Genomic DNA, 72,089 nt, shown 5'->3' with positions numbered 1-72,089 from the left:
GTATTTTCATGCATAAATGTAGAATTAGAATCAAAAAAATAGTTTTGAATTCAAGGTCAAAATTATTTAAGTTTTTTTTTTTTTAGTTTTTTCCATTGTGAAACCACTGTGCCCCGCCACCGTGTTCTGTTTTACAAAAAACTATTTGAGTATTTATGCACAACTAAAAACAAATTTATGAAAAGTTCACTAATAAGGGCTTAAAAAATACCGAATTTCTAATTGCATGCATTAAACAAATCGTATAATTTGCGAGTCACTGTGGTGTATGCGTAACATTTTTTTTTTCGTATAATGCACTTAATATTACATTTTGCATTACTGATGACTGAATGTTATATATTATCTACTATTATGTGCAGTACATAATAACCATTTGTTTTGATCAATTCAATTTTAGCTACAGCAATACCTAACTTCATATTTTTACTGAAGCATTTTGAAATGTTAAAAACACAATATTGAGATCACAAAAGAGTATGCACATACTTGGAAGACATTCTTTTGTAAAATTTCTTGTAAATATTACTCAAAGTCATAACTACGGTAGATTTTGTTTAGGTTATGAAGCAAGTTTGTGTAAGCCGATCTTAAATTCAAAGTAAAACACAAGCAAGACTAGCTTTCCAGATGTTTCAATGATCGCATGTGAACAAAGAAACCATTTATTTATGAAAAAAAAACAAAAATCTAGTTTCAACTGTAATGAGACATTACATAAGCCTACACCACATACTCCATACATCACGTGAGTCATACTGATAAGCCTGTGTGATGTGGACGATCGGATTACAACAACAGTATACAGATAACAAAAGACTAACAACATAACAAAACATTGTGGTGGATTTTTTCTGTGTCTTACAATTCCCATCCAGTTACTACAAAAATAAACATAAGACACCGGATAAAATCCAGTACAATCGAGTCGTGCTTGAGTTGGAAAAGTACCAATCAGGTGTACAGAGTGCTTCTCCGCTTTTTGAAAGAACTAGGTTCCAGAAGTGGATTACCAGGTTCTAAAATTAGTGACGTCTGCTATCTCAGACTGTAGTTTATAGTGACGTCTGCTATCTCAGATTGTAATCTATAGTTACGTCTGCTATCTCAGATTGTAATTTATAGTGACGTCTGCTATCTCAGACTGTAGTTTATAGTGACGTCTGCTATCTCAGATTGTAATTTATAGTGACGTCTGCTTTCTCAGACTGTAGTTTATAGTGACGTCTGCTATCTCAGATTGTAATTTATAGTGACGTCTGCTATCTCAGACTGTAATTTATAGTGGACACTGCTACCTCAGCCAAAACTAGGATTAAGTTTATGAACTTGAATTATATAATGTATATGGATTAAAATTGTATTAAGGAAATTGTATAATGTTAAGATTCTAAAATGAAGTATTGTAAAACATAAAACCTTTGTAAAAACATTGTAAAACACTGAATATAAAAGGAAACAAATAAAGTGAACCTCAAAAGCTAAAGTTTGTTGCTTCTTTAGTTAAACCCTGGATCCGACGAGTATACCCCAGCCTATGACAAAAAGCTCCTCACACAACTAAATTGACGTTTAAACTAATTTAAAATTTGTAAAAAAAATTTGTTAAACTACGAAGAGAAAAATTCCAGAAATATATTTTCCGGAAAATTTAACTCATCCAAAAATGCCTACATTTACATGATTTTTCAGAAACTCAACAAATCTAGTAATCAACAGTAAACAAATAACACTGATCGGCAAAAACAGGAAAAAGTCGGGAGCAAGAATTTTGTTAGGTGATATTCGTTGACTTTAGTGTAACTGAATTCAAAACTGTTTACACATTTATTCTATCACGTCTAGTTTTTGAGCTACACTCATCACAAAAAATGAGTTTTTGACCTGTTAATATTCAAGTATTTCAAAAATGTGACGTGGCCAGTGAAATTTTAACATCGGATTCGGACTCAACACACAAAAATCCTTTAGAAAAGTAGGGTTTGGTTCATGCTCTATCTATTTTCGTTGCCGACCAGTGTAATTGATCACTCTGTGTTTGCAGATTATAAAACCACTTATTAAAAAAAAGTGTTCATCCAATAAAGAATTCTTAAAAGTGAAAAAAAAAACTTTCAAACATTCTATTTTTTTTTGTTTTTGCTATTTTAGAATTAGACTACCTACAAGTTGTCATGTGAAAACAACTAAATAATATCTAGTTAAAAAAAATAATGATACATTATACTGATCATTTAAAATTTAGAAAAAAAAAAAATAAAAATATATTTCAACATGGATTCACCCAGGTTGTCTGCTTAAGCTGCTGATGGTTCTGTCGTGTGACTTAGTTGTTATCGTTTTAGCTTAATTAACGACTAATTAACACGCAGCACTAAAAAATAATAATGTCAAAGGTGTATATTTCTATTTTGTTTGCAAAAAGAAAAGTAGTCAAGTTAGTGCTTAATTTCTAACTACCTATCTATTTAAAAGCTAATGAGGCAAAGTAACTAGTTTAATCTTTTAAATCTGTTTAAATAGATATTTTCATAATTATATAGCTAAGTGAAAGACTATATAATTTAGAAACATTAACCTTTAGTAAATTAGATCAAAAAAGATCAAAATTATTATCCACCACACAAGGTTGTCTACTCTATCCACAAAACATGCTTTATGGAATGTTGAAAAGGTGTCTAGTTGCTCAAGTTTTAATGAAAAAACAAGGAATTATATTGAAAGGATTCTGTTTAAGAAAGGATCCTTAAGATTTTCTACTAATTTGTCCAAAAAACATACTCAATCTAGAAATCATTAAAAAAGTCCAATTATTTCCATTTTTTTTCAATAACTTTACAACCTTCTCTAAAAATCTTTCAAATTTTCATATAAATCAACATAAAAACCATGAAACTTATTAATTAGACAACATTTTCGCGCTCTTTGTCATTTTAAAACCACCACTTTCAAGTCGTCATCGTCGTCACTGTGCCATCTACTATTTATATCACTTGTTATAAAAATCCTCGTTTGACAATCTCAGGAAATCCATCTTAAGCACATTGTTGGTATTGTTAATGCAACGATAAGCCAAATCGACTAACATGACATGTAGCGTGACCAATTTTGTATCGATGATGATGATCGTTTTGAGTGTTTTTTTATTTTGTTGTCATTATTTCTAAAGTCACTGTCCGAATAAAAAAAAAAACAGATACAAAAATAAAAACAAACATGAACATAATGTATAAATAAGCGCAAACCCCCAAAAAAAATAAAATAAATGAACAAAAAAAAATAGAAAAAGTCATTAAGCTATTGATGTGAGAGCGAGGTGCGCGTTTAAAGTTAACCGTCAAGCAATTTAGCCAGTCAACCATCAACTCAATAGACACGATATCCGAAAGCGACATAACATTTGTTCAAAGATTCATAGATACAAATATACAAGTGGATAAAGATACACACACACAAACACTCTGCTTACAGTTGATTGGCAATTTATTTGTTTATTTATGGCTCATAAATTACGCAAAATTATGATTACTTTAAATATTTTTTTTTTATAATTTCCAATATTGATAGGTTATAGTCTGAGGATTACTGTTGTAATTTAAGAGTCGGTTTTTGATCATGTTTCGTATTTTTTTTTTTTCATCAAAACTTTGACTAGACTAGTAAAAACTTAAAACGTTTTCACAGATTCAAGTACCTACAATTTCAATTTTAATTTATTTTGGTAGTGATTTTGAAATCATGTTTTATTATTTGCAACTCTACTATCTTTGAATATAATTATAGAGAGGGTAACCAGATTTTCTAAAACAAATTTAACAGCCTTGCAAATAAATTTATTGCCAATAATTTTAAGTTTTTTTTTGTGGTTTAATTTAAATAGAATCTTATGAATGTCATGTTAAATGCAATAAAAATACATTGTTTTAGTTATAAATTATAATAGCTTAAGATACAATCATGGTGTTATTTTAATTTAACTAACCACTTAAACAAATTAATGATACTACTTTTTATTTTATGTCTATAATCGAATTTTATTATAAAATAGTGGATTGGAAAAATAATAATTGTATACTGAATCTGAAACTACCAAAAAAACTATAATTAATAAAATTTAATTATTAAAAACTATGTTTCCCTTACTAATTTATTTAATACAAAAGATCGATTTCAGTATAAAACAAAAATATTCAAAATGTTGACGAGTTTTTACTTGCGAAAGTTTTTATTTTATTTTTTGTTCTATTTTATTTTTGAATATATTTTTAAAAATTTAAAAAATCGTAAGTAAATAATATGCAAAACATTGAGTTCGAACAATAACACTGTCTTACATTCAAAATATACGCGAGTTTAGACTAATCTTTTGTGTAGAGCTTTGTGCATTTATTAGAAAATATTATCTTTTGGTATTGCCGAAAATTCCAAAATTTGGACTTAGGAAAAAACGGGATTTGGACTAAAAATCAAGCTTCTTAAAATTTGCAGCAACTACCGCTTTTTTAACCCTTTTTTAAATGTTTTTCCCGTCATTTCTCAATTGATATAAAAAAAAATACTTCGTTTGGTTTGGAAATAAAATTTTTTTAAAATTAGTACGGAAGTGTTAGATTTTATTATATAAGGGTCTGGGAAAAATACATAAATACATTTTGACTTCAGGACACAGAAAGAGTTTAGAGACACGAGTTGAAAACCACATTTTGCACAATCGCACGTAAAGTCATTTGGCCGCCATGTTGTTTTTTATAAAAAATTTATTTCTTCACATACCTAACTCGTGTATTTTTGAACCTACAGAAAAAACATTGCAAACTTAAAGATAATTTGATTTTCTACAATATTATTGAAAAACTTTTTTCGATTATCCCTTTGTAGACCAGTGCCGAAGCCTTCAAAAACATTAAAAAGTAAGAAAAAATCATAGTAGGATGAAACCCATTGGAAAAGGAGGTGAATATGATAAAAATTAAAGGAAAAATAAATTACGGGCGAGCCGAGTTCGGGAAGTGGGTTGAGTTTTTAATGATAAAAAATGGCATATCTCGATTTCCGGCAAAACTACAAGTTCTATGGAACAAATTAGTATAGCAAGGTTGTAGGTAATTAAAAGATCTACAACTTATGTATCAACAATTTTTTCACATCACCTCAAAATTTATATGAAAAATTAAAAAAACCGAGTTTTTGGTTTTTTATTTTTATCTTTTTCAAAAAGATGTTTTTTTCTACAAAATTTGGTGAAAACCTACCTTATTATGTCTCAAATACACAGTAACTTATTTGATTTAAAATATTAATGTTTTAACCTTATTTTGACTTAATATCAAAAAACACCCTAATTTTCAATCGAAAATTCAAGTGTCAAAATATCAGTTTTTTCAAAAAATAGGTGGGTAATTTGTTCGTTAAAATCTCTTCTTTCTGATATACAAATTTTTTCCATAGAACTTGTAGTTTTGCCGGAAATCGAGATATGCCATTTTTTACCATTAAAAACTCAACCCACCCACTTCCCGAACTCGGCTCGCCCGTAATTTATTTTTCTTTTAATTTTTATCATATTCACCTCCTTTTCCAATGGGTTTCATCCTACTATGATTTTTTTTGGTTTCAAAAATTATCGACCCTGGTCTATTGGTTTAAAAGTTAGGGTAGTTTTTTCGAAACACGTCAAAAGGTGATTTTCTTATATTCGTCATATTTATCTTTAATTTAAGTTTTTTTTTTTTTGTATTAAAAGTTGTAGATTTTTTTATTATCTTTATTTCTTACATAAACAGTTTTTCGATATGAAAGACCGTTTTTTGATCATTAGGCAAAAAACTTAAAAAATATAGACGAGTGATTTGCAGGTCACTGTGGCGTATGCGTTACATTTTTTTCTATAGAAAAGATTAAGGCCCAACTTATTGACTCTCCATTAAAATTAAAAACCAAATTCGTTTAATTTAGTCTTTTTTAAGGATTTTTTTGAAGTTTGGCATCATTAACTAATTTAGCCTTAAATTTAAAAGGCGTTTTATTTAAAACACCAAATTCGACCTTTTAAGAGGGATTTTAAGAGCAAATGGAGGTTTTAAACAGGATTTCTATTTATTCACTCTTCATTAGCGTCAAATGTCATTTCATTTATTATTTTATTAAACAAAGTTTCAGTGTCAGTAAACAATTAAACATGAATAAAACATGCAAGAATATGAAAAAATGGGATGTTGAAAATGTGTTCAATCAATTTCATAATACCAAGAATGAAAAACACTTTATTTGAGATTTTTAATAGACATAAAATTCAAAGAAATTAATGCTTTTCTTATCCACTTTGCAGAGTGAAGAAGAGCACATATATAGTATATCTACTAGAGAATATCTACACGACTAGTTAAACTAAATCAGCGTTGAGATGCTGGGTAATCCTAATCACATCTCAAAAATTGCAATATTTTCAGCCTTTGGTTTCCCCTGGTAATATCGTAACACCGTCTGTGGGTTTTTGACTGGCGTTTTAAATGCAAAATACTTACGGGCCATCATTTTTGTGTTTTTATATTGTTTATCCTTCAAATCTTCAAATTTAAATATATTTTATTTGACAAAATTTTAGCTTTTGACAGTTTAATTTTTCAAAAAAATAAAAAATCCCTTTGATATTTTTAATGGAGTTTTAAATTTAAAGTTTCCATTAAAAGTAAAGACTTTAAGGTCCAATTTATTCACACTCCATTAAATTTAAAGTCGCCATTAAAAAAGGGAAATTTTAAAATTTGTATGCGATTTGACAGTTTTATAATTTTTAATGGAGCCTTTAAAAATAATGGAGAGTGAATAAATTGGGCCTAAAAGAAGTAAATTTTAAGTTTCTATTTGAAATGGAAATCTTTCCATATATTTTTTAAAACAAAAGTACAAGTACTGGAAAGTACAACTCATGGGATAGTAAAATAATATAAATACACTATCTAACTAAGCTTTAGATAGAACAATTGATTTTTGGAATCATTTTTTAAAAAAGTGGCATCGAAATCAACAAGAATTCTAGATCCGTAAAAAAAGCAGAAGAAACAAACGTGCTTGATAAAATGGAATGTATTAACTTGATTAACCAACAACTTTTGATTAATACAACCGTTGGCTAAGATCATTAAGTCTTATGTGTAGTCATTCAACGCTACCAAAAGCTTTGAATAAAATATTATAAAGTAATCTTATGCAGGTTGCCGACTCATTGATTTACCACCTAAGATTGATCTTAATAGTAGAGGTTTGCCTTTTTTCAAATGATGAGTTTTCTAATGCACTTGAAAAAAAAGTTTGATGGCGCCAAAAAAATTACAGTCTCAGTAACATAACCCTTAATTTGATGATGCCCTCAATCATAATAACCAACCTGTATCTAACCACTTACCATCAATACAACAGGTCCATAATTTCGCTCACATAAAGTTATAATTTGAGTGCCCTACGTGACATTGCTTCCGCTGATTCAGCTGATTCTGTATATGCAAAAGGAATATTTGAATCTGCGTTAAAATAAAAAAATTGAATCCTCTCCCAAGCCCAATTATACCATCTAATAACCTTCACATGCGGCTAATAAACTTGTACTCATCACAAAAACGATATTCTTGTTATACCACTGGCACACACATCCGTCGATCGGAGATCATTCGGCCACCATACAAGATCCAAACCATAAGGATTATATCGTAGCTGTATGAAAAACTCTATGGCAATCTTTGCAGCCAAAAAGAGCTCACCAATAATGATTATCTCAGCAAGTCAATGTTTTTTTTGGAGCACACAGTTCGATGTTGCACTGCACATATGTGGCTGCTCCACGTCTACGCGGTCTTCCGGTAATTTCCTGTTCCCATTTCAATATATGAGATGGCTCACGATTCCACCAGCCACAGCGACGACTGCGAAATGCGTACAGCACAAAAACGAAAAAAAAAACGCAAAAAACGCTGAGTAAAAATCAATCAAAGTCGGGTTGGCTACTGATTAGCTGCACACACATCGCATCGCCTCAATGCGATTCAATCTCAACGGATTGATGCAATCACGTGATGTCATGGCGCATAATCATATTCATGCGGCCAAGCGTAAGAACAGTAGTAAGGTCACCTGGAAGGTGGTTTAATCAATCCGCTTCGAGAGCGACCAAGTCGTACCAAGGGGTAGAGAGTTTCCATAGTGCACCGTCAGTATTGTGCGCGCTGTCTTTGCCAGCTTGTTAAGCCTCTCAGTGAAGAGTGAAGACCTCAAATTATGGTCAAACAAGTGGCTACTGGTATACTGGCTGATGGCTATTTTGCTACTGCTTTTGCCGCTGTGGTTTACCGTCAGCTCGTCATCATCATCATCGTTTCGTTGTTGGTCATCGTCGTCTCTTCTGCGATGCACCTCTGGGGTATATAAATTGAATTTGCGCGAGGCACGTACGCACAAATCGCTCTATAATCAGAGGTGGCTTCAATTTCATTCAACTGACGTCCATTCGTCTGGCTATCGATTCGATTCAGAGAAGCTGCTCAAGCTCAAATCTGAATTCTGCGCGTTTGGTGCTTCTGTGTGATGTACAATATTGCCGCGCACGGTGACTCTGTGTCCGTATAATGGAAGCGCAGGGAATTCCGCAAAGGAATTCATCATTTTTGTGGCCACAGAGTAATCACTTGTTGTTGTTGTAGTTGATCATGATGTATTACAGGCCTCCATAATGATTATGATGATGAAGCAATGCCCCACGATCCAGCTACTGGGATTGAATTCCATTCCATCATGGGAAATGGCATAATTTATTTATGAAAACTCTTTTATTGGGAGGGTCTTTGGTTTCTTGTTAAACAAAAATGCAAAAAAAAGAAGACTGTGTGCGTTCTATTTTACTGTTTTTTACCATGCAAATACGGTTGCTGATTGATGATGGCGTAGCGATGATAACGGTTATGATTTTGATTTGTTTACCGACTTTATGGGATTGGAAATAGTTTCCGGTTTTGAGATAGAAATTTACATTGATTACCTGATTAGCAGAAAACAAGCAACAGAACAAACAAGACGAACATTTCAACATAGTAGCTTGAAACCGCAATAAGGATCTAAGTCAAATTTCAAGAAGCTTCCAACGTTTTATATATTGCCAAATTACTTTCTGAACAATTTTTTGAACTTCTAAACTTACAGTAGTGAGCGGGCCTTACATTAAAGAAGTAGAAGAAGAAAACCATGAAACTAGCATGGTTGGTTGTGCTCAAAAGTAGTTTTTAGATATTGGTCACTTTGGAATTAATTCGGTAAAGTTCTTCTATATTGCAGATATTTTGTTGTATTTTAATATTCACCTAGTTAAACCTTTTGTCATTTTTATAAACAATCACAATATTATTCCGATTCCTCTTTGAAAAATTTGAAAATAGTTCGTTATATCATTATATGAAATCGGATCACCTTATATTTTACCCGGAAGGAGGAATTTTAAGGTACCCAAAAAATCCTATCCTGTATACTAGAATCAAATAAAATGAACGATTATGTCGCACATACTTGCTCTTATAGTTCAAAGGGCATAAATATTAGCTACGGTTTGAAATTTACCGACCTAGTTAGATATCAGCAAAAATGAAAAAAAAAAAATCATGCACAACAAAATTGAAACATTATCCAAACTGTTTTAAATCTTTTTGCAGAATTTTGTTAAACACATTTTTAACCCAACCCTTTGAAACTCTCTACAATTAAAAAAAAATCACTTCTCAACGAGGGTCAAGCAATTAATTTTTAAAAATTCTAATAATTAATATTTTTAATTTAACCTTAAACTTAATTTGAGAAATCGAGTTCCTCTTTTGGTACAAGAGGTCGTCAAGAAAATCAATTTTTTTATTGATCGAACAATAATTTTATAGTAAGTAAAGAATTCTCTTTTCATTATTTCTTGTAAAAGGGGTTTTCAGTTTATATTCTTTGATCGTTACTCATTTAGAACTTATGTAGATAGTTAATAACTTGGATATCGTTGGTCATATTTTTAGAAATTGTTTTATAAATTTGGTATTTGATAACTTTGTACCTAAAGAATTTTTCGAATTCAATTTTTCAACTTTGGAAAGTTTCTTCATTAAATTTTCAAAACCGAAATTTCATGTTAGTTTTCAAAACTGCTTTTGAAAGTTATTTCTAAGTAAGTAAGTAACTAGTCAGAAGAAATAGAAAGATAGGAAAGAATTTTTGTTGGAAGAGTGAATTGAGAATAAGATGATTTTTATCTCATAAAATCCCATGGGTAGCATCCAAGCTTTTCAAAATTTAATGAAGAATTTCTCAAAAGCTGACGCAGGCGTCATTTCTGAAAACTTATTTCGTTTTCGATTGAGCGTGAAAGTATAGGTACTCTTCTTGATTTCAAATCAAAATTCATTCAAAATCACTAACGTCGTTTTCGATTGGCAGTTCGGAAGCGTCCGGGATCATTCAGAAGACTTATGAAAGTGTTTTATTCGCACGAATTTGACAGCTAGAAAGCTTCTGAGAAGAAGAAATTCTCTTCTCGATTTCAAATCAGAATTCACTCACATGTCAAAAAAAAAAACACTCAATCAGTGTTTTTTGTTTTGCATTCAACAATTTATAATTTTCTGAAATTTAAATTAATTACAAATAAAAAATTGATACAATAATAAACTACCATTTTCTTCAAATATTAGTTAAAAATTTTCCAACTTCACGTCATGACTTTCGTTTGAAAGAAAAAAAAAAAAAATAATAAAATATGACATTTGAAACACAGAAAAAAAAAAAATAGAATTGAGCGGATGCGATTTGACCTCTTCCATTCGATTTCATTTGATTTTAGAATGAGTCAATTCTTGAGTGAAACCAATCGAAAACGACATAATATTTAAATAATTAAACATCAAACCAAATTTCTTAGTAGAAAAGCAAACATTTTGTATTTGATTATTCACCAATACAGGTATAAAATTTCAGAATTAAGTGGAAGCGATTCAGGCTGTTTTATTGGACTTAAGAATGAGTGAATCCTTGAGTGAAACCAATCGAAAACGACATTAATAAAGAAATAATTTTCGAAAATTTATTCCAGTTTTAAGTTTGTTTATTTTGTTTTGTGTTTTAGATAGAAAAACGAAGCAATTTCAGTACCATTGTGAACTAAATTAAAACATTTATGAAAATGTACGTGAACGGTCACGTAAACTTTAAGTAGCTGAGCGGAAATCCCGGCGACTGAGAGGGCTGAGCGTCAATCCTAAGCTCAAGTCTGTTCTATTTTCATTGAAATACTTTGATGATTTAAAAAAAAATTTAAGTGTGAGTTTTTGGACAAGGACTATCTTTTAACAAAAAAAGGTTTTTTCGAAAGCCATTTTTTCGGGAAGCCCGACTCAAGATAACCCGACTCATCACAACTCGACTCAGGTCGAGTTGTTACCTGAGTCCAGTTGCGATGAGTCGGGCTATCTTGAGCCGCGCTATGGGTTGAATTGGGCTGTCGTGAGTCGGGGTGTACAAAGTCGTGTTGTCCTGAGTCGGGCTCTCCTTCTACTATATTTTTTCTTAGTCACTTTTCTTAGCTCTGAATTTCTCTCAAACGACTAATTTAATTTTATCAATTTTTTTTTGTACACAAAAGCTTTTATACATAAATCAAAAATAAAGTTTTGAAGAAATAAATTTTTGGATTCAAAAAAAAAATGTTCAAATATTTTTTTAAAGAATCAAGTTTTCGAAAATGGTTTATTGATTTTTTTGAAATTTTGGTTTAAGGTTGTTGTTGTTAATTATCAATTTTAATATAAATTGATTCGAAAATACTGTCTATGAATGCAGCATAACTTTATTACATACCTACTTAAGTAAAACACATTTTTATGTATGTAAGAAAAAAATAAAAGTCTGTTACTCACGTTACAATACTTGGGCGCGAGTTTTAAGAGTCCGACAGTTTGATGTTTTTCTAAGGAATTTAAGAATCTCAATTTGTTTTTAATGAAGATTTCATACATACAAAATTACAAGCTTTTAATATGAGTGACAAAATTAAACATTTGTTTAATATTTCGAGGAAAAATTTGAAAATATTTAGGTAACTTACTTTACATTAAATTGGTAACTCATGTTACCTGTAAGAATTGTTGCAAGAATAAAGACTAAATGCATTTTCATGAAAGTAATTTTAAAAATCGAATATTGTCTGACGAAGCTTGCACTTGCTTTATTTCTAAAATAATCACAAGGAGATATTGCCATTGTCACTATTATACTCATATTGATTTCTGTGGGCTCTTTTTTTCCGTCACATTCATGTGAAATTCTTCTGTAGTTGGCAGACTTATGCTTTAAAAATGCTTTTAGATCATTTATATTTTCTGAATTTAGTTTCTAGTCATAAAGGTATACAGGGTGTCCCAAAAGTATTGGATCAAACGAAATATGCTGATAGGCCAACTTAAGGGCTCTCAGAATTTGGTAACTTGTTCATCCCAAATCTTTACGGTTTTCGATTTAATGCAGTTTTTGTGAAATTTCGAAAAATCCCGACTTTGCATCAGTATTTTGCTTCCTCCGCTCATAATTGATTTTTGTTTTTTACAATTCTTCCACTAAGACATTGCCTAATAATAGGAAATAATTAATTAATCAAAATATTTTTTATTTCATACACCATTTTGCTGCAAATTAATTAACAGTTCCATGTTTTATAAAAACTCAATTTCTTACTTTTATTTCAGAGCAGCATGCCGAAAAAAATTTGTATGGTGTGATACTGGTTTATTATTTTTAAAACTTGCGGTGTTATTGCAGTTTTCAAAAATGTATAAAAATTTCAAAAGTTGAAATTAGAACGAAAGATATTACAATTTAAATGCAACAAAATAGGGCTTTTCAGAGAAAAATAACAAAGAAAAATAAACACATTTTCTCGACTGTTGTTTGTTTATTTCTTTTTGAATAAAAGTCTCGGCTTTTGTTTGTTATTTTTCTCTGGAAAACCCTGTTTTGTTACATTTAAATTGTAATATCTTTCGTTCTAACTCCAACTTTGGAAATTTGTATACATTTTTGAAAACTGCAATAACACGGCAAGTTTTTAAAATAATAAACCAGTATCACACCATGCAAATTTTTTTCGGGATGCTGCTCTGAAATAAAAGTAAGAAATTGAGTTTTTATAAAACATGGAACTGTTAATTAATTTGCAGCAAAATGGCGTATGAAATAAAAAATATTTTGATTAATTAATTATTTCCTATTATTAGGCAACGTTTTAGTGGAAGAATTGTAAAAAACAAAAATCAATTATGAGCGGAGGAAGCAAAATACTGATGCAAACATGGCATTTTTCGAAATTTCACCAAAACTGCATTAAATCGAAAACCGTAAGGATTTGGGATGAACAAGTTACCAAATTCTGAGAGCCCTTAAGTTGGCCTATCAGCATATTTCGTTTGATCCATTACTTTTGGGACACCCTGTATAGTACATCTACTAGAGAATATCTACACGACTAGTAAAACTAAATCAGCGTTGAGATGCTGCGTAATCCTAATCACATCTCAAAAATTGCAATATTTTCAGCCTTTGGTTTCCACTGGTAATATCGTAACACCGTCTGTGGGTTTTTGCCTGGCGTTTTACCTGCAAAATACTTACGGGCCATCATTTTTGTGTTTTTATAGGTATTGTTTATCCTTCAAATCTTCAAATTTAAATATATTTTATTTGACAAAATCTTAGCTTCGACAGTTTGATTTTTCAAAAAAATAAAAAATCCCTGGGATATTTTTAATGGAGTTTTAAATTTAAAGTTTCCATTAAAAGTAAAGACTTCAACTAAAGCAGAGTGAATTAAATGAATTTTTAATGATGGAAACATTTAGGTCCAATTTATTCACACTCCATTAAATTTAAAGTCGCCATTAAAAAAGGGAAATTTTAAAATTTGTATGCGATTTGACAGTTTTATAATTTTTAATGGAGCCTTTAAAAATAATGGAGAGTGAATAAATTGGGCCTTAGACGTCATTAGATTAACAAAGCTTTTAACTAAAACGACAAATTTCAAAATTTAATGGAGGCTCAATAAATTGGTCCTAAAAGAAGTAAATTTTAAGTTTCTATTTGAAATGGAAATCTTTCCATATATTTTTTTAAACAAAAGTACAAGTACTGGAAAGTACAACTCATGGGATAGTAAAATAATATAAATACACTATCTAACTAAGCTTTAGGTAGAACAATTGATTTTTGGAAGCACCAAGAGAAGTAATTAATTCAAAAGTGTGTTTGTTAAAACATTTTGTCTAGGTGACTATAAAGGGATCGGGTCAAAATTCTGGCTTCAAAATTCTGTTTTTCAAAATTCTGCTTTTTAAAATTCTGCTTTTCAAAATTCTGCCAGCATATTTTTTGAACAAAAAAATTCTGCTAATTCTGTTTGTTTTTTCATAGCATATGCGCTTACATCTCATTAATCCATTAAAGTAATTCAACTTTCCTTACTGTTTATTGTCTAACTGTCCCAAATATTTGTTATAATGCATAGACTGACTTTCTTACAATTCACATCTATAAGCCGTTAAAAACTATTAGAAACTAAAAAGAAAGATAGAAACATATACTTTTATTTGATAAATTAATAAATTTCTAATTATTTTTCGAAATTTTTTAATATTTAATATTTTAATATTTTTTAATTTATTGATTTATCAAACAAACAATGTGATTTATCTAACAAACAATGAACATAAAAAAAACTGACAAAGTGAGTAAGTAATCAAAAAAGCAGCGAAGAGATAATTTTACTAAATTCAGCAAAAAAAAAAAAAAATTAAAAAAGCGCGCGATTTTAAACATTTTCCAAACCATTTTTTAATTTTTTGCAGAATTTTGTAAAACAGAATTATGAAAATCAGAATTTTGAAAAAAGAATTTTGAAAAACAGAATTTTGAAAAGCAGAATTTTGAAAAGCAGAATTTTGAAAGCAGAATTTTGACCCCGGCAGAATTTTGACCCCAACCCGACTATAAATCCAGGCAGGAGAAGCTTGAAACTGAATTCTAGTAAAAGGTTTTTACAATATCTGTGTTTAATATTAATATTTTATGATAAACAATAAATGATTTCGCAAATTTTGAGTTCCCATATGCTAAATACAACCGTTGGCTAAGATCTTAAAGTGTTATTTGTAGTCATTCAACGCTACCTATAAAGCTTTGAATAAAATATTATAAAGTAATCTTATGCAGGTTGCCGACTCATTGATTTACCACCTAAGATTGATCTTAATAGTAGAGGTTTGCCTTTTTTCAAATGATGAGTTTTCTAATGCACTTGAAAAAAAAGTTTGATGGCGCCAAAAAAATTACAGTCTCAGTAACATAACCCTTAATTTGATGATGCCCTCAATCATAATAACCAACCTGTATCTAACCACTTACCATCAATACAACAGGTCCATAATTTCGCTCACATAAAGTTATAATTTGAGTGCCCTACGTGACATTGCTTCCGCTGATTCAGCTGATTCTGTATATGCAAAAGGAATATTTGAATCTGCGTTAAAATAAAAAAATTGAATCCTCTCCCAAGCCCAATTATACCATCTAATAACCTTCACATGCGGCTAATAAACTTGTACTCATCACAAAAACGATATTCTTGTTATACCACTGGCACACACATCCGTCGATCGGAGATCATTCGGCCACCATACAAGATCCAAACCATAAGGATTATATCGTACCGGTATGAAAAACTCTATGGCAATCTTTGCAGTCAAAAAGAGCTCACCAATAACGATTATCTCAGCAAGTCAATGTTTTTTTTTTTGGAGCACACAGTTCGATGTTGCACTGCGCATATGTGGCTGCTCCACGTCTACGCGGTCTTCCGGTAATTTCCTGTTCCCATTTCAATATATGAGATGGCTCACGATTCCACCAGCCACAGCGACGACTGCGAAATGCGTACAGCACAAAAACGAAAAAAACGCAAAAAACGCTGAGTAAAAATCAATCAAAGTCGGGTTGGCTACTGATTAGCTGCACACACATCGCATATCGCCTCAATGCGATTCAATCTCAACGGATTGATGCAATCACGTGATGTCATGGCGCATAATCATATTCATGCGGCCAAGCGTAAGAACAGTAGTAAGGTCACCTGGAAGGTGGTTTAATCAATCCGCTTCGAGAGCGTCCAAGTCGTACCAAGGGGTAGAGAGTTTCCATAGTGCACCGTCAGTATTGTGCGCGCTGTCTTTGCCAGCTTGTTAAGCCTCTCAGTGAAGAGTGAAGACCTCAAATTATGGTCAAACAAGTGGCTACTGGTATACTGGCTGATGGCTATTTTGCTACTGCTTTTGCCGCTGTGGTTTACCGTCAGCTCGTCATCATCATCATCGTTTCGTTGTTGGTCATCGTCTCATCTGCGATGCACCTCTGGGGTATATAAATTGAATTTGCGCGAGGCACGTACGCACAAATCGCTCTATAATCAGAGGTGGCTTCAATTTCATTCAACTGACGTCCATTCGTCTGGCTATCGATTCGATTCAGAGAAGCTGCTCAAGCTCAAATCTGAATTCTGCGCGTTTGGTGCTTCTGTGTGATGTACAATATTGCCGCGCACGGTGACTCTGTGTCCGTATAATGGTAGCTCAGGGAATTCCGCAAAGGAATTCATCATTTTTGTGGCCACAGAGTAATCACTTGTTGTTGTTGCTGTATAGTTGATCATGATGTATTAGGCCTCCATATAATGATTATGATGATGAAGCAATGCCCCACGATCCAGCTACTGGGATTGAATTCCATTCCATCATGGGAAATGGCATAATTTATTTATGAAAACTCTTTTATTGGGAGGGTCTTTGGTTTCTTGTTAAACAAAAATGCAAAAAAAAAAACAAAGACTGTGTGCGTTCTATTTTACTGCTTTTTTTTACCATGCAAATACGGTTGCTGATTGATGATAACGGTTATGATTTTGATTTGTTTGCGAAATAGTTTCCGGTTTTTGGATAGAAATTTACATTGATTACCTGATTAGCAGAAAGCAAACAACAGCAACAAAACAAACAATGCGAATATTGCAACAAAAGATCATTAGCAACAAAGCTGCAGAAGGCATCTAAGGAATTTGTGAATTTCAAAATTCTTCTATCAAGTCAAAATACTATCTGAGTGTACCAATTTGAGTGTACCAATTGAGTAATTTACAAATTTAAATATTAAGGATTTTTAGAAATTTGAAATTTAAGTTGGGTGAATTTAGAAAAAGGTTAAAAATCTATTTCCTTAACAAAATGTACCTTATACAAAAATTTAATACTGGAATCGATATATATATTATATATTATAAAAGTCACACATACAAACAAAAAATCTAAACAATCTGAAACTCGAAATATGGACGTTTAAAAGTCGAAACCGTTAAATTCGATGTTTGAGAAAAAATTCACCAAAAATCAGCACAAAAGTTATTTGAAATGATGTTTATGTATCTGCTAAATTTTTGATTTAACTTAGTTTTTTGGCTTGTTTGTTTTTTTTTTTTTAGAAAAAATTACAAATTTTTACCGACTTCCAAAAATGACGAGGTATTCAATTCGAATGTATTTTTTTTTGTTTGTGCTTGTTTTGTTACCTCATAACTTTGGACTGAGTGAACCAATTTTGATAATTCTTTTTGGAAAGCTGATGGCTACCATGTGGTCCCATTTCAATTTCGTTCAGTTCTGGCCATAGGAACTATTAGAAAAACCATAAAACCCATTTTTAGCCGTGGAAATCGGTTTTGTTTTTTTGATAAAAATGATTATTAAATTTCAATACACTGTATAGCAAAAAAACAAACTTTAAAAATATTTTTCTCGTGACATTTAATATACGTTTTGAAGGGCATATTGAATAAACTAAAACTGCAAATTTTTTTTCAATATAGGTACATATGTACCCCCAAAGTACACATTTAGGGACAAAAAACGGCCTTTTATAGCTTCAGACATTGCAAATACTCAGACATTTGCAAAATAATCTAGTCCTATGGCGGGATCTTCTACAATTTCACTTAGATGATTTGTCAGCTGTTATTCTTAAATCGTTTTTGCTACTCATTTGCAACTTAAAAAAATAATTATTTGGCTACTACTCATATCTACTTACTTACTTACTTATTACTTTGATGGTCGTTGAGAGGAAATTTTTGGTTTAATTGTAGAGAAAATTTACTTGTAAAAAATAACACACAATTTTCTTAGAAGAATAGGTACTTGTAAGTATTTTGATAATTTTGCAAAGTTTAATTTTTTAACATTTATTAAGTTTTACAAAAATAAAACACACGTAAATTTTTGAAAGTTAATTGAGAAAATGTTCATAACCCAAACTTCAAGGTTTTATAAATGCTTTTGAAATGTTACTTAAAATATATTAAATTAACCAGATTTCTGGATGGTTTTTTGCCAAGAAGACTGCCGTTTTGAAATAAGCATACAAATATTTTTGTTTTTATAAGAAATCTTATTATTTAAAAGAATATAAATTTAATGAGAGCATCATTTTGATTAAATGCCTTTTTCTCAGTGTATAAGTGAGTCAACAGCAACCAACAAGAATTTTGTGTAAATGTTTGAGCCATTTGAGTGGTTTGTAAGTGGTCATATACGGTTTGTCATTTTACATTTACAATATTGCCAAAAAGCAAACTTGTTTTCGAGATTTTTTTCATTGAGAAACTGCAAACTGTGAATGATAAAATTATACCGGAATATTTGGCTTACTATTTGTTAGAACTGATAGAAACAAAATTATTTTAAAAGGAATAATTTCTAGTTTGGTTGTCTAAAAACAGTTAAATGATGGTTTAAATATGACATTTGTAACAAATTAGGGTAAAGGCACTAGTATCCGGACAGTTAAGGTACTTTTGAACTTTGACGTTGAATAGTTTTATTGCTGTTCAAGCTATAGCAAATATTTTGGTAGTTTCTTAAAGTTTGGCATTTTTGTAATAATGTTACATTCATATAATTTTTAAATAAAACATTTTAATATTTAAAAATAAAAATAATAAAAAAAGTTCGATTTGCACTAGTGTCCGGACGAAAAATTTGGTTTCCGGACAAATTTATTTCAGTGTCCGGACACGATAATTTTGTATGAATTTATGGTTCTTTTTTTCTTTTTTATGAAATAAAACATCTTTTGTTTTTGAAAAAAATATGAACATATAACTTTAATATACCAAAAAAATGTATTAAAAAAAGTTAATTGTTGAAAAAAAACTGTTTGGTTTTGGTTTAAGAATAAATTGTTTTTAATAAAAGTTATCACTAAGCAATCAACAAAAAGGACACACTTACAGCTTATATTTGTTAAAAGAATTAATAATTCATTTCAGTTTAAAAAAAATCCTATAAGAACTTTTTTTATTATGTACCTACAAAACAAACGAAAATTAGTTCTTATAATAAGGGTAACAATCCACTTTTCTTAGTAAACTTTTCGTTAAAACAATTATAAATAAGGACTTAGGTACGTTTATGTTAAAACGAGGTTCTTGGGATGAAATTGAAACTTCGTTCGGAACCGAAGGAATTGTCAAAATTGGTAGGCTTGGAGATAGATTGAAGCACGGAACGAATATTTCCAGAATTCATAATTACTGAAGGTGACAATAAAATTTAATGGTCCTCATTCCTCAATAACATCACATTGTTACCACCATATCCATATTTTTATTATTGCTTCATTTAAAAGTGGTGAAAAATTCAGTTCGGAAGTGCTAGGACTAAATCTAATCCATGAATTATTGTTATCTCTCAAACAGATTAGGGGGGTTTAAGGACACTAACATTGACAGCATGATGTGAGTTGTGTTCGGTGGCAATGCGTACAAAAAAACTAGATTTTTGGAACAAAATTCACTCAACTTTAGTGTTGAATGTGACTTATGTCCATCACACGATGTTCCACTTTGTCATCAAGCAAGCGTTTGTGTGCGCAGTTTGCAACATAATCAAAATAGTTTTCTCTACTCAGCCTAAGGAGACTACACAGAGAAAATAACGAAGGGATAACTTACATTCTGGTATATTTAACTTTATTTCTGGTATATTTAACTTTATTTCTGGTACATTTAACTAATTTCTAATATAATTAACTTTATTATGATTAAATATACCAGAAGTAAAGTTTTCCCTGCCGTTATGTTTTCTCCGTGATATAATTTGGCTAGTCTTTGGGTAGAGACAAAAACTGGTTTCATCGCCATTTAATATCATACTCGAGTCATAAATGGAAATATGTTCCTGTACTTTTCAAATAATTTTAGAGCTATTCAAACTATTTTATAATGCTCTCTTGGCTAAAAACTGCTGTTCCTTACCTACTAATGTTTTCAGCTTCTCTCAAAGCTAGAATTGGATTTATATAAATCCTTGTATCCTCTATGGTCTGTGATATGTTTTTTGAATTCATTCCTTATAAGATAGCAAGATTAAAAGTACAAAAACACTTAAAATTACATTAAATACAAGGGTGTCCGGAAACTGAATCAAGTTTTTCAGTATCTGGACACACATATTTTAACTTAGGTAACACTGTCCGAATACTGAAACATTGAGAGAGAAATGCAATTCTATTGCATTAAAACCCAAAATATGTTCCAAACTACAATTTAAAAGCCTAAAAAAGCGATTTTTCCTTTTCCCTCATATTTTCAGTATCCGGACACTGTGTCCGGGAACTAAAAAAGTCTTAAATTTTAGTTTTAGTATCCGGACACTAAAAAATATAATAAAAAAAATGTTTTGACTATTTTATTAATAAATTATCAAAATGTATCATATTCACTCAAAACTAGCAATTTCCTTTTATAATAAAATTAATAAACAGGTCTGAATTTTCTTAGTTTTTGCAAATGCTTCTACTAATTTTTTCTTACAAAAAATCATTTTCACAATCTCACCCTTTTATATTTTTTATTTTTAAAATTTGTATCGTTGATACCCAATAAAAAAGTAAACAATCTAAAAGTTTTTGTCGCTATCTATTCAAAAAACATGCAAAATCAGATTGTTCTGAGTGCAAGAAAAAATACATATGTATCTACACAACTGACAAATGGAACCAAATGATTAATATTGGGAAACAAAAAAAAAAAACCTGCCAGTAGCGTTTTTGGTAGTCGACGAGGTTTAGGTGTAAGTTTTTAGTTACAAAGTGTCTTACGGGAATCTCCGCACTAAGACAACGCTTACGTTTCCGTTTTTCAAACAAGAACGTTGTCGCCAGCGTTGTTTGTGTTCTTAGTTTAGAAAAATAACAAATATTCCATTACACAGCAACACTGCGAAGAAGTAATCGAACTTTTACTTCCGTCATTTTAAACGGAAGCAATAAAGGGGGAAACACATTTTGACTTTTGAGTCATCATTTTCGGATTTCCAACCTTAGCTATTAAGCTTTAATATGTACCTTTAAGATATGTGATAAGAAAACCTGGATCATTTTATTTTAAACTTACCATTCACATCGTCAAAATTCTTATTTGTCAATTGAAATAAAGCATCTAGCGGTGTTCCATTCGATTTAGCCTTATCCCGGTAACTAGATTTATTTTGACCATTTACACTCTGCCCATCTTTCGAGTCCCTTCTCAAATCCGGTTCCGAAGATAACCGATTATTACTTGTACCCGTTTCGGGAGAATAACAATCATCACTTGCTGCCGAACTAGATCTCTCCGAACCGCTTTCCGATGTCGGAATTGTCATGTCCACACTCATTTGGCGCAATAATTGCGCCTGCAATTGTCTATGATAATCCAATGCTGCCAAATGTTGTTCATATTCCAACAAAGCGGCAGGTGGAAAAAATGCCGGCCGCACAGGAATCGGTCCACGTACCGCATCCCAAGGCCGAACAATCAAATTCAAACTTCGAACTTCATCAGATTCATTATTGCGGTTGTCATTTTTGCCCAAAATATCGGCGATCGAAAAACTCTTTAATCTTTCTGTTCTAGCTTTGGCAGCAGTATCTGTAGCCGTGTCAAGACGTAGACGTTTCAAGGGTTGGAAGTAATCATCTCCGCGATGGGGCGGTGGGCTCGGTGACCCAACTGATATTTCCGAACCCGCCGGACTATCCGAACGTTGGCTTGAACACATGATTTCGAGATCTAATTATTTTTTATTGTCAACACTTCTATCCTTGTTTTGCTAATCACTTTATGTCATTAGTTATAACCACAAGTGACTTATCAAATCTATCAAACCATAACCACTCAATAATTAATACAACTGTCAAAAACAAAAAATCACTCAAACTACTAATTTCCCGATTTTTTTCTAAATCTCCATCATTATGGTATGCAAACAGTTAATCGAGTTTTTCACGACGGCAAAATGCAAAATTACTCAACACACAATTTTGTTTTGCCGGTAAATTTCCATCGAACCGCAGAGAATTTCATTCGGCAACTACTGTCAGATTCTCACTCAGACACTTGGGAGCGAAACAAAACGAGTTTCCAATTGGAATCCGAGAGGGACGTCACTTTAGTTGATTTGGTTTTATTTTTGTGTGGTCGGGTAAATGAGGCGTGGCGATGTTGTAGCAATGGCAGCCAATAGTTTGCTGAGTGAGATGGAAGAACTCGTTTTGAGTTGTTTTCTTTGTTTTCTCAATTGGAACTGAGTGAGTGTGAAAGAGAGTGATATATGATATTCAAAGCCTTTTGCTGGTTCGTTGGAGCTTGGGGACTGCTTTTATATTTTTGTTTTATTAATTATCCATCTTCCTTTGTTGGTACTTACTTACACTCTTCTCCTATCTTTCTTTGATGCGTGCGCACTCAGCTGTCATTAGTGAGCGGCTGTCACTTTGAGTACGCGCATTCGAGTGGGGTTTTTTTTCCCAATCACTCTTTCGAAGTGGTTGAAGTGAATTTATATTCCTCACATACACACAAACATAAAATAAAACTTTACTGCATTGTGAGTAATTTGTTGACAGTTTGACAAGGAGTCGGTCGGTATTACTGTGTTTGGAGCAAAGTTGGGCCATCAACCCTAATTGTTTGAGTTCGGTCGTGTATGAGATGGAACACATGAAAAAATGGAAGAATGAAAGGTTTTACGTTTTTTTTTTGCTTTGAATTGAACATGAATATTTTTTCTTTTTGTGAGTTTGTTTTGTTTTTGTGGATAATAATTACGAACACGTTCATGGACTGGAAAACTGAAATATCGTTCAATTGAAGAACAAACATGGTGGAAATGATAATAAGGGGCGCGGTTGATGTGCTTATGATAGATATCTAATAAGTAAATTGTTAATGAGTGTGATTAAGAGAGTTTTCTAACCTATATATAGTTATAATCTTGTTTAAAGATAGGAAAAGGATAGCCAAAGCGGGGCTATTATATTGTTTGGTAGTTAAATGGATCAAAGAAAGTCCCTAAGAATACCTACAAAGATATCTACTTAGGAATTAACGTAGGAACTTGGCAGATAGAAAGATTTGATGATTGATAGGTCTACAATCTACCTATGTACAGTACAGGTCTTCCGAACATTCGGTTTGGACTACCAGGGCCTAGTGTCCAACACACTTTTAAATATTGTATTTAGGAATCATTTCATTGATAAATATAGTATTAACTATGATGGTTCCATTCCTCTTAAGCGACTTGGAATTTGTAATGGTTAAGAAAACGGTGTCTGATGGTCAAGACTAGCTCAGCAAAATTTTGTTTGATTTAATTGTAAAACATTCTATTAACTTATAATTACTGGCTGTAACGCTGTACTCGAAAAGTAATGTGGAATAGAAAAGTAATGACGATTTGTGGTTACAAGAACCACAGATCTTCGGTCTTCCCGTCCGCATCCTGGCACGATTGAAAACAGGCTCCATCATAAAAATGCAAAGATTTGATTCGGAATACCTTTGAATTTTTAAAGTTGAAAGTTAAAGTACATCCATTTTTGTAGTTTTCAGGTAAGTAAATGCATTTGTTGTTGAGAATTGAAAATGTTCTCAATTTCAATTTAATTCTTAGAGTTGGAAGAAAATGCATTTTTTATTATTTAAGGAATACCCCTGAAGCGGTGTAATATCGTTGTACTCATCTTCATTGACGCGCTGGTTTTAGTTTAAACATATAAATGAGACATTGTTTCAGGATGTCAAATATGCCTTTAACTCAATTTCGGGTTTTTGTGCGTAATGCCCTTTTTCCTTAGTACGGCAGTGTGGTTCTTGTAACCACTAATAGTAGGTAAAATTTCAGTTTCGCTAACCAGTGCCGGTTTTAGCATTACCTCTGTACAAGATTTCACACAGCTCTGTCTCCAAAAAAAAATAAAAATTTCTAGCTTATTAAAGTATCAGTTAAACAGCAAAAGATTTAACAGTTTTTCTTAATCTTTTCCATATTTTCCACTCATATTTTTTACTGTCACTTATGACACCATATTACCAGCTATGCAAATTTAACATTTTCACCTCTCTCTTCAAACAAACGTAACATATCGACACCTTCCTCTATGAACAGCGACATTTCTAAAATTGTTCAGAAAACACAAAAAACAACATTGTTCTAGTGAGGATGGTAGGGTTCCACAACTATTTTAAACATATAGTTTTATTTGCAAACATGATAGGGCAACAAAACCTGAATCAAAACGTCTTGGGAAGGTAAAGGTTATCATATTGAATGAAAATAAGTTACTCATTTGTCCTTCCAAAGAAGCAGGGCTTGAAATACTGGAGTAGATGAAAAACGAACACTGGAGCAAAGATAAGATGTCAAAGAAGCCGTTGTGAAAGTCAAAAATAAATAAATTCGGGCCACTCTCGGTAGTACTCCTCAGCTCTTGTTCTTGCCTGTTGTTAAAAAAATATTTATTTTTAATGCATTTGCTTTAAAGTAAAAATTAAAAATATATTATTTATTGCAGCTGAAAAAAAATTTGCATTACAAAACATTTTATTTCATCTAAAAATATTGAAAATAAAATTTTATTGCAAATAAAAATATTTTGCATTTAAAAAATTAGAATTAGGTAGGGTCAATGTGGGTAAATGTAAGCAATTTCATGTGTTTTTTTTTTTTTCTTTTGGCTTTAAATTTTAATATGTTTTTACGGAACAACTTGACAGGTAGGTATCTTCTAATGCAAATATGAAATGATGGCAATTCTTTTTTATAAATACAAACAAAAATATTGACCAAATTGTTTAAATATGGCATGTTTACAAATACCCTACCAAGTTTGTGTTTTTTTTACAAATTCGGGGTAAATGCAAACAGTGGTTTAAAATTTAGAATTTCCTTTTTATCATATGGATAACGACTTAAAAAACTTTCAAGAAGGTATTTGACACTAACTTTTTTTAAATTCCAATAAAAGTTTTTGTTTTCTTCCTTTCATTCTTTATATAGACACCCAATATGCATCCTATGCATCCTGAGCAGTTCTGAGTCCGAGTTTGCAACATCATCCACTGAAAATGATGTGTTGACTAAAAATGCTTTATTTTTATTAAAACCAATAATTTTACCAAAAATATATGTTGACAATTGACATTTAACCCCAGAATACGTTGTATACATTTTCCCATTATGAAAAATATTCTGGGGTAAATGTAAACACATGCAAATCGACATAAATGTCCTGTATTTTAAAATTTGTTTGTTTCATATAGAATCTACATCAAAATTCAAAACTAAAAAGTATTTGCAAATTAAACTGCCTTAATATAATCTGCAAAAATATTTAATATTTCTGAAAGACTGACGACTTGTTTGGCACTTTAAAAAATTATCTTTCACGGAAAATACGCTCGACGAATGAATTCTCTCTTGACAGCAATGAGTTTGACGTATATAAGTTAAAAGATACATGCGTCCGCGATTTGTAATTATGTATGCGTCAAAGAGATTTGACTGAAGCTTGTTATGAGCCATGTTCTCATTTACTCCTGTTTACATTTACCCACCTTGACCCTATTGCAAATAAAAGAATACAAGATTGCAAATAAAAGATTGTATTGAAAAAAAAAAGAAAATCAATTAAAAATGTGTGCACTAAATATTTTTTTTAAATATTCGTCGAATTTCTTTAAATGCTTGCTATTTGACTATAATGTTGAACCTAATGTATGGCCAAATGGTCAGAATTGGAAAAAATTCGACGAATATAAAACAAAATAATTGTTTTTTTTTTTTTTAATGCAGAAAATTTCTTAATAGTTTCAAATACATTTTTGTACTGATATTTTTACAACCCTGACTACCCCCTCTTAAAGTCGGCTCTAATTAAAAATCATAATATCAGAAATAAAACGGGACATTTTTTAAATGGAGACTTTTGCCGAGCAGCATATTTTCAGCAAATAGCTTCGCCTTCGTTCTCAGCGGGCTGGTCAGCGTTATTGATGTTGATTAAATTTATAATTGCATTCTTTTACGAAAGACACATTGAGAGATTATAGAAATTTCGTTAACCTCTCTGCGTTCAAAAGCCCTCTTTCTCTCTGTCTAACACAAATTTTAAATTACCTAATAAAATTTTTTTAACAAGTTCAACTAAAATTTTCCTATCAAAAATTGGGGTTGGGGTCAAAATTTTTTTGCTAATTTTCATAATTCTGTTTTACAAAATTCTGCAAAAAATTTTGGAAAATGTTAAGTAGCGGGCCCTTTTTTAATATCGCAAAATTTTCTGCTTATTTGAGACTACTTACTTACGAGTACTATGTCAATTTTTTGTAGTGTCATTTTTTTTTTTTGATAAAACAAAAAATTTAAAAATATTGAGAAATGGTCTTAAATGATAAATATCTTCGAAAAATAATACCTAATTGAAAATTTTTTAATTAATCAAGTAGAACCAAAAAATTGAATAAGAAAAGGAATATTTTTCATCACCCAACACATCGTTTCTTATTTGTTTTCAACGGTATATAAATGTGGGTTATCAGAAAGTCAGTCTTCTAGGAAGTTAGGAAAGTATACCAAACTCAAATCATCAATGAGGTGTATTTTCTATTTTACTTGCGATATAGGTACTATATATCAAGTTATGTATTCGTACAAAAAAAAAAGTTGAGATAACATTTTTCCATAACATTACGATGGTAGAGAATGCCAAAAAAGTGGGTCCCGGAAGTCCGTCTGTCAGTCTGTCTGTCTGTCTGTATAAGGAGCTACAGCCTAAACGGATGGACCGATTAATGTCAAACTTGGTGTGTAGCGTTATTTGGCGACTCTCCAGAGGGGTTTTTGGAATTAATTTTTTTGGACCAAAAATAACGGTACTTGTCATATACCGATTTTAGTAAAGTTGAAATTGCTCAAAAACGGCTCCAACGATTTTGTTTAAAAAATTCAAATGTAAGTTTTAAAACAAGGTCTATCTTCTAATGAAAATTTTTTTTTTGAAAATCATTATTAACGGTACCTGCCATAGAACCGTTTTTTTTTAAATCCGATTATCTCCGAAAGTGCTTATTCTATTTCAACGAAACTTTTTGTGATGAAGAAATTATATAATTTAAATATAAGCCAAAAGCAAAATTTTGAAAAAAATACTTTTTGGATTTTTAAAAAAATTTTGAAAATTTTTTTTTGAAAAATCCAATTTTCGAAAACGGGACATTAAATTTTTTTGAAATTTTGTGTTTAGATGTTGATCAGTGATTTCTACAAAATGGCATACCAATTTTATTTTAAAACTTTTTTTCCAAGAAATTATTTATAAAAAATTAGTTTTTTAAAAAACGGCTCTAACGATTTTGAAATTTTTTTTCTAAAAATGCATGTAAGTATATTAAAAAAAACGAATTTCCTTTTTTTTTTCCCATATATTTAGATTTTCCAAATTTCTATATAAAAAGTCTTTAAAATTTAAGCAACTTGAACTCTAAGAGCAAGTACGTGCGACCCCAGTCGTGCAATTTATTTGTTTAGTAAACGCATAAGCTATGAAAAAAAAACAGAATTAGCAGAATTTTTTTTCTTCAAAAAAAAAAAAAAAAAAATAATGGCAGAATTTTGAAAGACAAAATATAAAAAAAGCTGAATCGAAAAAAAAAAATATAATTGGGTAAAGTCGGGGGATATGGCACCCATTTTCGTTTTTCGTTATTACATGAGAAATAAAGAAGATATCTATTTCAAACAAAAGCAGATTTATTTTAAAACTATTTCTTAAATACAAAATAGGTACATAAGTGTAATTCAAAAATAATTTCTTGTTATTTTTTGCAAAAATAAAAAACATTATAAAAAACATGAGTGAAAAAATGGAGGGTGATATGGCACCTAATCGAGGGTGATATGGCACCCTATTTCTTCTTGATATTTTTTTGTGACACTAGTTGCATAATCTGTTGAAAGACGTACAAGAATCATGAGACCAAAATTGACATTATGATTACTGCCTTATTCGCAATTTTCAGCCAATCTGAAAGCTATTTGGCAAACTTTTAGGTTCTGGTCATTTAAGTAGCCTTCTTAATGTAGTGAAGTGTGAAGGGAATCACAAAATGCTTAGGTCCAGCTTTTTATGACATTCAGCAGCTCCAACGGCTGCTGTGATATGGGTTTGAGTGCATTTGGCATGGTTTGCTGAAGTTTTTTGTAAATACAATTGTCAGTTGAAAAATTAGTAGGTTCAAAAGTAGATGCGGGGGAAATGGCACCGGTGCCATATATCCCGAGGTTTTTGGGTGCCATATCCCCCATTTGACTTCAATTCTGTTTTCTTTAAATGACACGAATAATCACGTTTGCTTAGTTATTGCAATGAGCAAACACAAAAATACAACCGTTACCGTTTTGTTTGTGTTAAAATGAACCCTCGGCGTCAAATACTTTTGGAACCACACGTACAACAATCTTACACAAAAAAACTTTTCGCTCAAATTGAACCCACTTTTTTGTTTACCCATTTTTTAAATTTAAGTGGCAATGGTGACTGCGGATCCGAATGCATCCACTGAAAGCTTACGTCAGACTGAGATCTATTTTGCTCTTTTTGCTTTGAAAAGAAGTCATTAAGTGGGGGATATTGAAAGGGTGCCATATCACCCGTGGTGCCATATCACCCGACTTTACCCTAGGTATAAAAGTCAAACGAAAAACTTCGAAATTCTCTTTAAAAACCTTCGAAATAAAATGCACGACTGGGGTCGCACGTACTTGCTCTTGCAGTTCAAAACACTTTCATGTTAGTTTACTTGTAGATTTTAAGAGCTGCCTCTATATAAGTAATTTTTGTTGATGTTGGGGAAGAGCCGACATTCAGGGCAAAATTTTGTTAAATGAAAAACAAATTTTTTTTATTTGACTTTATTTGAAAAAAATAAAAATGCAGTTTTATTGCAATCGCTTTAAATATAACGCCTGCAAAGTTCAATCAAAATCGTTAGAGCCGTTTTCGAGTTATTTGGTTTGAATTGAAAAATTTGTATGGGAGGTACACTTTTTAAGCGAGATATAAAAAAAACAAAAAAAAACTAACTTTCAGATTTCTATAAAAATCATTTGTACCAAATTTGAAGAAAATCCGTCCACTCGTTTAGGGTGGGGATTTGTGTACAGATGGACGCACAGACGTAAAGACGCAAGGACGGAATTGCGAGACACACTTTTTTGGAATTCTCCATCATCGTAATGTTGGTTTTGATTAAAACCTCAAAATTTTTTTTCGACACGAAACCAATACTTGCCCTATAGAGCAAGTAAAAATAGTAGCAGTTTATTAGTCCTAGATGCAAAACAGCCTAAATGTTTCTTCTTGATGGTATAGTTACCCTAACAATTCAATTACTTAATTGTAAAACCAAAAATTAAAATTATTTAAATATCTACAATCCACTCAAAAATGTTTAGTTTTATTTTACGGAAATAAAAATTTGCCATACAAAAATAAATCGATAATTACATGAGGCTTGTTTTTAGAAAAAGCAAACCTAAAAAAAAGAAAAAAAAACTACCTATTTAAATATGGTAATTAAGATATTTTTGTGGTAATAACATACGGTTATATTTCCTTGATGACACTTCTCTCATTTGTCATTAAATACCTAGTATGCCTATTTGCCTATAGATATGCCTGGCCCGTTTAGATCATTAGTCATATTTCTATCTGTAATGAGATGTCCCATGTCCCCCAGCAGGAAATGGTGTTTATCTATCATTTTTCTCTTTATAAATGAGAAATGACATCATAATATAATATGAAATGACGAGGTAAATTTTATTTGACAGTGAAAGCTTTTCCGCAAATATACATATAGGGTTGGCTCCTTGGCTAACTACCTAGTTAATTAGAGTAATATTCTTTATGAATAATGGTCAATTTGGTAGATATATCTATTTGTGTCAAATAGAGACGGACATTTTTTTAGGAAAAAAAAAATTTACTTACAAAATTAATTAAATAAAAAGTGAATTTGAACTTCAAAAGAAGAGAGGTAATAATGGAAATGAATAATATGATAAGAATCTTGCTCCTATTTGGAGATTTTAAAATATACTTTTAGTCCTACTGGCTGTCAGTTTTTCGTTGGAAGACTCTGGGCTTTTTTTTTTTTTAATATAGGCATGTCATTCCTTTACAATCACATATTTTTTTCTACTTCTGGCAGTCTTCAATTCAGAACTAAACATTCAATCTTTGACATAAAATATATTTGGTTTTGTTAAAGTGTCAAAGTGTTATCAATTGACACTCATGACACTTGGATTTGAATCGTTATAAAATGATCAAACATTTCCTTAGATCAAAAGCTGATTGGTATAATCTTCTTGTCTCTGGCTGCGGTTTTATTTAATCCGATGCGGTGTGGACAACGAAGACTGTTTGAATGAAAAATGTTAACTGGCCTAACTGTATGTATATCATTTTTATTAATTCAATCGAATTTCAAAAAACGCCTTTGAAATAAAATATTTTGATTCTGAAGCAATATCGCTGCAGGCAATCAGGTGTGTTTCACTGCAATTATGTAGTAGGTACTATACACGCTATGTTGTTTTGGTTTCCTTTGATGCGGTCTCTTTGGAAATTTAAGTTGTCATGCACTAGTAGGGCATCTTAGTAAATAGTTTGAAAAAATATCCCATTGCTAACGAAAAAAATTTAGTTATTTATTGCTCTGATTGATTTGTGGTTTTAATTCTTTAAGCTTGTTAGAGTGTCAGTATCAAATTATTAACTTTCAGAGTTTTATAGCGAAAACATGTATGAAAACATCGTGCAACATGTTGAACTTTTACACCACAAGGTTCCACATTAAGGACAGTATTCTACGTGCCCAACTTAATGATGTTTGTTTAGTCGTAGAGTCACTCTGTAATGAAATATCATTGCCGTTATGGAGCGAAAAATGTTCAGTACAAATTTCGAGGAATTTTCTCTAAAACATTTGAAGCTCCTTCAATGACACTATAGCTCCATCTGGAGGTGTCTGTGTGATATTTCACATTAAGTAGCTGAGCGGCTGCCTTATATTTCTGTTTGTATTAGGTGCAATAGTTTATTTTTAATGAGTTTTTCTGGATACCTTACCTAATTAGTGTAGAACACATACAATTTCGGAACGCGAGGTTCAACTTTTTGGGCAGCTATTTGAATGAATCATAGGCGCAGAGCAGCTTTTCGAACGATCAGACGTCAGAATGCTTTAGAGAGAGAGACCAAAGTTATGTGACTTAATCAATACTAGTTCTAAGGTCTAAAGCATTTCAATGTAGTTCTTGTATAGCTTTCGATTTGTACAAAGAAGTTCCTGAAAGAAAAAAAATCATGTGTGCAATTCACACGTGGTAGAAGTGAAACCTTAAAAATTAGTTTTCTTGCATAAAATAAAACTCGAAAAAATTTACTTTTTTTTTATTCCATCACCTTTAAATTCATATCTTTTATATAACAACCAAGTAAATTAAAGAATAATAAATTTTTAAATCATCTGAAAGCTTATTACTTCACCTTTTATTTGACATTTGAATCATGTTTCTACCATGCCTACAAAAAAAAGTAAGAATTTTTTAAAGTCAACCATCTCGAAATTTAAAACGTACTGTTATGTGTGATATACCAAATAAAAGGTTATGTTATCAGCATGCGTATTAAAGTTAAATGAATTTTGAATATGAAATTAATTGAAATTTTGTACAATTATAATTTATTTAATTACCTATCTACAGTACAAATTTCATTCATCTATCTATCAAAACAAAAAAGTTATAACAAGTTGAATGTTCGTGTCGCGTTTTCGTTTCATCTTGTTTCAAATCACTACGATACTAAAGAAGTTTTCACTTCAAAAAAAAAAATGAAAACAAAAAACTGAAGCTTGTGCTAGGTCAGTTAGTGAAGTTAATGTAAGGTTTTTAATTCAATACGCTGTCGAATTGCTCATCCACATCCAGAGATCATGCGCCAGTTACTTGATAGTTGCTTAAAGCTGATCGGATGTCTTGATGAAACTCATCTGGGTTGATGTGGTTATCGCTGCAAAACAAGCCTAAATTTCGAATCTACTGCTGGTGAGTTTTTAATATAATGAACACATCACACATCACTAATGTTAGGAAAAAAGGCCCGGATTTGAAAAGAGATACCGATAAACATTAGTTTTAAAGTTCTGAATTTTAAAACGAGATGAAAGAATGGAGGTGGGTAACGCGTTCCACATTCGTGTTGTGCAGCAGAAGAAAGCATCTCTGTATTTCACGGTTGGTCCGAAATGGGAACCGAGGGTAAACTAATGAGCATTGAGCATTCCTTGATGTGCGAGTATTACTGATTTTTGGAAAGGAGGAATTAAAATAAATTTTACGCTATTTCATATTCCCCATTGGACAATGCTATCAAGTATTAGGATCCAAATTTATTTAATTTATTGTCGGTGAAACCAGAAAAGTGTGTAACTCCATTTTAGCAAATTTTATAGGAGAGCAAAAAAACAAAATCGTTTTGAAGGCATTTGTATGAGTTTTCATTTTCTAATTTGCTAATTAAATAAAAACTATGAACTCTAAGAGGATTCTCAGTTTAAGGAACGGTAGATATCAGGTTTGTCTAACAGATGGCATTCAAATCTAATTTTTCGAAAATTTGGAGTTACACACTTTTTTGGTTTCACCGACGTTATGATATTTAACCAATACCCAGATCCGAAGAACTTGGGCGCTGGGCCTACTTATATCAGGAAACGAATATGAAAAACTGAGGGTATACTATTTTTATCAAAAGATTAAGTGTTTCAGAACGGAGATCATTTATATCAATAATGGGGACTTTTTACGAGTCGATTTTGCCGTGCGGCGAAGCTTTTCGACCCGTGTGAAAAAGTTTTGAAAACGTAGGTCCTGAATTATTAAGACGATGGTAAGTATTTTATAGATGTCCAATACGAACTGTAACTACCCTTTTGATAATTTAACAGTTAACAATACCCATCATCAATTTTGTTTACCTCAGTATCAGAACATATCTACCTACCTACAAAACATAATACACTCATACATTTCAATTTGAAATTTAAATCCTTTTACAAACATGGCGTCACATTAATAAATTATCAATTCCCGTCAGGATTTATATTTCGGTACTTAGACCACATTATGCTAATTCCTTGTCTGTTATATTGCCATCGCTCTTCCAACGAAACGATTTATTGCGGTCGAGTGTTGAGTTGAGGGCCCTGATGTTTTCTCACAACTCAATCGCATTCATACATTTGCACACCCATATTTTCTGATTCACATATATAAACTAATTTGTTTGTCGTTTTCTCTCTATGTTTTGTTGTATCTCTATATTTCCAGTCCCAAATCCGTCAATCACAATTAGTTACCCCATCAAACTGTGGCAACCAGTTTCGTATGTCTGCTCTCTCAAAGTACACACAGAATATAAAGAATTCAAACTCGTGATTCATTAAATCCCTATAAAAAGGGGCCTCTCCGTTTTGCCAATTTTCATACGAAAAAGAAAAAAACCCACTCCATTTCAGAGGGTCTCTTGTGTCGAGTCGAGTTTTTATAATGTGACAACTAATAATGTCATTTTGTGTGTGGAAATTTGTCACGCCCTATGATGCCGCCTCAGACAATGCACCCTGAATGTCATCAAATATGTTTAATGAAGTCCTCTAGCGTCATCATTTTTTTGATGGCCATATTCCAATGACAGACCCTTAATCGGGGTCTCCTTGAACATTATAAAAATGTGGTTCATGTTCTTCTTAATTAAGTGGCAATTGTTCGTGCAGCAAAGTATGACTTCTATATTTGCATCTGTCCTGTGACTAATCGACAACAAAATAGACCACTGATCGATAGGCTATTAAGAGACTAGAGACTCTCTATGATGACACTCACAAAAAAAGGGAAATGTGAATGACGATTATGACAGCGACAGTGACAGTGACAGGAAAGACTACAAACCACACAAAAGGATCTGGTCCCTCTTGTCCATGTCCGGGTGCAAAAGAAATAATAAAAAAAAAAAAATATAAGAAAGATATATAAAAAAAAGACTCATAAAAATAGGAAATTCAAAATGACTTCTGTGGAGCAGCGCCCCCTTCCGCTGATGAGTGGAATCATAAAATGCTTAATCTTTATAGGAGCCTCTTCCTTTTGCATGACTTTGCCAAATAGCTAATTCCATCAGCACACTTAATGATGATGACTTCCCCGACCGACCGCGGACGCGGAATCTGCGCAAACATCAGCTTTAAGTTTTTTTTTTGTTGCCTGTGTTTTGTTCATGAGCCGCTCCGGGATCAACATCAACGCTATAAAGCTTAGGTTGCTGCGGCGAAGGTCGTGGAATGCGGACAGCGCCATCTCGTTTGGCGGTGGCGGCGGTGGCTATTAGCCCAGCATCACACACAAAACAGCGCGACTTATCCACAACCATCATAGTTGAGGCAATGAGAGGAGATCTCAAAACTCTATGATCAAAGTGGCACACCGCTGTGCTGGCTCACTGACTAGCTGACAGTGTATAAAGCCTTTGTAGCAAGTCGGCGGTGTTGCGGCAGTTCCGCAATATTATGCCATGCCACAGGAATGCCAAGGTGTGAATGGTGATTTGTATGAACATCTAATTGGATAGGTGATATCCAATTCGAACAGATTTGATCTGTGTGCTCCATGGAGGCTGAATTAATTTGCCTCTTCAACGATAGAGAGTAGAGTGATGCCTACACACGCACAACGCACGCGAATCCAAATGCATTTCATGTGTTTTTTTTTAGATGCATCAAACTATCATGTGAGTAGATTGCGATGCTATAGAAATGACTTTCCAGATGTGAATACCGAGATGCATAGGCACCAACCTATCCAACCTGGATCCAGATCCAATAAATTATTCAAATGATTAATATACGTGTACCGCTGCTGCCGTCGTCACGCCTGGAGGCTAGGAAAAGTTAACCAGGGTTTAGTTTTTTTTCGTCTAACTATGAGCAAAAATGTGTGTAGATATAAATTCAACACACATGATGCTATAGATCGGATGCCATCGCTATGCAATGCAACATGCTAAAGAGTTTGCGGAGACCGCACATAGTCATTAAATCAAATGTGTATGTTAACGGCTTGGGTTATTGCGATTAAATAGAAGACGCGGGCTTTTGAAAATTGTCAAAGAAGATCAATTTATTGGATCCGTTAGTGTTAACGGATCTAATGTATCAAATTCCGTCATTAAGAATATTTTTACGTCCCTTACTTTTTAGTGGAGTAACTAAAGCTCCAAAATTGGCAATATTAGGGAACCCGGCCGAACAGCTTAGATTTTGATGATCTTTTTTTTCAAATTTCCGTAATTAAAAATACTTTAAAGTCTATAGATTAAAAATTGCCGGTGTTGCCGTTTTGATTTTTTAAATTTAATTGAAGATTTTTGTGAACAAAAACAATTTTTTTTCAAAAATTTTTCTTAAATTTTATAAATTAATTGATGCTAAAAGATTGTCTAGGAAATTCAAGGAAAAAAAAAATATAAAGGAGTGAGGGACAATCTTCCATAGTTTAAGCGATAGATGCAATTTTCTTATTAATTGACTTCAAACACAAAAAAAAAATATTTGAACACAACGGCAACACATACAATATTCAAATATACATTTTTCAAAAGCTAGAAGCTTAGTCATATATGTAAAATTAAAATTAAGTTAATTGAATGAACGGCTTTTGAAAGAATGTTAATTGAACTCAGATTTTTGAAAAAAAAAATTATTGAAAAATTTTAACATGCCGTTTTTTAAACTTGGTCGTAATATAAAATGCATTTATTTTCAAATTTTTTTGGCCGCATTTATTATGATTTCAAATTATTAAAGGAAATGTCAATATGTATTACGTTTTATGAACAAAATTAAAAAGTATTTCATTTTCGAAGAACTTTTTTTAATAAAAGTTTTGAAAAAAAAATGTAACTTATTTTTTTTTTAAAGTTCAACATCTAAACATAAAATTATTTTTTATTCATTTAATAACCCTTACTGTTGAAAGTTAAATAGCAAAAATTTAAAGTTCCTATTTACCACAGTCTTTGAGAAAATTAATTATTTCAATGCAAAAATTCAGTTTTAATAAAAAAAAACCATTGAAATTGAAGTAATTTTTCATTTTTTTTTTTCAAAAGTGTGATATATTTTACCTTTTTTGCTTCGAAATTCAACTGATAATATTTATGGCCAAAAATTTTTTTTAAATAAATTCATATTTTATTAGAAAAAGTTTGGAAAAAAGTCATTTCAAATTTTTCTAATAACATTTTTCTTTTAATTCTGAGTTTGAGGACCATTTTTTCAAAAAGTCTTGATTAAATTTAGTGGATTTAAATTTATGAGATAAGAATGAGTTTCTGGCTTTTTTTAAATGTATTTTAAAATATTGTAGGTGTTGCCGTTGTTTTCAAAATATTTTTTTTGTGTTTGAGGTCAGAATGTTAGAAAATTGCATTTATCGCTTAAACGATGGAAGATTTTCAGTTACTGCCTTTTATATATTTTCCTTAAATTACCTAGAGAATCTTTTGGTATCATTTGTTTTATGAAATTTAAGTAAAAAATAATTTGCTTTAGTTACTCTACTATTTGTGTTCACTTGAGAGGGCGGAATCAAAACACAATAATCTTAGAAATTGTAGAAATGCCAAATTGTGTTTGAAATCAAAAATTTGTGGTTCGCATGGTTTTTGAGTAAAATAAGTCTGAAATTAACGGATCAAAAATTTTTTTTTCAAACTTGCCTGGTTCGATTTTTTTTCGCTAGCCAACCCAAAAATTTTAACGGAATTATTTTTTTCACCTCAAAAGCTTAAAAAAAAAATTTTTATTCAGTGTAAATGCAGTGTTATGCACTGTGGTTCGTTTTTCCAACGTTAGTCCAGGATAGCCCAACTTTTTTTTTCTTTTTTCCACTATTTTTTTTTTCAAAAGGTACCAGAAAAAACTTTTTTTTTTTTCATATTAGAAACCGAAGAAATTGTGATTTTTTTTTCCTGTGGAAAAATCGTTAGTTTGTGGTTTGTTTGTCCAGGATAGTCCAACTTTTATTTTCGCTATACTAAGCTTAGTTTGAAAATTATGAAAGTATTAGTTTTTTTCACCTCACAAAAAAAAAAAAAATAGTACGCATACACCACAGTGACTTTTTTTTTAATTTATAATTTAGAAAAAGTAAATCCCCTGGTGTGGGCATTTTGCCTCAAATGTAATTTATTTGACTTCGAATAATTCTAACTTGATTAAATGAATCCTGTTAAAAAGCTTAGGTTGATTTTTTTTTTCATTTAACCTTAAAAACCACAAAATACAAAAAATATTTTTTCAAGTGTAAATCATTGATTTTTTTGGTTTGTCATATAAGCACCAATTTTCCTTTTTACACTTTTTCTCAATTAGTCATGGTAATTCCAACAAATTACATTACTTTTTTTTTAACAAACAAACCACGGACGGTTTTAAACTAACGATTTTTCCATAGGAAAAAAAAATCACAAGTTTTTCGGTTTCTGATATGAAAAAAAATTTTGTTGTATCTTTTGAAAAAATAGTGGAATAATGAAAAAAAAAAAATTGGGCTAACGTTGGGCAAACGAGCCACAGGAGGTACAAAACTAACAATTTTTACATTGAATAAAAAAATATTTTTTCTATTTTTTGAGGTAAAAAAAAATCCCATTATAATTTTAGAACTAAGGGTGGGCTATCTTGGGCTAAGCCAGTTTGAAAAAAAAAAAAAAAACATTTGGGTGTGCCAACTTTTTTAAAACACATAGCCTTAAACTCCATAGGTATAAGTTTTGCTTTGTAGCGGCCACAGTTTTTAAAATTTTTCAAAATTCCTCTTAAATAAGACTGATATGTATAGTGAAATAAAAGGACGAAAATATATTCCGCACATTTATTTGAATATAACAAGGCTTTTCAAGTTCTAAAAATTGAGGACATCGCCCATCAAAAATGTCTTCTTCGTATGCTTTACTATCTATACTCACCGATGAAAATTACTCTGACAAACTACAACTTAGAATCAAAATTGATCATGTTACATTCGACGCTGTGTTTTCTCTCAGTGTATGATAATAAATTTACAGGAGCTGAGATTAAGATGCTTTATATGGCAGCAGTAACGAAGCTATATTTAATAAGCAGCAAGAAAATTGAGGAATTCTTCAATATCAATCGCTAAGAAGATACAGGACCAGAACTTGTGGAAAAACAAATGCAACGACAACTGCATTTAGTTGGCATTTTAAAACCGAAAGGCCATGATCTTGGTAGGTAATGTTACGGGTGTGACACTTTTCCTTATAACTTTATAAATTATTCAATAGCAATATAACTAAACTAGAATCTACCGAGTAAAATAGGCAGTTTACTTTTAAATAACATGTATGAGTAATTGATTAAAAGTATACTATATTTAAGATGAAGATCCAGTTTAGATTTGCGTGACGCCTTAAAAAAATCTGATTTTCGAAAAGAAAAAGTAACTTAATCCATTTAAGTGACACAAAACACGATGATTTTTTTTTTAGTACCTGACCGAAATTGATATTTGTATATTAAAATGATAACAAATTTGTATGGTGGCAGGCTTGACGATATGTATCAGAATCCTTTTTTTCCGATTTTTATTTCTCTTTCATCACAATGCAATGTTTGATCTAGCTTTGAGCTCGACTTTTTAACTTAATTTTTTTATTGTAACACTAGAGTTACTATAATAATTTTGATCTAAAGAAACAATTCAAAAACCCAAAAATCTTTAAGAAAGCGCAAAAATTAAAAGAAACTTTTGATTTGAAATCAAAACACACAAACTTAATCATGCTATTTTTTTGGTTCCCTTTATACTTATTTTATAGCTATAGCTATATTGCTTGACTAAACAAATTGTGGCCACAGTGATTATTGCCTTTAGAGTCATTCCTCAAATCATTTCATTCATACAAAATTCATGTGTATCTCCTGCGCGCATTTAATGCTCAATCACGTCCGCTGTTAGAGAGATTTCCCCTCTCTACATCGTGTATCCCAACGTATAAAAGGTACCCAGAACTTTGTTTGGGAAATAAAAATTCCGAAGAGAAATAAAAATTATTATGATGATGATTCCACTTTCAGCCTTCAGAAAAATCAGAAGATAAAACATCGACGCATCAGCTTCTGATTTTTTATTCTACACCATCAACCGAAAATCTAGGGGATTTCCATTCCCGAACTATATAATGTGTGTAGGTACATGTGAGTGGTTTGTGTGTGTGTGTGATAGAGATATAAACCAAAAATTGGTAACTCATTCTTAATTTGTTGGCGGTGCCTTTGAACATCATCCAATTAGCTGATAGCCGACACCTCGGGCTCGCGGTCGGTACCTTTGACCATCAGCCAACTCGGATGAGAATGCCTCTGGACCACCACACACCATCAGAACCACATAAAACGATGACGTTGCTGCTTAATGCACTTCCCCTTTCGCCTCCGCACCATCTCAGCAACATCATCCAATGCAACAGTATCAGCAGCAGGTTGGACCGAAAAAAAAGAAGGAATTTAATTCCCGTGCTTATTGTTGTTCGCTATCCACACACGGGCATGGGGCCCCATCATGAACCCACATGGATCATCATAATGCCTTTTTTTTCGATCTCGATGGTCCGACAGAAGCACCAACAACAACAACAATATAACCATTAGAGTCGTTCGTCGTCGCCAAGCTCCTTTTCCTTTGGTGAGAGATGAATGACATTGCAAGAAAACATCGATTCATGACGAAGACGCTTTAGATATTCCATGGTTCCAGTGGTTTTCTTTTCTCCACGTGCATTCAGGGAATGTTAGAATAAAAAGAGTGCTAAAGGAGAGTCTAAGCTTCGACGTAGGGCATCAATGTGAGCGCCCTTGCTCTATGGCAACTTTGAGTACAAAATACCAATTAGCCCCAAGAAGGATTTCCTTTTCCGATCACCGATTAAGTCGGATAGATTTGAGGGAGGATGTAGGAAAGGGAAAGAGTAAGAAGGGAGATATAAAAACGAAAGCCTTCTGATACATCATAGGAGTGCTGAAGTTTATGTATCATAGAGATAGGTCCCCAGTTGGTCTCACTTTCCGACTCCTAGTATACGACTGACCGGCGCATGTGGTTAATTTTATGCGGTGATTAAAGGTGTGCAAAAGCGTACAGAATGGCATTTTGTATCTTATGAATAAATTTTCTTCGGGCATCTTCTTCAAGTCACTCTTTTCTTAAGTTTTACCCTTCTTTTCGCGACTGTACCTATACTTGCCACTAATTACAAAAGGAAATGAGCTTAATTTGTGGCAAACCACATGTGCGAAAATATATTCTGACTGAGTGTCTTGATTTGAATCTTAACAAAAAATTAACTGTGAGAATTTGACAATAAAAAAAAAGACAGTTTGGTTACTATAGATATCTACTTAAAACTTCTACATTTCATTTTAACAAATAAAATACGTATGTATGCAAAAATCTTAAAACTTAAAAAATCCCAATCCCTCGAATAAAAAAAAAAAAAACAAGAAACTGAAAAAAAAAAGCTGATTGGAAAAACGATAAACAGTTCAGTCTTCAGTCAATGGGGAAAAATACTGGATGCAGTATTGCAATTGAAGAGGGGATTATCCTGAGCATAAATCTCAATTTGCGTAGGGTAGAGTTGCCTATATTCGGCCGTCTCCAGTTTCCGGCCACTTTTCGGAAAATCGTTATAATTAGGGATTTCATAGGGTTTATTCCAAAATTTTGCTCTTATGCTGGTATGTGTTAGAACAGCGTACGAGTGAAAATTTGGAATAAACCCTATTGTTTGGTCTTGTGGGGCGTTCGCCATTTTGAAAAACTCATTTGTCTCAATATCTCTGAGAACAACTGGTTGGACAGAAAATTTGTAATGATTTTTAGATTGGAAATATAATTGTCTCTCTTTTACTGACACATCATTTTCCGATAGAAGTTATACTTTCAGAGTTACAGTACCGCAAAAGTTGCAAATAGCGCATTTTTATATATTTCAAACAACCCTTAGAAATAAGTGGAAAATAAATGAAAATGGGGTACTTTGCGGTACGTACTCTTACTCTGAAATTATAGCGCCTAGAGATAAATGATGTACTTTAAAAATTTTGTTTAGCCAAAAATTAATTTAAAAAATGGTAGGTACTGTTAAATACATCCATTTATATGAAGAGGAATTATAAAAGTATAACCACAAGCGGTTCTACTTGAATAAAACTAATACTTTAATTTAAAAATGGAACTAAGAAAAAAAGAGTAGCTGCTAGAAAAGTTGTTTTGAAATCGAAAAATCAAAAATATATACATTAGGGTGGGTCAAAAAAATCGAAATTTTTTTTTTTGATTTGGTACTCCGAAAAATCGATTGCTAGACCCCTCTAGAATATACACACCAAATATGAGCTCTTTATATTAATGGGAAGGTCCTCCGCTTTGCAATTTTCCATTTTTACATCAAGCTTCTACAAAAAAAAAATAATTTTTTTATTAATTGACTTTTTAGCAAATTTCTTTTCATATTCTTGTAGGAAATTGAACGCTCTACAAAAAAAGGCCTCATACACTTTTTTCGTTTATCTAACCGTTGAATAGATATTTGAGGTCCAAAAATCGAGAAAATCTTTAAAAATTCGTTTTTTGTTCTTAATTTTGTAACAAATTGAAAAACTATAATGATCAAACGCGCAAGACATATTCTTGTTGAAAATTGATTGCTCCACAAAAAAGGTCTTATTAACTTTTTTCATTAATCTAACCATTCTAAAGATATTCGAGGTCAAAGTTAAAAAAAAATATAAAAACATTTTATATTTTTAAAAAATTTCTAATTCACTGAAACTTCATTATTTTCAAATTAGCAAGATATATTCTTGTAGGGGCTTAAACGTTCTACAAAAAATTCCTTGGAATGAAATTGATTGCTTTAACCGTTTAAAAGATATTCGTATCTAAATCGCAATGCATACGGGTCATAAGAAAGCTATTAACCTAAAAGGTTAAAGCAATCAATTTCATTCCAAGGAATTTTTAGCAAATTTCATAAGAATACCTCATTAATTGTTCTCTAGTAAAAAAAAAAACCTTTTATCCATGATATTCTTGTACACTATACATTCATGGCTCTATGGCAATACTGACAAAGACTAGAGTATTTCTTCTTAAAATTAAATGTTGGATGACTTTTTTGCGGTTAGTATTAATAGATTCTACAGAGTCTACACGTCTACACTGAGGGAAAAAACAGCTTAAAATCAACGAAAACCACGTTAGAACATCTTTAGTTTAAAGTGGTTTGCCGTTATAAAACATCTTTAAATCAAAGTTGTTTCAACTTTGAAAAAAAGCATCAATTTATTAAAAAAAAAAAAGAAAAAATTGGCAGCCACTGGGGATCGAACTTACAACCCTTGGATCTCTAGGCGAATGCTTTACCAACGTGCTATCTTACTGTTGGAAATGAGAGTAGATAGAATGCAACAAAAGCTGAAGTCCGGCAAAAAAAAAATTTCTTACGTTATTTCAATTTTAATTTAAAGATGTTTCACGTTAGTTTATTCAACATTAAATCAACGTTGAACATATGTATTACACTTTACGTTGCGTTTTTTCCCTCAGTCTATATGGATTTGGAAAAAAATTCTATTCTTTTGTTTGTATATTTCAGTAGCCCGTACAGAGTTAAATATAATACCTCAAAACCTTCAATAATACCTCAAATCTATTTGAGCATCGATGCACTGGTTTACAAAACTGAACCTTTATTTATGTTTTATGAAGTTTCTTGACTGTTTTTTTAGTAGAGTAACTAAAGCAAATTATTAGGGAACCCGGCCGAACAGCTCTGATTTTGACGATTTTTTTTTTCAAACGTAGGTAATTAAAAATACTTTAAAGTCTATAGATTAAAAATTGCCGATGTTGCCGTATTGTTTTTTAAATTTAAAATTAAATTTTTTTTGAACAAAACCATTTTTTTTACTTAAATTTCATAAAACAAATGATAGCAAAACATTCTCTTAGTAATTTAAGGAAAAAAAGTATAAATGAGTAAGGGACAATCTTCCATCGTTTAAGCGATAAATGCAATTTTCTCACAATCTGACTTCAAACACAAAAAAAATATTTTGAAAACAACGGCAACACCTACAATATTTTAAAATACATTTTTAAAAAGCCAGAAGCTCATTCTTATCTCTTAAATTTAAATCTACTAAATTTAATGAAGAGTTTTTGAAAAAATGGTCCTCAAACTCAGAATTAAAAAAAAAATGTTAAAAAAAAAAATTTAAATGACTTTTTTCCAAACTTTTTCTAATAAAATATGAATTTATTTTAAAAAAATTTTTGGCCATAAATATTATCAGTTGAATTCCGAAGAGGAAAAGGTAATATATATTACAGTTAAAAAAAAAATTAAAAATTACTTCAATTTCAATGGGTTTTTTTGATAAAAACTGAATTTTTGCATTGAAATAATTGATTTTCTCAAAGACTTTGGTAAATAAGAACTTTAAATTTTTGCTATTTAGCTTTCAACAGTAAGGGTTATTAAATTAATAAAAAATAATATATATATTTAAAAGTTGAACTTTAAAAAAAAAATAAGTTAAATTTTTTTTCAAAACTTTTATTAAAAAAAGTTCTTTGAAAATGAAAAACTTTTTAATTTTTTTCATAAACCGTAATACATATTGACATTTCCTTTTATAATTTCAAATCATAATAAATGTGGCCAAAAACAAATTGAAAAAAAAAATGCATTTTATATTACGAAAAAGTTTTAAAAACCACATGTTAAGATTTTTTCAATAATTTTTTTTTCAAGAATCTGAGTTGAGTTACCATTCTTTCAAAAGTCCTTAATTCAATTAACTTAATTTTAATTTTAAAAATATGACTAAGCTTCTAGCTTTTTAAAAATGTACATTTAAATATTGTAGGTATTGCCGTTGTGTTCAAATATTTTTTTTTGTGTTTGAAGTCAATTAATAAGAAAATTGCATCTATCGCTTGAACGATGAAAGATTGTCCCTCACTCCCATATATATTTTTTCCTTGAATTTCCTAGACAATCTTTTGGCATCAATTAATTTATGAAATTTAAGAAAAATTTTTGAAAAAAATTTGTTTTTGTTCATAAAAATCTTCAATTAAATTTAAAAAATCAAAACGGCAACACCGGCAATTTTTAATCTATAGACTTTAAAGTATTTTTAATTACCGACGTTTGAAAAAAAGATCATCAAAATCTAAGCTGTTCGGCCGGGTTCCCTAATATTGCCAATTTTTGAGCTTTAGTTACTCCACTATTTTATTAATTTGGAATAGTTGATTTCAAATCTGTTCTGTTTTTTTCTAGCAGCTTTAGTTTGGATGATTCAGGTACTAAAAAATAGCAAAAAATCGATAGATAGACAAAATCTGATTTCGGATTCGATTCGATAAAATTATTGTATCATGAAAAGCAAATTTGATTTTTTTTTAAACATCCGCCATTTTTTTTAAATTTTAATACCTTGTACATACTAGTTTTACACCTATGTGAATCCCCCTTTAAATGCTCCACTGCATGTAATGCCTTAAAGAACCTCATTGTTGGAATCCAAATATTTTGATTCCAAAAACTTAGTACCTTCAGATTATGTTTTTGACACCAACGTCCTACTCTATTCCGCCCCAGAGTATTGTTAAAAATTATATGGTGCCCAGTTTTGCCAGTAAAGGTCAAACTTTTCATTAGTCCTTTGCATAAAAGATTTAACACTTCCATAGTAATGAAGAAAAATACCGTTTCCAATTACTTCAACAAGCAAGGTGGTACAGCTTAGTTAACTACGCTAAATCCTTGAAAATTAATCTTCAAGTCGGGATATTATCCGATAGCTCTATCAAGTGTTGTTTAGGGTAACTTCGGGCATTATGGCGCACCGGGCATTATGGCGCACCTCTCAACTACCATACTTCCAATACTCGCATTTAAATAAAACCAATGCAGAAACTTTGGTCTTCGTTGAAACAAAAAAGAAAACAAAAAAAATTTACCGGTTCTGGGTTCCAATATACCTAATATCACTTTGTTTTTGTTTGTGTGTATCTCGGTAACTATACAGTGCACGTGTTTGTTGTGAAGAGTGGAATACAGAGTACAGTTTTGGTTTGGTTATATAACTTGCAATATTTTAAATGAAGTAAGAATTGTGTTTGGTTTTTGGTTTTTGGTGTTTTGTGAATATGTGTATATTTTGCAATATGGCGCAGATGCAATAGGGGCATTATGGCGCTACATTATAGCTGACTGCACCATAATGCCCTTATGTAAAACTAATTTCAAGAGTAACTTACATAATGTCTCTGCATTTTTTTAAATTTCAAATTAACCTTAATTTAACGTTAATTTTATGAAAGTTATTTACAATTATATTTCAGAAATGCCGAATATACGCAAAAAAAGTAAAAGGCTCCGAAGTAAATGTGGTTCGCCATATTGCCCGTAAATAATTTATTTATGTTACATTTTTATAAAATTTAATTAAAAAAATGATTGACATAAAAATTGTTGTCCGTAATAAAGTTATTTGAGTTTGTGCTTAGGTATGCCATAATGCCCTAATTTACCCTATCTCAAATTCTCGACCATTCTTAATCTACTTTTCAACTTCATTTCTGATTGTTTCTATATTATTTGATTTCCATAAATCAACTAATACTTACTTTTATTGACAGAAACTGTGTTTTTTTTTGCCCCAAAATATCTAACATTGGTCCATTAACTACTACAAACAAAATGTTTTGCAAAAATAAGTGAAAACAATCAATTATCTCTCAATTTAATCATATGGCGGCTCTTAAAAGAGCCGTTCTTTATTTATTTGTTTTTTTTTATCGTTTTTTTTTTTTTTGTTTTAAGTTGCTCAATTTTATTAAAAAAAAAAAAAAAAAAAAAAATGTCCATTCTTGTAAGAATTCTCCTTTCATCCAGATGGTTTCTTCATTAAGTCTTTGTTCCAGAAACAGCACATCCAAAGAGAGGAAGAGAGCATTAGATTGCTTCAGTTACAGCTTTTTCCTTGTATAGCGCTCGCTGTTACTGCTTCTGCTAGTAATCATCTTCAAGCCTCCAGGCATTAATTATTTTACCTTTTAGGGCTTTTTGTATTTGTTTGGTATGTCATTCCAGCTAATATCCATTTTTGTAGTTACAATTGTTCCATTTCAATTCAAAAAGAAAATAATAAATTCAATTTCTGCGCCACACATCAATCATAATATGAATGATTTCCATTCCATTTTCTTCTTTGTTTTTTTTTCTTAGTTTAAAATGGTTTTTCTTAGCACAGAATTTTTTTTGTATAATATTTTTTACCCAGTGACATAATTTTTATTTCTTTATGTCTTGTGTTTTTCTTTTGTTTTTGTTTTTTTGTTGTTGTTTATTTTGCAGCGAATGCTAAAAATGTTGCTTCATTTTTGCGGACTATGTGTCGCTGATGATGCTGAAGTTTCGGAACCATCATGCATGGGTTTCTTCTTCAGTATACTCAAATCGTTTACGTTTTCCAGGAAGCTTTTGTGAGCTGAAAAGACCTTAACGCTATCAAAATCCTTCTTCAATTCTTCAATGTCACGCTTTTGTTTGGCCCGTCGATTTTGAAACCATGTTATCACCTGGAAATAAATAAGAGAAAAAATATTTCGTTAATAAAATTTTACAACAACAATTCTTAAAAATAGAAATAAAATCTGACGGTTTAACACAATTTTTTGCTCCTATAAGCCTTCTATATAGTAAGGTAGTAAAAAGATTTTGAAAATTCTTTGGATTTGTTCCCAGAAAGTGAAATAAGAGCGATAAAAGATCCGCTTTTCATTTATAGGAGTATTATAGAAGGCTTATAGGAGTGCGAAGCATTTTAGTTTTGAAAGTTGTCTTTTGAATGGAAAAAGTGAACAATTTTTCTATTTTATTTGGGATAGTCGAAATGATGGTTTTAAACAATCTCTTGCTTCTATAAGCCTTCTATAATGCAGTTATAACAAGATTTTTGAAAACTGTCTGAATTTGATCACAAATAGTGAAAAAAATGGTGAAAAAGTGACTAAAGGTCAACTTTTTACTTATAGAATTGTTATAGAAGGCTTATAGGAGTGCGAAAAATAAAAATAAGAAGTTTATCTCAATCAAGCATGTAAGCATTTTAGTTTAGAAGGTTGTTTTTTGAATGAAAAAAGTTAATAATTTTTCTATTTTATATGGGATAGTAGAAATGATGGTTGCTCCTATAAGCCTTCTATAATGCAGTTATAAAAAGATTTTTGAAAAACTGTTTGAATTTGATCAAAATAGTGAAAAAAAGTGACGAAAAGTCAACATTTTATTTATAGAATTGTTATAGAAGGCTTATAGGAGTACGAAAAATTAAAGTAAGAAGCTTCTTTCAATCAACAATCCAAGCATTTTTGTTGGGACTGTTTTCCTCTAAATGCAAATAGTGAATGATTTCTGGATTACCCAGGACAGTGAAGATGCTGGTCAAAATTTGGAAAAAATTGTTAAAATCGAGAGTTTTGGACTACAAATTTACCCCTAGCCACAGCATGGCCTCAAATTTTTGTTTAAATATTTATTGGGACATCATATCTAGTTGTTAAGAATACCTAGAAGCAAGCTTCTCGCGTTTTAATTGAAAAAAAATAAAATTTATATCTGGCAATACTGATTTACTAAGAAAATGGTTGCCAACTTTGTTTTCTAAGCTTGAAAATAAAAATATTTGATTTTATTAATTATTTAAAACAGACATTCAACCAAAATTAAATTTGCATTACCTACTGGAAATTATAAACCAGAATTAATTGAGGGCACATAAGTCCCTTAAAACTGATTAAATTGACTCGTCAAAAAGTCAAAACTTTCTATGAGGAAGTTGAAACATTATCAAATGTTGTTCTTGTGTAAAGCTTCATAAGAACTGATAAGTAGGTAAGTTCAAACTTGAGTTTCTACATAAGTAATGATAAGAAAAGATTAGATAAAATAAGTCTTAAAAGCTTTGGAACCTGATTTTTGATTGGAAAATCTTCAAAACCACTTAAACTCGTCACAATTATAAAAATCAATAAAAGATGGAAAATTCTGATTGTAAGTTACACCTACCTGAGCATTTGATAGTCCTAATGCAGCAGCAATTTCATCACGATCCGCAGGCGAGAGATATTTTTGATATAAAAACCGTTTTTCCAGTTCGAATATTTGATGATTTGTAAATGCCGTTCGAGACTTTCGCTTCTTTTTTGGTTGTGGGCGATTTGAGAATAGATCCAAATGGGATTTATCTAAAAAGAAAGAAAAAAAAAAAATACTTTTAAGTAAAATTTTTCAAAAAAAAAAAAACAAAAATCATATACAGAAGCGCCTTTTTTTGGAACACCCAAAAAGTTATCAGAAAAGAAAATAAATAAAACTCGATTGGAATTTATTGACTATACACATTACTCTCGCATGCGCCTTGTTGGTTGGTAGCCCAGCGGCGTCATCACAAAAGAAATACAAAAAAAATTAAAAATTCAAATAAGAAGATAACAATAGACAGTAGCCACTTAACTCTAGGCCATGTTTTATTGTACATACGAGTAGTCTACGCGTATCGTGTATATACTTTACTGGTCTCTTAATGGCCAATCAATAAAAATCAACCACAAAATAATAATAAAAATAAAATTAAATCAGACAAAAATTTAAGTTAGTTGAAGTAAAAAAAATTTAAATAACTTAGCCATCAATTCTGGTACTAATGATCCAAAACAAAAAAATTCATGAGACGAGATACTGGAGGAACGTGCGTTTTTTGGGTCAAAAATTGGACAAACGAGATTTTTGAATTTTTTATTTTTCTACAAAAATAGAGCTGACCGCAACGACCAAAGAAAAAAATAGAAGAGATATGAATGCCAATAAAATTAATTAATTACCAATTGATTGGAATTAGCTACAGGGCTGGATTCTAGGATTCCCCATTTAATATCACATTATTCTGTTAAGTATCACAGATTTATGCCAAAGTATCACAGACAGCTTTGAGTGCAGCTGTTAGTGTCACAGGTATGCTGGATCTCTCTTGCCCATATAAGTATGAAGAATTGTTCTAGAAAGTATCACAGATAGCACTGGAAAAGGTAAGTATCACGGGATGTTATATTCAATAGCAAACATCGGCCTGTAAATATCACTGTTTGTCTTAGTTAGTATTACAGATAGCCTGAAGAGTGAACTAGGATTTCCCTGTACGTATCACAGATTTCTCCGTTCATTATTACTACAGTTTGCTCTTGCAGGTTGGAATTATAATTATCACGGTAACGAGTTTTTCTGTATGTATCACAAGCTATGTCCCTTGAATTATCTCGGGTTTTCTCGATAAGTATCACGGGCTGACCCGATCAAAATCACAATCTTCTCCGATCAGTATCACGCATTGCTTCATAGGGGTTCACGTGTTGCTGAGGTAAGTATCACAGATTCTCTTAGATAGTATCACGAGTTGTATCCTGGGCTGCCCGTAGTAAAAGTATTATGGATTTCCCAGGAAAATATCACAAGCTACCTAGCCAAGAGTCACGAGTTACCCTGGTAAGTATTACTGATTTATTTTATAAGTACCACTAACTAACCAGGTAATTATCACAGATAACTTTGCTAACTGTCAAAAGATATAACATAAAGTATTACAGATTCTCTTTTATAACGATGTTATAATTTGGACCACCCCTATCAATATTACACATTTCCTGGTAGGTATCACAAATTACTTAGAGTATCACAGGGCTTCCCCGACCAGTATCACACATTGTTTTGTAAAGTATCACGTTTTGCAATGTTAGGTATCACAGATTCTCTTGGATTGTACCACGAGTCATTTCCTAGTCCACTACTTAAATTATCATGGATTGGGGAAAGTATCACAGATTACCCTGTTAAGAATCACAAGTTACCTTGCTAATTATCACGAGATGCCCTTAGAAGTATCACAGATCGCCCTGATAGGTACCTATCACAGAATTAAGCATTTCTTAGTAAGTTATCACTGATTAACCTGGTAGGTATCACAGACTATCTTGCTAACTGTCACGTAATGCCCTGGTAAGTATCAAAAAACTGACCCGATCAATATCACATATTACATCGTGAAGTATCACAAAAAGTCTCGTAAAGTAATAAGTGTTGTAAGGCCTTATATTAGTGACTCCGCTACTGTGTAAAATTATATTCTAAAGTATGTGCTTGGTGACAAGTTGTTTGTCTAAAAGCCTTTTGAGTGCGTAAATTAAGCGAGAACATTAGAATTCAATAAAAAAAGAATTCAAAATCGATGATGTTTGATTTTTAATTTATTTTTATTACTTAGAGGGGAAGAAGATGATAGCCAACAAGAAACAAAAAAAAAAAAAACGAGAAGCTGATTTTCTTCTTGTTTGACATTTTTGTTTTTTCAAAAAACTACATCAGACTTAAAATTCATCTTTATTTTTTCGGTTTTTGTGTTTTGTGGTTAAATCTGCATCGAATTAGATAATTTCTTTTTATTCTTTATAAATTCATATTTCGATTTATAACCGTTTAATAACGAAGAAGTAGATATTATATCTTTTAGGTGCTTAAAAGGGTATCATCAGTAAAAAAAAAAGAAGGTTAAGTATAGAAGACCTTTATAGAAACTGGCGGTCATGGAGATAAAACCAAAGAAGAATAAGTAATACCATCAAACAGAGAGAGGCGGTGAATATTCTTTGATCTTTCTCGGCATTATTCTTGTTTAATTTTTTTTTTTTATTTGAATTCGTGCAAAGAAGCCAAAATGTATAATAAATTTGATAATAAGATATTTTATACAAGGTGTGAAATATAGTAGTAGTTTCTAATAAACATAAATATTGAAGAAGTAGACGAAGAAGAAGAACAAGAAGATAAATACCAAGCCTAATGGATTTTTTCGATTTTTATTTTTTTGTAAATTTATGCGAAAATTAAGTAGATTTTTTGATGTTTTTTTTTGTTCAATAAAATTATTATAATGTTAATTAGAAACAAAAAATAGAAGATATATCAATGTGACAGGTGTTTTTTTTTTTACAAAAAAATTAAAGAATATTTATTACATGACACGCTAACACTGAAAAAGTTATTAGATTGATTGAAAGATCAATTAATTGACAAGGTTTTTTTTTACAAGTTGTAGGGATTTTATGTAAAATTGAAAAAGATTAAATTTTGTAAACCATAAATTGAGAAAGTTTGAAATCATTATTATTGATTTGATGTTTGACCCTTAAGATTATTAACTTCTTCAGTTTTCATTTAAAATCTTAACTTAAAAATTAACCAACATTTAATTGATATGTGCGAGTTATTTGTATTAAAAAAAATGGATTTGAGTTGGAGCTACAACTAAAATATTGAGAAATTCAAAAAGGTTTGGTGATGGAAAGAAAAATAATTATAAAGGTATGAAATAAAAAAATTAGTACCTGTTGACCTGGTGAATGTGTAAATATTGTGGTGTAATATATGTGCGATATTGTGGTTCAAGGGCCCAAAATTGGGTTACTTTTTTTTAAATATCGATTCAAAAAGAAATGATTTGACCATAAATATATGGAATTTTGTTTAAGTATTGCTCAAAATTTATAAAGTTTTCGAAACACAACCATTTTTGTTTCTAGTTTAAATTAAAAAAAAATCAGATTATTAAGACCTTTATGTTCTCCATCATACAAAATTAAATATTTGTAAAGAGAATTTGATGAATTTGATCTTTAGCAAAAATATTTTAGAAAAAAAAACTGCAGCTGTCAAAAATTGTTTGATTGACGGAAACTGTGATAAAGTCTTGTACTAGTCTTTATCACTTTTGAAAATTATATCTTTTTACCGACTTCAAACCGACTTTGTTACCTCATAACATTCGAAAGCTGGTGCCTGCAGTGTAGTCCCATTTCAATTTCGTTCAGCTGTGGCTATAAAAACTATGAGAAAATCCATAAAAAACAGTTTTGATCCATGCGGAAGTCGGTTCTGTTTTTTTTTTCATAAAAATGATTGTTGTAATAACTGATTCGATTTACTTACCTAATGTTTTTTTTTTCTTTGGAAATTTTTTCAAACATGGATTACAAATATTGTTTTCAAATTCATTACCAACAATTTTTTTTTAACTCGCATTTTCTCGGCCTTTTGGTTGCTCTGCTCATGTTTATTGTTATTCATCTTAGGCCCAAATTTGTTGCTCAAAATTTAGTTTTGTTGCTCACTTCAAAATTAAAAAAAAGTTGAATATTTTTTATCTCTTGAAGTTTTGAAAACAAAACCTGTTGGACAAATATTTATTTTGAAGCTTGGTACAGCGAACCGGAAGTGGACTTTTTGATTTTCAAGTTGATATAAAAATGACTGAGCTAAAAAATTATATTTTGTACAACAAACTAGGATTTATTAAGCTACATTTTTGAACATAAAAAATGATAATTTTCTATATTCGTTAGGTATAAAAATATTAGTTTATAATTTAAAAAAGCAACAAATTTGGATGCCAGCCATATATTTTGTTTTTAATCATTTCGGATTTTGTCCAGTAACTTCAGACTTATTTTAGCGGAAAATTCAATAGCTCAAAAATCACGCAAGTTATGGGGAGCGTTTAATTAGTTACATTTATTACATATATTTTTTTTCAACAAAAAAGGGCCCTCCAAAGTAAGGGACTAGTTTTTTCTGGCGATAATTTTTAATATTATCATTGCTCTATCAACAAAAATACATATTTTCTTTTTCACGTTTTTTTTTTTTTTTTGCAGAAAACTGGTAATTAAAAGAATTTTATAAGAGCAGAATTTTAACTTTTTAATTGCCTGCTATATTTTAGTTTTTAGAAGGCCTGCTCGAACTACTTAGACAATAGTTCTACCAGATTAATGTGTGGTCCTCACATTTAAAAAAAAACTTTACCAACTAAATCAATCTTTTTATCGATTCTATATATCTAGGGTAAGGTGGTATAAGAGTGCGCATTTTAGACAAAACACCAAATAAAACAATAACAAAAAGAATTTAACTACTTTTTTTATATATGGTTTTTAGTTTATAATCAAAGCAACGAAAAAAACTTAAAACTGGTAACAAAAATGTATTAATTCAAAAGTTATAAGCAAAATACCACGTTAGGTCATTTGCGCATTCTTATACATCCTATTGTGTAAGAGTGCGCGGCTTAGTTTGTAAGAGTGCGCAGCTGCGTAAAGGTGTAAGTTAGCACAAAAGTCGCAAAAAAAAACTGCCTATCTTTAAATAAACAGAGTATTTTTCAATCCATCACTCCTTGCATGAAGAACAATCAATTTAGTCTTCGATTAATGGTTCCGAGAAAATTTCAATATTTCCTAGTTACTTTCATTCGCTTGTTTTTTTAAAACTTGTATTTGGTTTCTTTTTGGTTGCAATTGCTTTTTCTAGCTGCTGTATGCTGGTATATGGACAAATGCCAGTTATTTTGATGCCTTGGATAGCATTTACTGCTCTTTTAACCCGCGCACTCTTATACATCATCATGGTGCGCACTCTTACACGTCCAGACATGTAATCGAAGAATATATATGTATTTCACAATGCACTTTATGACCAATCTTACGTGTTCCTCAAATGTTTCTTTTTGTCGACTTTTCAATGTCCCATACTTTGTTTATTGTTATTTTTTGTTGTTAAGCGGAAAATTTAATTTGTTTGGCAAGAAAAATTGGAAAAAAAAGTGCTAAAAAACTTAAACTTAACTAGCTCCTCTGTTTACAAACACATTTGCATGAAATTTTGACAGCAGATCAAACTCAGTTAGATCTTTCCAAAATAAGTGCATTCAGTCTTACATTCCCTTTCAAACCGTAGAAAATCGCTTTGCGCACTCTTATCAACCGCGCACTCTTATACCATCCTACCCTACACAAAATTTAATTGACCTTCAAAAATTAAAATTATTGTTTATCATCATCATGTGGAAATTCTTCTTGTTAGACAAATTTCTTTCAATTTATTTCATTTTTATATCATTTCCCACTAAACTGCCATCAGCAACACATTTCTTATAATTTTTTTTATTAATTTTAGAAATTTTCCTAGCAATCATATTTCTCTGATTTATCTTATGCTGTCACACTTGAATTATTTGATGAATTTGATAAAAATATTTCTTCTAACAAAAAATGCAACAAAAATAACTAATTGAATATTATTTTCCATAGCATATCGTTTCATAAAACATTTTTAATTCATTTTCATAAGAAATATAAAATATCCATCATCACAACACAGTTTCATTCAGCATCATGCTGCTGCTACACCACAAAGCAATAAAATTTCACCTCAATGCATTCACTATGAGTATCTTTTTTTTTATATCTTTTTGGTTTCTTCGATATTTTATGTTTGTTGTATAAGAAGTTTTTTTTTTTTGAGTCCAAACGATTAATGAACTCTTCACAACTCATTATAAACAACACAAATGACAAGCCAACTAATTAATGACACAAAACATTCACATAAATTTTATTTTTAAAGCACAATTTTATATATTCCCCCCGAATTTAGTGAAGATATGAGCCCGTGGATGATGGTGATGCCTTGCAACATCAACATTTGATGACTAATAACTTCACAGCTCATATATGATGATGTTCCAGATACAATATTGATATTCATTATTTGAATTCCCACAGGAATAGTGGTCGTATATCAATCAGTGAAGAGGGAATCAACTGATCATATTATATTATCGCTTACATATATTTGTCATCGGACTTTAGTGTGAATTTATAGCTCATCGTGCAGAGCATAATGTTGCAGCAACATGTTTGCATTTTGATGTTTTGGTTGTCATCAAGGCAATTAGATTTTTAAGTTTATGAACATGAAAATTAATGCATTTTTTTTTGGAAATTGGAAGTATCGGAGGAGTTTGAGAATTTCGGACCAAGAAAATTAATTTGAATTAGTTTTTGAAGTGCAAGTTTTTTAAAACAAAATTTTGTAGTGTTTAGAATTTTAGTGAAAAGACTTAGAACTTGAAAAAAGACAATGGACTTGAAATACTAAAAAATACGTCTTTTTATCCGAAAACTTAGGGTATTGCAAAAATTTGTGTTAACTATTGAACCTGTATGTTTAGTAAGTTAGTATGTTCATATGTTCCCTCGTAACTTCTAAAATACTTATCACAATTTGACAAATAAAATATCATTGGAAGCGTATGATTTGTCCGCTAGTTATAAGCTATCTGATGTTACATTTTATGTCCCATCTAAAGGCAAAAGTCATGAACTAAAAATAAGTTTTTGTTTTTTTTTAAATGCATAACTTATTTGAACAAATATGAATGTGAAATTTCGGCCTCTATTCTTCAATTAATTTCTTATTAAAGCTCAATTTCCAAAAGATCATTAACAAACAATTAAATACCACAAAGAAAAGAAATATTTGCTGATCAGTTACGCGAAAAGTATTAATAATAATTCTCAATCGCATATCCGTTGTCGTATTAGAAATATCTCGCAACTTTGAGAAAATTTATCTTAAATATGTGATTGCCACTTTCAATTATAATTAACAAATTGCATCAGGTAGTTATAATAATCAAGCAATAATCACCACACACCTTAAGCGGTTTTCAATTAATCAGTGTCCAGATTTTCTCAAGAACGTATACGGTCTACGTGTGTGGTGTAAGTAAGTACTTAGAAAAATCTTATAATGAAATGAATACATTACTCCGGATTCTATATAATTAATGACATAAAAATATCTTTTATAACCACACAATCAAAAGCTAATAAGTAATTTTGTATGGGCGCGAACAATGACAGTTTATAATATAATAATAACGACAAGGTAATCAAATGGCACAATGGCGGGTGTCTGTCTGTCGTAGTTGTTTGTAATGCAAATATTAATATGCCAGCCATGCCGACCGCAGCTCGTTAATAATTCCAATCATTTTATTATACTTGCTTCTGTTTATAGTTAAGAGAATATGCTGTATTATGGTCCAGTCATTGGATCATGTCACAAGGTTCGATAAATAGTCATTAATCAAATATAATTGTTTTTAAGTTTAATTAGAAGAAATAAAAAAAAATAAATCCAGACAATTAATGTGCTTGTTGACAAATTAGTAACTTTTTTTTTCTTGCCTTGTAAATTTTTTTTATTTTATGTGCTGATTCAATGCAAATGTCGGATGTTAATTAATAACAATTGCAGATTAATTAAGATAAAAAGAAGAAAAGATATGCTCTTAGAAGTGTTATGTGAATGTTTTTTTTTTATTGTAAGACAGAAAATTCATAATTTAATAATTATAAGATGTGAATGATGAGAAGTTAAACTCGGTGGAAATGAGTTTTAAGATTTTATTTTATGCAATGCAGGGAAATGGGTGGTTTTAAGTTGAATTTTTTTTGAATACTGGACTTTTAACTCTAGATGGCGCCAGAGGCTTGCTTTGAGCCGCTTGTTAGGGCCCTTGGGTAAAACTTTGTGCGCACTACAAAAGACAACAAATAACTTTGCATTTTTGAGTATACAATAGGTACCTAATAGAAAAAAATATCTTTCGAACTTGAGCCAAAAAATCATGTGTGCAATCACACGTGGTAGAAGTGAAACCTTAAAAAATTATTTTTCTTGCAAAAGAAATCAAAAAAATTTGTTTTTTATTCCATCACCTTTAAATCAAATTTTTTATATGGCAACCAATAATACATTTTATGTCATCAGAAAGCTTATTGTTTTAGCTCAAAATATTTATACCGACCATGTCTGTACAACATCTACAAAAATATCTAGAATTTTTTAACCCAATGAGTTTTCATCAAAAAATCAAACATTTTTCTCTACCAACATCATTAAATCGATTTTTTTAAATGACAACCTATTATAAATTTTATATTATCTGAAAGCTTATTATTTCACTTTTTATATGACGCTTCAATCATAATTCTATCATGCCTACAAAAAAGTAAGAATTTTTTAAAGCCAACTATGTCGAAATTTCAAACTGAGATTACGTTACTTCCTACATTGGTGGCTGGTCATCGCCAAAGATCTCCACAGGTGTTTTGAGGTATTTTTAAATTTTTTTCAATTTAAGATTGTCTAACTTGTAGAGCACGTAACGTTATGTGTGATATATCAAATGAAAGGTAATATTATCAGCATGCTCAATAAATTTAAATCAAATTTGTATGTGCTCTAGATCAAAAGATATAACGTGTTTAGAAGAAGAACATCTTTTCACAGTTATCTTAGGATTTTGAATATGAAATTAATTGAAATTTTGCTTAGTTATAGTTATTATTTGATTGATTACCTATCTACAAAATAAATTTCATTCATCTATCTGTTAAAACAAAAAAAGTTATAATCAATTGATTTTTACTGTCGCTTTTTCGTTTCATCGTGTTTCAAATCACTACGATACTAAAGAAGTTTTCTCTCCAAAAAGAATAAAAATAACATTTTTTAGTTAAAAAAAATCTTTCTAAAACTCATATAGGTAGGCAAAAAGTAGGGGCTATTTTTTTAAAGAAATTTTTCAAAAATAGCCAAATACTTAATTGTAGTTGAGATTAGTCTGACTTTAATGGGAAATTTTCTAACTCAACTCAAAGTAAAAAAAAAAAAATTGAGCTTTCCGAAAGTCAAATTTGCAATATTGAAAATCTAATTTTTGAACTAGTTTTAGATTTTTACACCAAAACTTTTAAAATTTAAAAAAAAAAAGAATTTTTTTCTAGATATTTAAAATAAGGCAACTTTGAATATCGGTATCAGGAGAGTCCTTTGACCGATTTTAAAGTTTCTTTCCATTTTGAAGTGTCCTATATTCTCTAAACCCAGTAAAGAATTGGTTGTGAAGCTATTAAAATGCGGAACTACAATTTTTTCGCCATTTTCGTTGGGGATTTCAATATCATGAAAATCTTATATATGAAAGTTGAAAACAGTTAAAAAAGCTGTTATCCAAGGAAGTTAATGCAAGAATTATTTGTTTCAAGCCTTTAGGTATCAGAAACACTTTTTCAGTGTCAAGAATCAATTTATTCAATTTGAGAAAAAAAAAAGTAATTTTAAATTTAATCAACTACAATATTTTTCTCAGTGTAGGTATAGCAACCGATTGAACGCCCACCAAACGTACACCTGACAAACAACCTTTCCGATACAAGCAGATACTTTGTTGTAATTAGCTGCGTCTGTGTCTATCTCTATTATAGGTCTATAAAAGCTGCGATATCTTATAATAATTTTGTTCGGTTTTTGTGCCTAATGACCTTTTAAATGATTAAATGTTATTATTCAACTAATGAGGCGAAAGTGTATAATATCTCTTTATATGATGTATTGGTTTTTTGGTGAGCTACTGAAACAGAAGTCATATTTATATGAATTCTTTTTTAGAAAAGACCTAGAGAGAAATATAGAGACTCTATGACTCGTTCTGCCTACGCGTAGATATAGCCAAGTTGTACCCTGTACCATATTATAACTGTATAAGAAAATAAAACAAAATTAAAATCGTGATTTATGGGCACATTTTATATATTATTATTATTTTTTTTTTTTTTTTTGAAATGGCAAATAAAGTATCTTGCTGTTTTGTATTTTTTTTTTTTTTTTTTCAATTTTACGACGCCAGTCAAATGGGCCAATAATTAACTTGTGGCTTTAATATGTGTTGTGTGCACATTCTTGGCAATTTGTTATAATTAATTTATTTGCTTGTCTTATTTTAATATTTTTTTGTTTAAATTGCATTGTCACCTCTTTTGTTTGTATTCATGTTCGAAATGTATAAATAGGAAATACCTGTTTTTATTTTGTCCTCGTTATATTTCTTTTTTTAGTTTTTTTTTTTCTCTTGGTTTTATTACGATCTATAGCGACTTGCATTCATAGCTATTATCTGTAATTTAAAACATAACTAGAATATTTCTGTATAAAAACAAAAAAAATAATAATAGTCCCACAAAAGTTATGTAAGCAATTTTTTTTTTGTCTGCTTTGGTTTTTTTCATTTCTCAAAGGACCTTTTTTTTCGTTTAAAGTATAAATTAGGGGGAGGTTTGTTTTGGTAAACACATGTCATAAAGGACTAAATGATCCCTTTTTTTTGTTTTGTTGGTATTTTGGAGATATAGATTGAGTTTGAATTATTATTAAAGTCAAGGGTATAATAGAGATACTTGAGATTTTATGAGAAGAATATTTGAAATTTGAGATTCATACCCACAGTCTGTGTGTTTAGTGTAATGTGTCTGTTTAGCAGCAAAACATTTTTGAAAGATAAGGAGAAATTTTTCAAAGATCATGAGACAGAAAGGTACTTTAGTTTGACATTTGAAGAGTAAAAGTAGATTGGTACTTAAAGAAATAAAACCAATAACCAAAATGGGTCAGATTCTGATGGTCAATTTTTATTTTTATTGATTCGTGGAATTATTTTTGATGTGCAAGTGCAAGTGAGTCTTTATCTGCTCAAATTGAATATGTACCAACTTGAAAGGTAATTATATAACTTTGAGGAGAAAATTGAGATGTCAGTATCTATTTTGGTCTGTTTTGACAAACGCTTCTATTGTAACTCCTGAAATGCCATCGGGTCTTACTAAGAATTTGAATTTTTGGTTTGAAGGAAGATTTTGAGCATAACTACAGATAAATATTTGGCAGTTATGATAAATAGTTAGATACATTGTGAAAAATATATTGTCACATACTCGCTTGAAGTTAATTGTGACTCTTGTTGGGCGCCATTTAGCTCAAATTAGTTTATTGTCTCATATTCATTTATTTCATACGTAGATTTTTTTCAGCATTTTGAAAGCCTAAGTCTGATTTATGTATTTGACACAGAGACAGGGTACATAAACACTCCATCAACCCTTTCCTACCCCGCCTTCATTTTCTACAAAATTAAATATTCAAAATGTAAAGCTGTGTTTTTTTCAAGGTCATAAAAATAAAGTAATAACGCATCAATTAGATAGTTTACCTCTTCGCTGACCACCACTATAGCTATCTATAAAAAAAAAAAATTAAACCTATATAGATAGATAACTTCATTGCACTCACGCTACTAATTCAATTAATGAAATCGCGTGACACTTTGAAACAAAAAAAAAAAAAACCTATTTACGCTACAATCAATATTCTGTTAATAGAAAAATTCTTTAGCAAATTGCAATTATAGATTAGAAATATATATCTATTTTATAGCTAGTAGTAGCTTGTGTGTATAGGTTTAGATAAATAGGTTTACCTTATAAAACTTGTGGTAAGTTAGTTTGTATAGTCAAGTGAAGTCAAGAGCATGACAATCATTATAGAATATAGCTTTTTAAGCATTTTTTTTTTTCACTCCACATTAATTAACTTAACGAAATAATTGATATCCAATTAAAAAACAGAACACCATCATTAATCATATACCTATGCTTCGCAGAATATTTCTATAAGATAAGAATTTAAAAAAAAAAAACAACAATAATGTCACTAGTTGAGTTTTGCCTGCCGTTGTGCTGTTGTGGTTTTAGAGATAAGATGTAATACTTTGTCATAATAACGCCATCTCTGACAGCAATTGTAACTTTGCAATATATATTTTTCAAAAAAAAATTATCTTTATCTGGAAACCATATATTGTTGATTCAAATAAATGCATGGATAAAGTTATTACTATTTCTTAATTATGTAGGTGCCTATATTCTATACATGGGTGAAAATTAAAGATTGGTTTTCTATTTAATTAAGTTTGTTTTTATTAAATTAAACAGAAGAGACATTGTAACAAATTGCATGCGTTAAACTTGAATGCATCAATGATTCCATATTGATTCTGATATTCTTAAACGCTCTCTTGAAAGTAATTTGATAATCCATCAGAGATATTCTACTTATTTGAAGTGAAAAAAAATGCACTAGTTTTTGAAAGGGAGAGATTCCGGGCATTAACAACACAAAACCAAAAAAAAAAAAAACACAACATAGACTTTCGTGCAATTCCAAAAACTTGAATTTTGTTTTACATAGATAAATTGCATATACTCGATACTACCCTGAATCACTCCCGAGTAGATACCTATTAAAACAATACTTTCCTTACTTCTTAAAAAAGCGTTGCATTATCGTCGCATGCATTATTTATTTTCTTAAATGGCGCCCGGGTAGATATTATAATTTTTTTTAATGGCTCATTATCACAATAATAAGCATAAGAATAATTTCACAACTCATGTTTCTAGCTCAAATGAACAGGCTAACAATATAACAATATAAGCAGAAAAGTTTATTATGTCATGAAAAACTGTTCACAAAAATAAATTAATTTCATCTTCAGTTCAAGTTAACGCTGACGTCTCTCATTGGGCGCCATTTACCTCTCTAGTTCTAATTATATCCATGCTCTCTCATACCTTTCTGGAAATTTCTATTTCCTCACCGGAAGTTTTGTTACAGAAATTCTCAGATAGATTTTTGCGTTATGAAGGCTTAAATACTTTTTGATGCTTTATTAGGGCAGTGAATTTGAAAAAAATTTTAAAATTTTAGTCAATATTGTATTTTATTTTGCAATATCACAATACTCGTGTATTAAATTTTTTGTTATATGCTTTGCATAGCATAATGAACCATTCTGCCGGCTTTCAAGTACTTAATTCCCTTTTTAGATACACTCCCCTTCAACTGAATAAGCACACAAATTTTCAAAGGTATTTTGTCCATTTTTTCCTAAGATTGATCTTTCATGTAACATTTGATGATGTTTACAGTTAGCTTACGATGTTGAGAAACCAAATCAGAAAGAATAATTCTCAAAGTACCGCTATTTTTTTCGTGTTCTCTTACAAAGCGTCCCATATGGAAAAATGCAGTTTTTTTTTGCGTCAACTGAATAGACACACGGTCTTTCAAGGTCAATATCTTCGTTGTTTAAGAGAGTTTTGAGGTGTTTGGCATACCAAATCTAAGGTTGAAATGTTCTCAGTGAGATTTTGTCATTTAATTAAAATTTAAAAAAAAGTAGTAGATTAAAAGCTTTGAATACTGTCGACAGAGCTTAAATTAATTTGTTAACGGAACAAGTACTGACCGGGTCTGCTATAGCTACCAAAATTGATCGGAGTTTTAGTGTGTTGCCTATTCGTACCTCAAAAATAAAAGTTCGTACAGGAAAAATATGAATTTAGGTAAAAAACGGCAAAAATAGCAGTTAATCGACGAGAAATTTTGAGATCTGCCTCCAATTCATTTGACTCTGGGGCAAAAATCAAACAAAAAGCTGGTGTTTCTGCAAGTGTTTTAACACTCCGCAGAGTAATTAACAGCACGGATCATTTTAACCCATTAAAAGTCCAAAAGAAACCAACTTTAAACAAGCAACAAAAAGGTATTCGTTTAGAATTTTCTAGAGCTGGAAAATGAGTGACGCAAAGTGGTTTTTCTCATTTGAAAAAGTTCAATTTTGATGGATTCATAATTGAAGTCATCGGGGCCATCAAAATTGACCTTTTTCAAATGAGAAAAAATACTTTGCGTCACTCATTTTTCCAGCTCATATGGAGTCTAGAAAATTCTAAACGAATACCTTTTTGTTGCTTGTTTAAAGTTGGTTTCTTTTGGACTTTTAATGGGTTAAAATGATCCGTGCTGTTAATTACTCTGCGGAGTGTTGAAACACTTGCAGAAACACCAGCTTTTTGTTTGATTTTTGCCCCAGAGTCAAATGAATTGGAGGCAGATCTCAAAATTTCTCGTCGATTAACTGCTATTTTTGCCGTTTTTTACCTTAATTCATATTTTTCCTGTACGAACTTTTATTTTTGAGGTACGAATAGGCAACACACTAAAACTCCGATCAATTTTGGTAGCTATAGCAGACCCGGTCAGTACTTGTTCCGTTAACAAATTAATTTAAGCTCTGTCGACAGTATTCAAAGCTTTTAATCTACTACTTTTTTTTAAATTTTAATTAAATGACAAAATCTCACTGAGAACATTTCAACCTTTGATTTGGTATGCCAAACACCTCAAAACTCTCTTAAACAACGAAGATATTGACCTTGAAAGACCGTGTGTCTATTCAGTTGACGCAAAAAAAAACTGCATTTTTCCATATGGGACGCTTTGTAAGAGAACACGAAAAAAAATAGCGGTACTTTGAGAATTATTCTTTCTGATTTGGTTTCTCAACATCGTAAGCTAACTGGTAAACATCATCAAATGTTACATGAAAGATCAATCTTAGGAAAAAATGGACAAAATACCTTTGAAAATTTGTGTGCTTATTTAGTTGAAGCGGAGTGTATAAGAAACCATTTCCTCAGTTTCCACCCGGGCGCCATTTTAGAAATTTACCATTGGACAGACAGCACTTCATATTTTTAGAATGATCAAAGCCTAAGACTAGAGGATTACGTTTAAAATGTGCTTTAACAGCATTTTTTATCGACTTATTAAACTTTTCGGAAGTAATTTTAATCAATAAATTGATTGCGAAAAAATGAGGTGGAAACGGCACCAAACTAGAAAATTTTCTATTGAAGTTAAGGGGTAAATGGCCCTTAATGAAAGGCAGCTCTAACTTCTGGCTAAAGTAATAGAAGAAAAGGTTTTATTTTTATTAAAACACTTATGATATGATATTCTGGTTTTAAAATATCAAGAAAATGCTAAAAATAGAATTTTTATGATATTCACCCGGGCGCCATTTTTTAAGGTATTGAATAAAATAAGCAATTTCATTGGCTTAAATATAATTTAAGCCTGTTAGATTGAAAATGTTACATAAAAGACATATTATTATCGACTAATAGAACTTTCCTGATTGGGTTGCTTGTCATTAACCAAAGTTATAGAGCTTTTGTTGATGAACATGCGAAATTTGTTTACAAAACTGGAGCGCTTTTGTTGAAAAAAAGTAAAATGATCGTTTTTTTTTTGCGCCCAATAGAAGAAAATTAAATCTTTATTCAAGATTGGAGAGGAAATATTAACATTATTGGATATTAAAAGCTATTTATTGACAAATAAACATTGCAAAAAATGTTTTTCAAAAATGCAATGAAGAATTTCTTAAATGTTAACATTTAACAGATCTACTGACTTCTAGTTTCAATAAACCGATAATATGCCATTCATTGCAAAATAAGCGCTTGATCAAGTTTTCAAACTACAGATGAGATTTGAAAATAAAAGAAATATGTTCATAAACATCTTTTCGGCCACTATTTAATGGAAGCAATACAAAAAGTGGCGCCCAAAAGAAGAAAAAATTGATCTTTAGCCAAGATTGAGATTGCTTTCAAAAATGCAAAAAATTTCATTATTGTTCACCCGGGCGCCATTTTACAGATTTAGATATTGCTTTCTAGTAACAATAAACTAGAAGAATATACAATTCATTGCAAAATAAGCACTTAACGAGTATTCAAAACGCAAATGCTTTTCAAAATACAAGAAAGAATTTTATAAATCTCTACTCGAGCGCCATTTAACGGACGCAAAGAAAAAAATAGTACCCAACAGAAAAAATGTGATTTTTTCTCTAGATTGAAGGGGAAACAAAGTTAGTTTTTTTTATGTTATATGCCATTTATTGCAATATAAACACTTTTCATTTCTTTCAATTTACAAGGCTTTTAAAGAGTTCAGGAATTTTTTTTAAATGTTTACCCGGGCGTAAACAACTAGCTTTTCGTCACCAAAAGCTGAAAATAATATCCTATTCAATGCAAAATATGCAATCCTAACTACTTTCCAAATGCAACTTAAAATATGCCGGAAATAATGAAGTAAATATTTTCACCCGGGCGCCATTTAACGAATTTCCTAAGTTTTGCTGAAATCTATGGCCTTAAAACTTACCTTCTGATTCATTAAAGTCTTTGGTTGTCATTTGAAACAGTGCATCCAAAGGAGTTCCGTTTGGTTTTGTTTTTCCATTCGCTGATCCCGATTGATTTGCAGCCGATGACGCAGATGAAGATGATGATGATCCAGTTTGTTGGGCATTACCATGTGACGACGGTGATGTAGAATGTCGATTATGTCCACTATGGCTTTGTTGATGAGCATCACCCGACAGCCTATTGGCAGCTATTTCCGGTGAACAACAATCACTAGCTGCTGAGCTTGATCTCTCCGAACCACTTTCCGACGGAATTATATCCATTCCCATGTGTCTTAAGAGTTGGGCTTGAGCGTTAAAGTGCTCTTGGAGTTGGCGGTGATAGTCCAATGCCAAACGTTGTTCATAATGGAGTAACGCTGGAGGAATAAACGGTCGAACAGCTGGAATTGGACCGAGTAAATGATCCCATGGACGGACAATTTGTGTCGCTGGTATCAGTATTGGATGATGTGCTGCTGCGGCGGCGGCAGCTATATCCAGTTGGGGATGTGTTGGGAAAGCGGCTGCAGCTGCGGCTGCCGCATTTCGAGAACTCTTATCATGGCCGAGAATATCGGCAATTGAGAAGCTCTTAACTCCTTCAATATTAGATTTCTGATGGTTGGTAATAGCCGGCGGCGGTAAAGCAATCGGTGCTGCTGGTGCTGGCGGGGGAGGTGGTTGAGTGGGACTCACAGATCGCTCCATTTTGAGCTTTTTAAATGGCTGAAAGTATTCATCCCGAGCTGTCAATTGCAATGGCTGGGAATGATGATGCAAATGGTGATGATGATGATGCGGCAGTGGACTTGGTGCGCCAACTGATATTTCCGATTCAGCTGGACTCGGTGGTCGAATGGTCGGTGGGCAAAGCATTTCGTTCAAAAAAAATTGTTCTAAAAAAATTCACTAAATCTTCTCAAAATTTTTTCTAAAATCCCGTTTTTATAAAATAAATTTCTCTAAAATCACAATCGTAATTATATTGCAAAAACTTGTCTCAATTAATTTATTCTAAATATATAAATATTGTAGATGTCACTAGTTGTTGTTAGGTGTTACTAACAAGTATCTCCTTAACTATTATAAACTATATTCCACTTAGCTTTTTGATTTAAAAGCTCAAAAAACAACACAACACAAGTTTTTCTTGTTTCACAAACAACAAGAAGAAGAAGAATAAATATGATTTTCTCTTTTTTTTTTAAATTTTTGTATTTCAATATCACGTCAAGTTTTGAAGAGAAAAAAAAAAAAAAATAAATCCACATGTAATAATAATATAATGATGACCTCTCTACACGACGATTCACAATCAACTGTTCTCAACTAGATTGAAGATTGTTAAGCAGCGGCAGTTGGCTCTTTGCGGCAGCAAACACAAGCTAACTAGACAAGTCTGTGATTCCCACTTAGCATTCCATCTCGTTCCCATAACCAGCCGACAGATATATCCGGTTATATACGAGAAGAAGAGTGCCAAGAGAGCCAATGCGCAAGAGTTAGAAAGAAATATAGAGAGATATTGGGTTTTTTGTTGGGCGCCAGATAGAGAAAGTCTGATGGCAAGTTAGTTAGTATGGGATTCCTCCATCCCCTTTGTATAATATTGTGTTGAGGCCTTTATACGAGACGCTTGAGGGGTTTTTGGTGTGTTGAACAATGGGAAAAAGGCGTTTTGTATTTGAAATGAGCATCCAGCCAATGGAAGAAGTGAGTTTGTAAACGCAATGGTGGTTCTGCTTGGGTAATTATGGCGATCATCATCGCGCAGAGGAGATTTTTTTGTTGGCCCTTCTTCGTTTGGAGTTATTGTTTTTTTTCTCAGTTATGCTTGTTGTTGATTTTTTTTTTTGGGTAAAGAAATGTATTTAAAAAGTTTTTTACTTTGAGTAATTTACAATGATATGGTGACATAGATAGGTTTCAGAATTTAATTTGACATCGAAAAAAGTGTGTGTTGAAAATTTAACGAGGGTTTGTTTTGTGTAGGTATTGAAGAGGTAGGGTACTGGTATTTTTGGGTAAAATTTGCTAAAAGTTAACTACATTCAGCCGAAATTATTTGTAGTAAAATAAATAAAACTTGTCAATTTGTATCAATCTACTTTTTAACATCCGACTAGGTACATCTTTTACTTATTTTTACTTTTGTATCTTAGATACTGTATTATGTTTTAACAGTTTTTGAAAAGATTTACATTTGGGAAAACAGTTTAGTTTTTACCGGAAACGGAAATGCTAAGAAAGTTCTTTTTTAAACACAATATTGAAATATGTAACTATTTTGAAAACGTGACAGTAGAATTTGAACCAATTAAGAAAATCTAAAACTTTGATGTTGCTTAAACATTTTTGGAAAGAAATGAAATAACCAATTTCTGATTATTTTACGACATTTGTTAGCGACCATTAAAGAAGTTCCTCTACAAAAGTGCTCGCTTTTTAACATTTTCCTAACCCTTTTTTAATTTCTTGCAGAATTTTGAAAAACAGAATTATCCCTCAACCGCATACTAACCCATATATGGTTTATCGACTTCATATCGATTTATTCCCGTTATATTGCACCAAATGTCAAAAAGAAAAAACTTTAATAAAACTATGTCTATTTTTTTATAATTAACCGGTTTTTATTATCAGTAAGAGAGTCGTGATTCTGAAATAAACTCATTGTTTCAAGAGCATGTCTAAAGTGCAAATCAGTGAATAAAAGTGTAAACTTTTTGAGTGTTTTTTTATAATAAATAAGTAAGTTTCATCCAATTAAAAATAAGTTTCGTATGAATTTATTATACTTTAATATGTTTACGAAGTTTGTTTTTTGTTTTTTAATAATTTTTGTCTTTTTTTTGCGTTTTTTCCAAAACACCATATATGGGTTATCATGCGTTGGCGACTTACATTACTAATTTTTTTGGGATTTTTTTTTTTTTTTTGTAAAATGAATTCGAAGACTTTCTATAAAAAAAATAAGTCTGATAATGCTAAAACTGGTGATGGCTTTCGAAGTAATGACGATCTAGCTTCAGATTCTGACCCTTTTTAACATCAAACAAGCCATCTCCGAGCATTTTTGCAAATCTGTAACACCTACAATGTCACGAAAAAGGGGATGCCCTTCAGCTTTGGCAGGTGATCAAAGCAGAGATGGAACAAAACAAAGCTGAGGGAGTTATATACAAGTCACGGAAGTCCAGCCCCATCTAATCCCGAAATTTCAATTCACTCACAACAACCAAGGGCAAAAGCCGTTGAATTCAATGCTAACTGAAAACATGGACCATGTCCCTGAATGGCAAACAAAAACACCAGTATGTCAAATTTGCGGACTGAAAACGTTTTGTGTGCGTGTAGACAATGGAAGGTGTTCTTCTGCAACAATGATAAAAGAAAGAGTTTGAATAAATTCCATGAATAAGGAAAATCCAATGTAATAAAAACATACTTTACAAAACATACCTTGAATGCATACTAAACCATATATGGGTTATTAATTGTTTGCTGGAAATCGACTTGCTGCATACTAACCCATATATGGTTTATGTTTCTAAAAATGTATATATATGTAAAAAAATAAAAACCTTTTTTCAACCCCTAATAAACCTAAAAAGTTGTTAAAAAAATTTTTATTTCATTTCGTTCATAATTCATGCAGTAGAGGGTTATGAAAAGCAGAATTTTGAAAGCAGAACTTTGTAAAGCAGAATTGTGAAATAGTAGAGTAACTAAAGCAAATTATTAGGGAACCCGGCCGAACAGCTCTGATTTTGACGATTTTTTTTTTCAAACGTAGGTAATTAAAAATACTTTAAAGTCTATAGATTAAAAATTGCCGGTGTTGCCGTATTGTTTTTTTTAATTAAAATTAAATTTTTTTTTAACAAAACCATTTTTTTTGCTGAGTTTCATAAAACAAATGATAGCAAAAGATTCTCTAGGTAATTTAAGGAAAATATATAAAAGGCAGTAAGGGACAATCTTCCATCGTTTAAGCGATAAATGCAATTTTCTAACATTCTGACCTCAAACACAAAAAAAAATAAAATGAAAACAACGGCAACACCTACAATATTTTAAAATAAATTTTTAAAACGCCAGAAGCTCATTCTTATCTCTTAAATTTAAATCTACTAAATTTAATTAAGAGTTTTTGAAAAAATGGTCCTTAAACTCAGAATTTAAAAAAAAAAATGTTAATAAAAAAATTTAAAATGACTTTTTTCCAAACTTTTTCTAATAAAATATGAATTTAATAAATTTTTGGCCATAAATATTATCAGTTGAATTTCAAAGCAAAAAAGGTAAAATATATCACACTTTTGAAAAAAAAAAAAAAAAAAAAATGAAAATTACTTCAATTTCAATGGTTTTTTTTTTTTTAACTGAATTTTTGCATTGAAATAATTAATTTTCTCAAAGACTGTGGTAAATAGGAACTTTAAATTTTTGCTATTTAACTTTCAACAGTAAGGGTTATTAAATGAATAAAAAATAATTTTATGTTTAGATGTTGAACTTTAAAAAAAAAAAATAAGTTACATTTTTTTTCAAAACTTTTATTAAAAAAAGTTCTTCGAAAATGAAATACTTTTTAATTTTTTTCATAAAGCGTAATACATATTGACATTTCCTTTTATAATTTGAAATCATAATAAATGTGGCCAAAAAAATTAGAAAAAAAATTCATTTTATATTACGACCAAGTTTAAAAAACGACATGTTAAAATTTTTTCAATAATTTTTTTTTTCAAAAATCTGAGTTCAATTACCATTCTTTCAAAAAAAGTTCATTCAATAAACTTAATTTTAATTTTACATATATAACTAAGCTTCTAGCTTTTGAAAAATGTATATTTGAATATTGTATGTGTTGCCGTTGTGTTCAAATATTTTTTTTTGTGTTTGAAGTCAATTAATAAGAAAATTGCATCTATCGCTTGAACTATGGAAGATTGTCCCTCACTCCCATATATTTTTTTCCTTGAATTTTCTAGAAAATCTTTTGGCATCAATTAATTTATGAAATTTAAGAAAAATTTTTGAAAAAACTTTGTTTTTGTTTACAAAAATCTTCAATTAAATTTAAAAAATCAAAACGGCAACACCGGCAATTTTTAATCTATAAACTTCAAAGTATTTTTAATTACCGACGTTTGAAAAAAAAGATCATCAAAATCTAAGGTGTTCGGCCGGGTTCGCTAATATTGCCAATTTTTGAGCTTTAGTTACTCCACTAAAAGCTGAATTTTGACAAAAGAATTTTGACCCCTGCAGAATTTTGTAAAGCAGAATTTTGAATTATAAATGTGCCGTAACAAATTATTGTAGTGAAAATAACATTTTTTTAACAGAAAGAAGAGGAGTAGAACAAAATTCACGGGCAATTATTTAGTGAATATCAAACTACCTTAAAACCATTGTTGTATATATTTCACGAATTATCATTTAAATCTGTGTTTTCAAACAAAAGTTTATTCCTTGAAATATTTAGTAGCTGGTGGTGGAAATCTACCTAAATATATGTATCTACCACTTGTTCAATAATACCCACCTTATTTTGTGTATTGTGTCGCAAGTTAAGAGACATAAAAAACTATAGAACTTCGAAAAATCGATATATCTCTACGTTTTTATTGTCTAAGGCTTGGTGCACAAATGCGTTTTTTGACAACACTTGAATATTCAAGAATCATACACGAGTGCGATGACGCTGCGTCAGTTTGCGTGCAGTAACGCTGCAGGGCTATAAGAATCTGCTAGGTTTTTTTTCCGCAGCATGAACGCATCGTCACCTCCCGAGTAGTAAATTGATGCAACATCACCGCAATGATGCATGATTCCTTTAGAATTAAATTCCGTCAAAAAGCTCTTTTGTGCACCGGGCCTGATAACATATACCTACATATTTTCAACCATCAGAAAAGTTTGAACAAACTTTTTGTGCAACAAGTCGTTCTCGATACATTAAGAACTAAGCGTTTTCACCGCAAGTTCAAACTTAGCGAAAAATCAGATTTTAACTCAGAATAAATCCCTCTTCAATACTACATAAAAATGACAACGTGACAACTGTTTTTAGATCCTCATAAATGACTCCTTATTGACTGAAATTCATGAGATCATGTTGATCAAACAACTAGAGGAGTGATGACTGCTATAAGGCAAGAAATAGGTACGATGGGAAAGGGCCGGAAAAAAAATGTCAAAAAAACATGACACCTACTACGGCGAGCTACCATCAATAGCGCTCATTTAGATGCAGTTTCGCCTTTAAAGGCAGGCAGAAACCCCTAAGTTACAACTGCGTTTCGAACAATTGGTGTTTTTAAAAATGTTTGACTCTTTAAGTCGCAACAACTTTTAACTGATCAACATGATCGATAAAGTTTTCGTGAAGCTTCTTCTAGGGAGTAGTTATGTAAATGAGGCCAATTTTTTTTCAAGGGACAAAAAAATCACTTTTTATACTTTT

At 31.0% G+C, this 72,089-nt stretch overlaps 2 protein-coding genes across 2 annotated transcripts; both read right to left on the bottom strand.

Annotated features, from left to right (window-relative positions):
* Positions 1-16,567: 16,567 nt before the first annotated feature.
* LOC129913442 (uncharacterized) lies at positions 16,568-22,522 on the bottom strand. The gene is made up of 2 exons (XM_055992127.1): positions 21,557-22,522; positions 16,568-16,749 (listed from the first exon to the last, which is right to left on the bottom strand). Exons 1-2 carry the CDS (start codon positions 22,200-22,202, stop codon positions 16,568-16,570), a joined length of 828 nt encoding a protein of 275 aa, XP_055848102.1. The 5' UTR covers positions 22,203-22,522.
* Positions 22,523-46,559: 24,037 nt separating this feature from the next.
* On the bottom strand, positions 46,560-66,549 carry LOC129913973 (homeobox protein MOX-2-like). The gene is made up of 3 exons (XM_055992991.1): positions 65,590-66,549; positions 48,784-48,962; positions 46,560-47,294 (listed from the first exon to the last, which is right to left on the bottom strand). The coding sequence occupies exons 1-3, from the start codon at positions 66,488-66,490 to the stop codon at positions 47,091-47,093; spliced, it is 1,284 nt and encodes a 427-aa protein (XP_055848966.1). The 5' UTR covers positions 66,491-66,549; the 3' UTR covers positions 46,560-47,090.
* Positions 66,550-72,089: the final 5,540 nt, after the last annotated feature.

Source organism: Episyrphus balteatus, chromosome 3 (genome assembly GCF_945859705.1).
Source record: "Episyrphus balteatus chromosome 3, idEpiBalt1.1, whole genome shotgun sequence".
In the NCBI taxonomy this organism is placed as follows: Eukaryota; Metazoa; Arthropoda; class Insecta; order Diptera; family Syrphidae; genus Episyrphus; species Episyrphus balteatus.
This window is presented reverse-complemented; position numbering and strand designations above follow the sequence as displayed.

Bases quoted from the DNA above. Each gene is read 5' to 3' on its own strand.
- LOC129913442 (XM_055992127.1), bottom strand. From the start codon at position 22,202: ATGTGTTCAAGCCAACGTTCGGATAGTCCGGCGGGTTCGGAAATATCA. The intron at 16,750-21,556 runs GTAAGTTTAAAA...TCAACTATACAG, and splicing joins GAATTTTGACGATGTGAATG to CAACAACAACAAGTGATTAC.
- LOC129913973 (XM_055992991.1), bottom strand. From the start codon at position 66,490: ATGCTTTGCCCACCGACCATTCGACCACCGAGTCCAGCTGAATCGGAA. The intron at 48,963-65,589 runs GTAAGTTTTAAG...CTTTCTTTTTAG, and splicing joins AGACTTTAATGAATCAGAAG to ATAAATCCCATTTGGATCTA. The intron at 47,295-48,783 runs GTAGGTGTAACT...ATTTATTTCCAG, and splicing joins TAGGACTATCAAATGCTCAG to GTGATAACATGGTTTCAAAA.